The following is a 72,089-nucleotide window of genomic DNA, read 5'->3' as shown; positions in this document are numbered from 1 at the left end:
TAAAGATGAAAAGCTGGAAGGTCAATAAGTATTCAGCCCCTTTGTTATGGTATGCCTACATAAGTTAATGGACTCACTTTGTGGGCAATAATAGTGTTTAACATGATTTTGTAATCACTACCTCATCTCTGTACCCCACACATGCAATTATCTGTAAGGTCCCTCAGTCGAGCAGTGCATATCAAACACAGATTCAACCAAAAAGTCCAGGGACGTTTTCCAATGCCTCGCAAATAAGGGTAGATGTGCTATTAGTAGTTGGGTACAACATTGTAGTTACTCCACAATACTAACCTAAATGACAGAGTGAAAAGAAGGAAGCCAAAACATGCATCCTGTTTTAAAACTGTAAAAAATGTGGCAAAGAAATTAACTTTATGTCCTGAATACAAAACATTATGTTTAGGGCAAATATAACACAACACATCACTGAGTACCACCCTTCATGTTTTCATGCATGGTTGTGGTTCCAACATGTTATGGGTATACTTGTCATCGGCAAGGACTAGGCAGTGTTTAAAAATAAAAATAAATGGAATAGAGCGAAGCACAGGCAAAATCCTGAAGGAAAACCTGGTTCAGTTTGCTTTCCAACAGACTCTAGGAGACAAATTCACCTTTCAGCAGGACAATAAATTAAACACAAGGCCAAATATACACTGGAGTTGCTTACCAAGACATGAAATGTTCCTTAGTGTTCCTTAGTTATAGTTTTGGCTTAAATCGGTTTGAAAATATATGGCAAGACTTCAAAACGGCTATCTAGCAATGATCAACAACCAATTTGATAGAACTTGAAGAATGTTTAAAAGAATAATGTGCAAATATTGTACAATCTATGTGTGCAAAGCTCTTAGACTTACCCAGAAAGATTCACAGCTGTAATTGCTGCCAAAGGTTATTCGTACATGTATTGACTAAGGGGTGTGAATACTTAAGTCAATTAGTTATCTCTGTATATCATTTTCACTAAATTGCCAAAAAATTCTAAAGACATGTTTTCACTTTGTCATTATGGGGTACTGTTTGTAGATGGGTGAAGATGCAATCCAAAAAAAAGCTGGTGCACACTCACCCACACATGACACAAACACACACTGTTCATCACAAAAAGGTTGCACAGAAGCTGTCATCCTCTACACAAAGGTGTTTGCCCTGCCCTATAGTATCCCAAAGACGGTTTGTAGAAAAAAGCATTAGAATCCCTCCTAATTCTACTTTACAATACGCAGAGTGTCACTTCATGGGAATACAGTTCCCTTTTGATTCTGCATCTTCCTGTATGTATGGAGGTCTTCACTGAGTCATATGATACAATACAAAAGCCAATTATTTTGACAGGCCTAGTTCTGCCATAACACCTTTAATGTACAGTATGTGTGTGCGCGTGCGTGTGCATGTATGCGTGTGAATTAGCTGTGCCTAACGGAGTGCTGAGTCACCATTGCAGCCTGGTAACGAGGCGTCTGGAAACCTGATGTCACACTGCCCCTCGCTCTCCCTAGCGACACGGAACATTTGTTCTTACGTAACATACGCAAGGACACACTTTTACAGCACTCTCACACATGTGTGTTGACGTGTGAGTGTGTGTGTGTTTGCATGTGGATGTCTGTGATAGTATTTGTATTTGTGTTTTCCTCCTAAACACGTGGGTAATTCTTAGAATCAAAACAGTGATGGTCAGCCATCTGCAAGAGTTCAAGAGAACATCTCGCTAAAAATAAAACAATCAAGCTTTCAGCTGATTTTTAAGGAGCTCACCTATGAATCCTCTGGGTGAGCTACATACCAAATATTGAAATGGCAAAACACAATGAATAAAAAACAAAAGACCAACAATGACACACACGCACACACACAACCACAAGTCCTGACACTCTCCTCACATCCCAAGCCCAGACTCCCAGTCCATAATCCCTATGGAAAGCTCTCCACAGAGTAAAGGAGATACTGGGGAAGGAAGAGAAAAGAAGAAAGCCTATGCATTCCACATACTAAGCCAGCGAGAGGGGAAGTCGTGGAGGAATCCGAGAGCAAACATTTTGGCGTTTGTTTGCTGTTGACATTGGGCCCAATGTGTGTTTGGCGCCTGGACTGTTTCCTGTCCAGCTGACTCGTGCAAACAGCAAGGGTCTTCTCTCCCTCCATCCCTCCATCCTCAGTTCCATCCTTCTGTCTCTGCAAAAAGACACAAGCTTGTGAATTTCTAATATGGTCAAAATAATTTGTCACACTAATCAAATAAATTACTTTTTGAATGAAGCTTGAACAAGAAACACACTGGCTCACATAAAGAAAAAGCCCTGGAAGCATACAGTAACATATGCATGAAATGTAACGCTCGTCGTAAGTGGTAGTTGAAGTGGACCAAGGCGCAGCGTGGTAAGTGTTCATGATTACTTTATTCATAAACACACTCAAACAAAATAACAAAAAACGAAAACGCACAGTTCCGTCAGGTACAGACACTAAACAGAAAACAACCTCCCACAAACACAGGAAGAAAACAGGCTGCCTAAGTATGATTCCCAATCAGAGACAACGATAAACAGCTGCCTCTGATTGGGAACCACACTGGCCCAAAAACATAGAAACAGAAAACATAGAGTTTCCCACCCGAATCACACCCTGACCTAACCAAATATAGAGAATAATAAGGATCTCCACGGTCAGGGCATGACAGTACCGCCCCCCCTCAAAGGTGCGGACTCCGGCCACAAACCTCAACCTATAGGGGAGGGTCCGGGTGGGCATCTCCTCTTGGTGGAGGCTCCGGTGCGGGACGCAGATCCCCCTCCGCTTTGGGCTCCCCCCACTTTCATGGAACCGGACCGTGGATCGTCGCCGGAGGCTCCGGACCCTGGATCGTTGCCGGAGAAACCGTACCGTAGATCATCGCCGGAGGCTCTGACTGGGAACTCCCGCTGGAAGCTCCGGACTGTGGACCGTTGCTGGAGACTCCGGACTGCGGACCGTCGCTGGAGACTCCGGACTGCGGACCGTCACTGCAGTCTCCGGACTGCGGACCGTCGCTGCAGGCTCCGGACTGCGGACCGTCGCTGCAGGCTCCGGACTGGGGACCGTCGCTGCAGGCTCCGGACTGGGGACCGTCGCTGCAGGCTCCGGACTGGGGACCGTCGCTGCAGGCTCCGGACTGGGGACCGTCGCTGCAGGCTCCGGACTGGAGACCGTCGCTGCATCCCTACAGGCTCCGGGCCATGGATCGTCACTGGAGGCTTCGTGCCATGGATTATCACTGGAGGCTCCGGGCCATGGATTATCACTGGAGGCTTCGTGCCATAGATCATCACTACAGGCTCCGGGCCATGGATCATCACTACAGGCTCCGGGCCATGGATCATCACTGGTGGCTTCGGACCATGGATCATCACTGGAGGCTTCGTATGTGGAGCCGGAACAGGTCTCACCTGTATTACTCAAAAACATAGAAAGAGAAAACATAGAGTTTCCCACCCGAGTCACACCTTGATCTAACCAAACATAGAGAATAATAAGGATCTCTACGGTCAGGGCGTGACATGAAAAGTATTATAAGCAAGGTCTAATTTTCAGGTCAAATGAGCACAACAATATTGACCCATTCTCTCTCGGGCCCACGCTAACCCAGTAAGCCGTTGTATTTGGCCCTGTCTCCTACTCCCTGCAGAGCTCTCTGTTGTCACCCTCATATGGCTCAACCCCTTGCTACTTCACACCTTGCTTTCATTAGTACTTGGGTCGGAAACAGATCGCAGGGCCTGACGTGTGTGTGTGCCCGGGGGTGTGGGGTGGGGGGGGGGCAGTGTGTGTGGGGTGCATGCGGGCACATCCGGCACCAGCCAGAGAGGCGTGGCCAACACAGGGCTGCTTACGCAGGTCTTTACCTCCTGTCTCCTCCTCAGTGACAGGTGAGGCTTTGAAGTGCCCCCAGTTAGATGTCAATGTGTTTCTCGTTACACACACAGCAAATTTTAATTGCCAGTCAGTCACACACTACAAAGTGACCAATAAACAAGGTTTTGGAACCAGGGAACAGTTTGGGGTCACTCTAGTTTATGCCTGTACGCATACAGTCTGGAATCTGCGGAGTGTCGCCATGGTAATTCTGACAACATCGAGCCGATCCCTTATTTCCGGTGTGCACCAGTGAATCCGTTAAATGATGAAGTCATAATTGTCAGAAAATGTCAGCTGGACTAAAAACATGTTTATGCTAGCAGGAAGGGGGTTATGTAAGAGCACCCCATTTACAGTGCTGTTGTGTGTTGTGTAAGCGGTCCCCCTGGACAATGTCTCCTCTTGAAACATTTAGGATGTTCGAGGCCTTTCCACCCCATCCCCAAGCCCCTGTCCCTCCTTCCTTATCCCCCTGTATCCGTACCACCCAGCCCTAAAGCAGCTGGAACCCCTGATCCCTAACCAGGCCTTTGAGCTGCCACCTCCTCTCAGAAGCACTATTGATGATGGTGGTATAGGTAGTGACAAACATTTGGGGACAAATAAGTGGACTGTTACAGGACTTGTTACGTCACATTGCTAGTCAACGTACAGCATGCATGAGCACAAACACAGTCACACACACAAACACAACCCAGGCACAGACAAATGAATGGATAAACACGCTCACAAAAAGTAACTGAGAGCAAAAACCCCACAAAGCTCTCTCCAAACTCAAGTCTCTCCTCACTCCACCATTAAACTTCACACATACACACAAAACAAGCACGCAAGCATGCACACACACACAATCCCTCTCCCCTTCTTATCTGTCAAACAATATATCTCCATTGAGCCCCACCTGGCTATGTACTTATCTGGCTCCCTTTGTAACTATTAGGGTCAGGGCCGTCTCATGGCTGTTGTTTTGTCTTGGCCTGGCCTAAGTGATGCTGGCTCATCTATCCCCCTTTCAGAGAAGCCAGTCAGGGCCGTGGCCCCTGTGGCCCCTACACATGTAGCCCCTGGCAAGGATAAAGAGAGAGGGGTCGTGAGTGTCGGTAGTATCCCCTCATAGAGGCACGTCCTGGGACATAATTCACAGCTTTGTCCAGGGTTTAACTGGTCCTGTAATTAACCCTCCCCTTCTCTTCACTGCGCCGCAGGCTGTTGAGGACCAAATTTTAACAAAAGTCCACACAACCAAAGCACTGTCAACGGACGGTGTCACCCGTCTGAAAGACATTCCAGTGACCTGATAGACACAATGACAAAGAGGACGCCTTCAATCGGCAGACAACATACACACAGTGGACAAAACAAATACCACACACAAGGCAAGCACACATGCCAACAAACATCATTATGAGTCTTTAACACATGGACAGATAGACATACTTATCCACGTATGAGTGTGTGTGTGTGTGTGTGTGTGTGTGTGTGTGTGTGTGTGTGTGTGTGTGTGTGTGTGTGTGTGTGTGTGTGTGTGTGTGTGTGTGTGTGTGTGTGTGTGTGTGTGTGTGTGTGTGTGTGTGAAAAAGCTCTGCACTCAACAATTGACCATTTTACTTTGTAGATCATGATAAAATTGTGCTTACACAACAATTAAGAAGCCATAAGGTTGAGTTGCTGGTTTGGCTCTCCATCCTAAGGAGGACTCCAGCTGTATGCCTTAGCATGGGCAAGCTAGCCTGAGTGCCAGTCTGTTTGTACATTTACGTCATTTGTACCATCATGCCAACTCCTTGTCACTCATTGTCATGCCAAACAAAACTTGCCAATGACTGTAATGGCGTTGTCAATAGCACAAAAATATCTGGAACACAGCTATGAGCAAGCATGAACATTCACAAAACTCTCACCAAACTTTAATGTTCAGGGTCAGCCCACAGACATTACAAGGAGGCCTTACTCACTTTTGACGGTAAGAACGGTTAGTCACAACCCACTGGGCACATACTGGTTGAATCAACGTTGTTCACACGTAATTTAATAATGTAATTGAATAGTGTTTACATAATGTTTATAATGTTTACATATTTTGCATTACTCATCTCATATGTATACACTGTATTATATCCTATTTTACTGTAGCTTAGCCTATGCCACACTGACATCGCTTGTCCAAATATTTATATATTCTTAATTCCATTCCTTTCCTTTAGATTGTGTAGATATTACTTGTTAGACATTACTGCACTGTTGGAGCTAGAAACACAAGCATTTCACTACACCCGCAGTAACATCTGCTAAAAACTTGTATGTGACAAATAAAATTTGATTTGATTTTGATTTCAATGAAATTCCACGTAATGTCAATGAAATTACGTTGAACCAATGTGGAATAAACGTTGAATTGATTTGTGCCCAGTGGGTAAACAGTACGGTGATACAGCATGTTCAAACTAAGCGTCAGTGTGCTCTACATACAGTCTGTAACAGGCGTCGTTGTGAAGAGACCAAGGCGTAGCGTGGTTAGTGCTCATCATGGATTTATTATACTGAGAACACAATAAACAGAGAAACAAAAGACGACAGCCAAACAGTTCTGTCAGGTAAGATATACTAAACAGAAATAAACCACCCACAAAACACAATGAGAAAACCCCTACATAAATATGGTCTCTAATCAGAGGCAATGAGATTCAGCTGCCTCCAATTAGAGACCAACATAGAAACAGAAAAACTAGATATTTAAACATAGAAATAGAATAACATACATCAACCCCAAAAAAAACTAAACACACAAAACAAACACCCTAATAGCCATCTGTAGCTCGGGCCCCAAAAAATATTAAGCGCACCACCTCTTTATAGACAGCAAAGACTGAAGAACAAATAAAGACACTTAGGGTGAAGATGTGCCTTGAAGTTGGGTAAATGGGGACTGTGTGTCAATAGCCAGTGGTCCACTCAGAGGTTGATAAAGACACAGGAGTGTGTGTGGCCTCTTAGAGGTAAATAAAGACATGGTGGTGATTTCACGTCTCTTTTCCCCCAGTGCTGGGGAGACAGGGTCTTTTTCACTGGACCCCCCAAACACCCCCTTGGGTCACACCAGGACACCAGTTACAATAGGGGTCAAGAGGTCAAGGGTCACACAGGGTCATATGCTTAATGACTATGCTGTTACTCCAACCCTCAACAACTCAGCATCTCTGTACATAGACTGGGGAGAAGATAGTGTCAGAAAGAGAGACAGGAGGAGTGAGAGGAGGGTGATACAATTTGGTTGGATTAATGTAACATATGGAATTGTTTTAAGATGGTCATACCATGGGTCGTTAAGCTATTAGATTTAGGATTATAGGACCCCTTTTAGTATCCCCTCCCCCCCAAAATTGGGGGCATAAAATATTGAATTTGGCCTTTATTACTATAGCCCATATAAACACATTGAATAACACATTCATAAATGGCAAAAAAAGACAGTAAAACAAAATTCATAAGGAATAAGGTTTTTAAGATTCTGTCCTATATCTAGAAGATATAAGAAAGCTCAGGAAATATTACATTTCTTTAGGGCACATATTTAACCCCCTATTTTTGTTGGCACAAAACTACCTCCATACTTCCATTCATTTGTATGAGATACCTTCAGACGAGTCCTGTGGCACTTGTGGAAGTCGTATGGGCCAAATTGTTCGGACGCTACAGAGGTTTTTGTGAGAAGACCAATTTTCGGGATGACTCATGGTCTGACAAACACCGCTGTAGCTCGGCCATCGTCCACTGCAGATGCGGAAGGCTGACATAGGCAGATGCGGTGGATTGAGAAACTGCCCATGCGAAAAATACTGATATCTCTAGCTTAAACTGATGGATTTTGATGGGGATTTTTTTATTCTGCTACTTAAATTGAAGCACTGGTGCATCGATATACTCATAAGGATTAACCAATTAATCAATCAATGAAAAAGCCACATCAGTGTTAATTACAGTAGTGATCATTTATTTAACTACACTATCATCTCACAATTTGTATTTTCCTAAGAAAGACAGGACAAGACAGAAAGAGAAATAAAGAAACAGAAAGAGATAAACACAGCAAGAGAGAGGTATCTTAAGACAGATGGAAAGAGTTTGGCTCTTCAGGCCTCAGCTGTGCTGTAGATGCTGTTGGAGAGTTGGGTCGTTTGAAGCCAGCCAGGCCACCCTCTGTCTCTCTGTCTGCATGTGGTTCTGTCTATCTGACTGGGAGGTTCCAGTAGGTTCCGAGCGGGTCTAGTTGTTCTGGATTATGGTGTTCCAGCTAGCTAATCTTCTCGGCTAGCTTTCATGTGAGCCATGTTCCTCTGTGGGACACTTCACAGAGAGGGATACCACTGACCCAAGACACTGAACCCCTGCCATTACGCAACAAACCCTGGCCCACTGGCCAGCCAGTCAGGATGTAGCACGCTCCTGTCCCAGTACTGCTACCGCTCGTTAAACCTGTTTATTAGACGACAAATCTCAGAGCTATCTCTGCTCTCTGTAATTCACCCTAGTAACAGGACAAACAAGGGGACCAATACAGTGGCGAACTTAGTATGAACTTAGTCAAACTGAGTCAAACAACAGTAATACCTATTACGAGACCTGAGTGTGTGTGGATGGTGTCATCATTGTTGTCATCATGTGGGTGAACTCTGATTTATAGATGCAAGCAATGGAAAGTGTGAAATGAGACTTGAATCTCTTGGGCCAAAGAGTCATGTTATATTCATCCAGACACAGACGCAAACTGCGTGAGAGTGCACATTGTGCACACACACGCTCTTTCTCTTTCTCTTCCACAGCTTCTAAGGTGTTGCATAACTTTCTCTAAACACACTCTCACTTTCACTTTAACTTTCACACACACACACACACACACACACACACATTCACACACTAACAGAGGCTGCTCTGGCCCCAGCGGTTCCCTGATTAGTGAGTGTGACGTGGGAGGGGTGTAATGGGAAAGGCTGTGAGTCACAGCTGGTGGGAGAATCACTCTCCCTGGCCTAGGCCTGCGGTCAGGATCCCCTCATCCGGTGGACCAGCTGCCAGGCTGCATTGGAAACATAACGCTTCGAACACACCGACGGCGTCATTGCATCACTGCTGCATAACATTTTGCGTAGCTAGGCAACAATACTGATGCAGGTATCTTTTGCAGATGGTCGCATGCGGTTGGACACATGGAGAGAATCATTTTCGCAGTATTCTCAAAACCGTGTCTTTTTGACACAACTGCTGACAGCTACAGGGACATAAACACAAAAAATGCTGCTTGGAGACAAGTGTCCACGATAGTAGGATTGCCAGGTCAGTTTAGTAGTGAGCTTGTGCTAGATGTGGCTAGTTAACGTGAGCTAGCTAGCTAACCTTTGCTTGCTAACCAGCCAATGAGGTGTATGTGTGAAAGAAATAGTCATATAAATTTTACCAAATAATCATGTTTGAAAGAGTGTGAGTGTGTATGTCAGATAAATAGTAATAGAAATGGTAGATACTACTGTACCCCTGATAATTTGGTCAGATAACCGTGTGTGTGTGTGTGTGTGTGTGTGTGTGTGTGTGTGTGTGTGTGTGTGTGTGTGTGTGTGTGTGTGTGTGTGTGTGTGTGTGTGTGTGTGTGTGTGTGTGTGTGTGTGTGTGTGTACAGTAGGTGACATGTCCATGATAGCTATCTAATAACTGTAGTTATGCTAGGTAATGGTTTGGCTTATCATGTTCATGTCTATGTAGAAGAAGATTTTAGGAGGAAGTGGAGAGGACTCAGGGACAGGTATCAGAGAGAGAGATCGAGAGAGAAGGGCAGAGAAAGAGAAGAAGAGGTCTGGGTCAGCAGCTTCAGACCAGCAGCCTTGGTGCTTCTGCCACATTCTTTCTTTTCTGGATCCATTTATTGTGCCTATGGCAACGAGTGGCAATTTTACAGCCAGACCCTCTACTACGTCTACGTCATCCACGAGTATGACCACCACCGGTGCAGCCATGGAAGACAGGGCGGCAGCGATGAAGACGATGAAATGGAGGAAGCACCTCTGGATCTCGGACCACCTGAGATTATTATGAACCCCACAGAAGTGACCACTGAGGACCTCGTTGAACAGGATGTGGCCGTGGAGACAAACGAGGAGAGAAACACAGAGAGAGAAACGAAGAGGAACGTCGTCACACCAGGCGTCATCGGAGGTACCAGCCCCCAGAGCCACTCAACTCATTTCAGCAGAGGCTCTTCCAAGCCATCGAGAGGGATGCAGCCCAACCTGATGCTCACAGGAATGAGGATGAAGAGACCCTCTTTGCCATGGGCCTGGTGCCAACCCTGAAGAGGCTGCCTCAGCAAAGAAAAGCAGCAGTCAAGGTTAAAATGTATCAGCTGCTTTTCGAAGCTGAGTTCAAAGGTGCGTTTTGTTTCTTCTCCACATCACAGGTAGTGTCATAAGTGTTGCGACAGTGAAGTAAAGTAGGTAATTCTTTACAGTATACTCATGTAGGCTAATTGGTATTTCAGATCAAAGTATTAATATGAGGCAATTGTACAGCTGTTGTTTCTAGGTTAGAAAATATCCCAAAACAACAGTTTACTGTCTAAATATTTGCCTGTCATATTCATCTTTATCTCTGAAATACAAATTCCATGAGTAAACAGCGAGTAATACCAACTTTACCGCACTGTTCCAATATTTATGCCTCTAACTACACTATACAAGCAGTATTTAGTTAACATAAATCTCACCTTTTATGGTGTTCTATTATGTTAAGCTTGTATGAGTTGTTTTTCTCTTCCCTTCCAGAGATGGGGTCCATTTAGCCGACCAGCTAACAGGAAGGACAGGAAGAGGAGAGCAGTCGTCTGGTTGTTGTTTTGACCTCCCTCATTGTACCTTTCTTTTCACACATGTCCATTCCGTTTAAATTCAGTCAATTCATAAAGTCATTTGTTTATAAGGTCTTAGGATAGCATTCATTATTAGTGTTAATTAGATTTCTGAATTGACAGAATTGAAACTCATATATTTCTTTCATTTAAAACCACTTGAAAACCAGGGTGTTGAAACTTTTTGTGAAGTTATTTTCCATCAACTGGTCCATGACGTCCAGGGGCCATTTGTTTGTTTAGCTGTATTATGGCTACACATTATTTTCTTTTTTTCAGAGACACACACACACACACACACACACACACACACACACACACACACACACACACACACACACACACACACACCTCTCCTCCACTCTTCTCTCCACCTCAGATCTCCAGTGCCCTGCCCTCCTTCTTTATGGCCATGTCTGAAGTTCCCCTACTACGTCTAGGCTTTATGAGTAGTCCCTGTATCTGTCTGCAGTTGTGCCAAAAAATACATGCTCTTGTTGTTCTTACAGATTACAGGCTACACATTACTTTTTTTAAAAATGTTAACATGCACACACAACTCTTTCAATAGTTGTATTCTTTTTAAACATTTTTACAACACACATACCTGTCATGTTCTTTCCTGTACTTGAATACTTTAAGTAAATTATAATGTTTTCATAGTCAGTTGTTTCAGTTGTTTATTAATATCTCATTTAGACTTAATCTGCTCATTTGTTCCCTACACCTTCGTAGATCTAAGACAACCTGTATTTTGTCAGGCCAGTGAACATGGTGGTAAACTGTACTATTTGTATGGACCCTAGGTTACCCTTTCCCTTAGTTATCATACTAACTGTATGTCGTATAACCTTAATTAGTGCTCCTGCTCACCTGATATACCATGCCAGGTGTGTATAATACTGACGTTAATGAGAGAGGGAAGGGGTTTTAAGGTGTGGTCTTTACTCCCAAATGTCACTTAAATACAGCTTCCAAATGAAGAGAGACAATGATAAATAAAGTAATCTGGGGAAAAAAATGCAATTTTATGGACAATGGTGGATGGTTCTTAAAATAACCTTTGTGCTATTGGGCTCTTCAAAGAGCTGTTTCACTCCACGGCAAACTGCCATGGGACTTCACCTGCTGGCGATGAGAAGTAGGTGGTCAGCTTCTCCCTCACCTGGAGTGCCTGTCTGGGGGCGTTGTTGGTACCTGCCCTGGTGACATCAGGAAGGTGACCTCCAAAGGTAGTTGTGTAGAACACATGTGGCCTTCACGCAGGCATCGACATTTGAGGGGCTGAGACCAAGCACTCTCCGATACATTCTCCACCGGGCTGCCAGAATCCCAAAGGCGCATTCAACAACTAACCTTGCACTGGACAGTCGTTTGTTAAAGATCCTTACAGGCTTTGGCAATGGCAGCTGGCGTCCAGCGTAGGGCCTCATGAGGTTGAGTCTTAAAGGGAAGGCCTCAACGCCGACGAAGACGTGGGGAACAGGTCCCAGGTCTTCAGCTCCAGGGAGTGGTGCAGGTGGTGGAATCTCCAGGGTGCCATCCTGAAGTGCCTGGCCGAAGGCAGAGTCCCGGAGGGTCCCGCCATCACTTCCCTTGCCGTAAGCACCAACATCGACAACACGGAACAGTAGATGGCATCTACTACAGCCAAGAGTACAACTGAATATGTACACTTGTAGTTGTAGAAATGCGAACCTGAGCACGGTAGAGCCTGAATTACTACATGTTTCCGGTCAATGGAGCCAAGACAGTTGGGGAAATTCCACCTCTCCAGGAACTCGGCAGCGATGGCCCTCCAGTCTTCCTCCTTGGGACAGGCATGTATTCACCAACCAGACAGTCCCAAATGGCTTGTGCCACAGAGGGGACAATGCCTGCCACCGTGGACCGTCCAACTCGGAAGCTGAATCCGATGGTCCTGTAGGAGTCCCCTGTCGCCAAGAATCTGAAATATAATTCAAAATAATGATCAATATTGTGTGTAACTTGAATTCCACCCACATATTCTATCTACTCATATATCTACCTCATTACTGTTTATTATGCTCTACTAATTATATTGTAATACTCATCAACCATCATTAACAATGCCTTAAAACAGTACAATTCAGTCTATGACTATATCAATAAACTGTAGCCCAGGCCAACTCTACTCTTAGAAAGAATGGTACTATCTACTCAAAAGGGTTCTCCTGCTTTCCCCATAGGAGATCCCTTTTTGGTTCCAAGTAGAACCCTATTGGGTTCCATGTATAACATTTTCCCCAAAGGGTTATACCTGGAACCAAAAATGGTTATCCTATGGGGAAAGCAGAAGGACACTTTTGGAACCTTTTTCTCTAAGAGTGTATGTGAGTCCAATAAGAATGTAATGAATGACTACAACAATGGGTCCTGGAGAAGACTATCCTACCTTCATCAGAGCAGAAGGCACTCCAATTTTCTTTTCATTTGGTAACATTGCATAATTAAAAAAGGATTATAAACCAACTTTGGGAAAAGTTATAGTCCTAATGAACATTTTGTAAAAGTACATCTGATATCAAATAGGGACTATTAACTAGAGAGCCCTTTAGCTAGCTAGGTTGCACATAAAAGCAATGTATCAAATAGCAATCAATTATGGTATCAAAGGCTTTAAAAATGTACTAGAATGTAGCTTACCGGAGACAAATCGCCAGGCGTTCAACTGGGCTGATGGACTCCCGGTAGTTGGTATCCATCCAGGTGATCCTGGCTCCAACCATCTTGAGCAGGTGATCGAACTGGCTTCGGTCCAGACGAAAGTAACTTCGGAATTCCTCTCCAAACAGTCGAAGCTCTTGAATGAGATGGTGGAACTCCCCTGCCTGCTTTCGGGACTTTAACCATCTCTGGACCCACACAGACCTGCGCTTTCGGCGGGGCTGGTCCCGGCCCAACAGCGCGCTCAAGACCACCTTCCTCAACGTTGGTCTCATTGTTGAAAGAGCCGAATCTGCTATCTTGACTATTATGCATTTCGCTCCAAAGCTGCATTTTGGAGGGAAATTATATTATAGGCTCTCACAATTAATTTGTGGATGTCATCGAATAAATAATATACTTGGCAAATAAATGAATAAAAAATGTAAAGAAATTCTCCAGTCAAACTGTTTTTATTATGTAATCCCACTTTTTCTTTTACTGGATATGTGTGCAACAAAAATTCAACATTCACATTTTGCTACTTTCTGTCAAGTCTACGCATACAAATTGATGCATACGTTCGATTAATCGAACGTATGCACCACACAGAACGCACTGCAACTGCCTATGCAACGCAATGCTGCAAGGCAAACGCAGCGTTCCATTGGAAATGAATGTACTTCTGGTGTATTGACACGCAATGACGCAGTCGGTGTGTTCGAAGCGTAGTCAGTCTGCTGTAAACCGTATACACTGCTGCTCCAATCTGGTCTAGTGGGAGATTAGAGCTGAGTAGCCATACAGATCACAGGGAGGATCTCACCACAGAGACCTTCCTCTTCCCCCCGTTACACACACGGGGTTGATTCTTAGAAAACGTATGCAGACTCACGCTGACTTGCGTAGATGAGTACACCTGCTCAGAGATTTGTATCTGTTGCAGTGGATAGTGTTGGATGTTAACATGAGAACGTAGTCGTATACAATATAAATTCCCTCCCACACTTAAGTGTTTCATGATTCAGCTCCAAGACAGTCAGTAGGTGGTCTGGACCTAGTGGGGAGTGTAAAGCTCTCACAGTCTGACTTCAGAATTCAGCTTTTATCCATGTTCTCCTAATGTCACATTTCTAAGTTGCTCCAAATGTCAAGTTTTTGTTTCTCTTGATGTTCTGTATCGTTCCATTTCTCCAAGTTAAGGGTTAAGTTTAGGCACTCATTCCAAATGATTGAGGTAAGAGTAAAGGTTTGGAATAGTGTTATATAAATATATTTATTAACAGTGTCCATGATCCATCCACCTCCCCTGTCCAAAACACGCTAGCAAAAACCAAGCCTACTTACTTGATGGTAATATTGCTCACTGTTGCCCTTAGTGGCTGGTTTTGAAAGCATTTCCTTTCCTCAGGACATGGATAGACGTCCAATTTCGACTTCAATCTTGAACGACCTGGCTGGTGGATCCATGATTCCATGTAATTTCAGCAAGCAATGACACCCACCATCTCAGATTATTCTGAAGAGAGACCACATGGTTCCTTTACAAAGATATAAGGAATAGCCAACACTTGTCCAACAACAGCAAACAATTTGTCAATGGGGACATGTTGGTAGAATTAGAGGTCTTGCTAGTCATGCTAGAGTGCCTTTCCTTTATCCTCATCTTACACTAGGAAGGGAACATCACTCAATGTTTGTGGAATAAAATTCACTGGAGCGGGTTGAGTTAATTTGGCATCTAGTGGAAGAAAGGCATGTGTTTCCAGGCTTTGTGTGTGTGTGTGCGTGCGTGCGTGCGTGTCTGTGTCTGTATCTGTGTGACTGTAAGTATTCTGAAGCCCTGTGTGTTCAATGGTTGCAAGTTGCCCCCTGCCAACCCAGACACCCCCAAAAGGACAGACAGGACCTCAGGATCAGTTTGTCTATCTATTTAAACTGTAATGACCTAGCTGAGTTACAGTCCCTCATTGTCAGAGTTATCTGGGGTGAACACTGTTTATTCACCAGGCCCTGATAGCCAATGCCGTGATCAGCCCCCTAAGCAATCAGGGCAACCGAACACTCATAATGTTACCGTATTCCCTCTCCAAGCATAAATACCATGCATTCTAACACCATCAATGGCCAATTCCACCAATCCACAAATCCAGTTGAGTGAAACTTCAAAATACCTTGTCTTCTGCCTTCTCATCTCACCTACCCAGACAGACTGATGATGATCTGTGCTCTGTCAGAGTTTATGGGGAAAGTAGGTGTGGCTCAAGTGTACATGAGGGGAAAATTGTGTGTGTGAGTGCTGTGTATGTGTGTGAGAGTGTTGTGTATGTGTGAGAGTGTTGTGTATGTGTGTATGCATGTGCGTTAATGGACAGAGGTCTGCCGGGGCACTAAAGAAACGCCTCAAGTACCACAGCAAGACCCTCCTGAAGCGGTGTGACATCCAGCCCTCAAACATGGTGAGCCTGCTACTCAGCGCTATCTGTGTGTGCGCAAGCAGCCTATCCCACATGAAAAAATACTATAGTTTTGTATGGTATAAATACTGTAGTATTACTATATTTATATACTATAGTACTCACCTTAGTGTTTTTGCAGACTTTATTGTAGTATTACCGTAGTGTTCTTGCTTTTGTTTTTGCGCAAACATTTCCATAAATAAAATGATCATACTGATGGAATCATTTTCAGCTTTCCACCATGATACATCAGATTTTTTCAATGGATATATATTTATAGGTACAACTCATTAATTGTGTACATGATTGTCATTGCACAGTAGAGTAATATGGATAAATAACTGCTATTATTTACAAAGTTATCAAAGTACACATACATTTATTTTTAGGCCTACCATAGTACGCACCATATATACTGTGATCAAATATAGTAAATACTATATAGAGTACACAATGATAATATTACTTATGGGACAGTCTATTGCAATGTAGTACAAAATTATATAGTACAGTAAGTGTTATTACAGTTTTTCTTAATCACCTACAAGCATTTTTTAGACCAATGTAGTCAATTTTCAGAAGTCTTGGGGCCTTTTGCCAAACATTAAACGCATATTTTTGTTTATGTAGTTGCCTTTAAAACATAAATGCATTCATCAAAACAATTTTAAAATATCATAATTACAAATACATTCATCAAGAACATTCAAAAGAACTTGATTGCCTGCAATAAGATTAACGCAGCCTTACTTATCGCTTGAATCCAAGCAGACAAAACAGAAAGTTAGTCTGTATTTTAAAAATCCCAGTAGATCAATACATTTTTTTTGCAGTCACTAAATCATGATGATCAAAATTGGAAGTACAACTATCCAAAGGTGCAGAATGATGGGCATTTGATCATTGCTATTCTGCTATAGATATTTCAACACAGATCACAAAATTGCTTGTATGCTATTGATAAAAACTGTAATGACTGAAAGTTACTACAGTTTGTAGTGTATTTTACGGTATACTACAAAATTCTATAGTAAGTACTACACGATCAATGGATACTACAGTGTGTAGTATAGTATTCTAAAGTATACTACACAATTCTATAGTAAACACTACACGATCAAGATATACTACAGTGTATAGTATAGTATAGTATTCTACACCATAATACTGTTTCTATAGTAAACTGTAGTATTTTTTATGTGGGATCTGTCATTCGCGCTCTAATGGGACTCACACACTATTAACTATTAAGCTACAAGGATATTAGACAAAAGATGTTGAAGCTATTGTTAATTATCATGATTAAAGGGATAGTTCTGGATTTTGGCAATGAAGCCCTTTATCTACAGTACTTCCCCAGAGTCAGGATACTGTTTGTATGTCTCTGCATCCAGTATGAAGGAAGGTAGAGGTAGTTTTGCGAGCCAATGCTATCATAGCACAAAGATTGGAAGTCTTCGGGATCACTTCCAGTCTTAGCCCTAATGCTCGCTGATCCTGGAGACATCCATTCTTTGCGCTAACGCTAGTTATGAACTGCTTGTCAAGAGGTTTACTTAACTTTCTCAGGTACAAAGAAAAAGGTTCATACAATTTGTCACCTGCAGGAATATAAATATTGACCTCTGAATCAAAGGAAAGAATACTGGGTTGACAATATTCCAACAAGTTACAGGCACAGCAATAATTATTTCCATCTAGGATAGTTTTGACATACCAACCTCTGGTTGGCTTTCTGACTTTCAACATGTGGGACATCTTTCGTAATGTTCTGGTGAAAAATGAATCTACTCGGCTACCTGGGGCAGCAGGTAGCCTAGTGGTTAGAGTGTTGGACTAGTAACTGAAAGGTTGCAAGATCAAATCCTGAGCTGACAAGGTAAAAATCTGTTGTTCTACCCCTGAACAAGGCAGTTAACCCACTGTTCCTTGGCTGTCATTGAAAATACGAATTTGACTTGCCTGGTAAAATAAAAAATCTAGGGGCTTACGTGCACTGTTGCAATTTGGTGCAATCCTCTCTTATCCGTCTTTAAAATACCAATCTGTGACACCTCACCCCCATTGTTTCTACGAATCATGTCTGTTTGTGGGTGTACTGTTTCTAGAATGATGAATTGGTCCAAGAGGAGTTGAATGTATACAATTATAACAACTACTAATAATGATTTACCATACATGGAAATCACATCCTCTACCTTTTCCATCTCTTCCTTCTCACCCGTCATATTTTAGTGGTGACCATTAGTGTCAGTAATGTAAACCCAGTGTTGGGTAGCTGTGGAGCTTGGGCTGTCTCTGTCCAATCCTTATCACCCACACACCCACACGAACACACACATGCACGAACACACACACACACACACACACACACACACACACATACACACACACACAGAAGTCTCCACTCGGCAGGCTCCATAAATATCCCAGGTGTGTCAACATGCCTCATCATGGTCCCCAGAGCACCCCAGGAGACACTGGGGCCTGCCCCGCCATGCAGTTGGGCAAAGCCTGCTTCCTTCTGTCCTCCCTACTCCAACCCATCCCATCCTGGATGGCACTCACCCTTACCCCAGATGGCCCACACATTAGCTCTCCCTGGAGTGGACCATGGTGGCTTGATGGGTATGTCCACAGGCTCAGGGTGATGGTGTTGTTGCTCTCATTGACCATGGATCATTGCCTCCTTGGCCATCCTGCTACTATTTATTTATTTAATTTTATTTAACCTTTGTTTACAGTTTTTACAATCACTTTGGCACTAATTTCAGAACGTGGTAATTATTTTAAACTCTAGACACAAAATTCAAAACAGTCAGCACTTGTAACACAGGCTGTCCAATGTTCAAAACATTGCATTGTGCATTAATATCTTTAAAGAAACCTTCCACTTGCAGACTCATTGGTTCAAATAACTAATTTATCATGAAATACCATAGAAACATTAATTTAGATCACCCACACACAAGATACCGATAGTTTCACTGTGTAAATATTGTAGTACAAGATTTGTGATACATGTTTCATTATGGTACTACACGTAAATTAATCACTGCAAAATGACTAGTAGAGAGAATACTACAGACACAGTGGAATCATTGAACAAAATCTGACATTTATTGATGAAATACAAACAGGTTTCTTTGAATCAAATCAAAAATAATTAGCTATAAAAAAGAAAAAAACGACAGTGAAACGTCAACAGCAGTGTTCCTCACCTGGCTTTCTGTAAAAAGCAAAACAAAGGATTGATTACTGTACTTCTATATTTCCATCAGCCCTGCCTTGTGGATTTGGCCACAGGTTCATCCACATCACAATGGATGTTTTCATTTGCCAAACATCTTGGGAAGAATCTTTGTGCATGGCGAATCCAGGCCTGACACCGGTCTGCCGTGATGTCATTGCATGCGTCATCCATGGCCTAGAGAAGGTTGGCTTGTTTGTGAGGGCGCCTATCATATACCTTCCACCTCCACATGGAGAAAAATTCCTCAATCGGGTTAAGGAAAGGAGAGTATGAGGGTAAGTACAGGGTGGTAAATTGTGGATTGGCCTGAAACCATGCTTGCACCATTTGAGCATGGTGGAACCTGACATTATCCCACACAATCGCATAGGTCACACCATCAGCTCTACAGACCTAATTTAGCTCATCAAGGAAGGTTACAAAAGGAACTGCATTATATGATCCAATACGAGGTCTGCGTCCCACCACACATCTTCCGATATAGCCGCACACATGGTGATGTTGACACCACGTTGTCTAGGTACTTGGTTTCCCGCTGGCCAATGAAATTCCGACCTCTCCTCCTTGTCTTGGCCAGGTTGAAGCCTGCTTCATCCAAAAATAGGAATTTGTGATGGTTTTCGTCAGCATCCAGCTCCATCAACCACTAAAAATACATTTTGGAAAGAGAATTACTGATTACAATGATGTAGAATTTTGGGGAAATATTTCACAACAGACATCTTGAAACTGAACATATCTTCGTTGCTTCACTGTCTGCATTTCTTTCAAAAGGCACACGGTATAGCTGTTTAAGAGACATCTGGTGCCTTTTCAGCATGCGTGCAATAATTGGCAAACTTATGGCTTCCACATTGTTTAACATGTCGTCATTGTCCAAGATGTGCTGCAGAATTTCTGTAAGGCGAATATCATTTCTGGCCTGAACCAAATTGACCACAGCCCGCTCTTGTTGTCAGTCAGAATTTTGCATCTGCCTCCCCTATTTGGCCTAGTCTCAATTCTGCAGATAAAATTACAGTAAGAACACATTTAGTCACATCACCTACTCTGTGGTAAACATTGGCATGCAGCATACAGTCATTTGACAATTGAGAGTAGCCTAATGTTTAGTGCATGCTGAAGATTTACCGGTTCTCATTGTGGAAAGTTCTGATGATTGAGGCCATGGTTCATCTTCTGAGGTTTGGTTGAATCATTGTAGCTGCCTCAGTCATTGTCATGCCATGATTTATGACATGGTCTACAACTATTGCTCAGATTTCATTGGACACTCTTTGCTGTTGTTGCTGCTGTCTTGGTTCGTGGCCTTGTCCTCTACCACGTTCTCCCACACCTCTCAAACGAGGCCCACAACCACTTCTCAGAAGGGGTGCTTGTCCCCTGCCATTCCTTTGACCACCACGTCTTCCTCATCTTCCTCCACCCACTGCTAGACCTCTAATGTGACATGGATCACCTGCCGGCTCCATGTTATCACTATGTTGTTGTAGGTGGATACCACTCATTTCACTATATACTCGTACCACAATGTGAAATCAATCATCAGTAACAAGTTGGCAGTATTGGAAAAGCAATAACAAGGGCCAGCATACATACACTACCAGACACTTTATTAGGTACACCTGCGTGTACCTAATAGCCAGCTCCTTTCGAACAGCGAATCATGTGGCTGCCTGAAACTCAATATATAGAGTATATAGAGTAGAGTGCTTTAGTTGTTGTTCGACCAAACATTCGAACGGGCAAGATGCGTAATCTAAGCAACTTTGACCGTGGTATGATTGTTGGTGCCACACATGGTGGTTCCAGCATCTCTGAAACAGCTGCCCTCCTGGGATTTTTATGCACTACAGTCTCTAGAGTTTACAGAGAATGGTGCGATAAACAAAACACATTCAGTGAGCGGCAGTTCTGTGGGCAAAAACACCTTGTTAATGGGAGAGGTCAGAGGAGAATGTCCAGACTCATTCAAGCTAACAGAAAGGCCACAATTGCTCAAATAACAGTAGTGCGCAAAAGGGCATCTCTTAACGTACAACACTAAGAATAATTCAGGCTGTTGTGGAGGCAAAAGGGGGTCCTACCTAGTACTAGATAGGTGTACCTAATAAAGTGGCCGTTGAGTGTACAGTATAGTCAAATCTGAAAACATGGTCTGGAAAAGTGATACATGGGACCATTGAAACAGTGTCTGATAAAGAATGATGATGAAATATTACATCCATAGATAATGTAGTCCAATTGGTTCATGTTCCACAGTAATTGGTGTCAGTGGATCTCGTTATCCTGAAACTTTCATGATATAAACATGGAATATTGTTTGTCAGTTTCCATAAAACTATGCATTAAGAGCAATGCAACAGTTACTTTTGAGCAGTTGTATCAATTGATAGTTAGATAGATCATTGTAATGAAATTAATAGACAGTCATCTCAGATGTAATGTGTGAATTGCATTTTGAAATGGTAATACTTTGATGTTAAGTTGTGTTATTTTGAACAGATGATTTTAGTTCAATGAAGGTGCTGAAATTAGTGCCAAAGTGATTGTAAATAAACTGTAACTATGCAAGTCAGTTAAGAATAAATTCTTATTTACAATGACGGCCTAGCCCAGCCAATTGTGCGCCACCCTATGGTACGCTCAATCACAGCTGGATGTGATGCAGCCTGTATTTGAACCAGGTATTGCAGTGACACCTCTTACACTGAGATGTAGCATCCTAGACCACTGCGCCACTCGGGAGGCCTAAATATAGAGGTCACAGAGGTGAGGGGTCATAAACCCAGACCTGCCAGTGAACCCTCACACCCACACACCAGGAAATGTAAGACAGTCAGGCCACTGTCTGGAGGACAAGACACAACACACTACCACAGGTTACCTGGCATCAATAAACCTTCATTCAGACAGACTGATGAGTTTCACATCTAACTGCACTCCAGTGCTCAGGGATGGGCAGCGTAAGGTAGATACATAGAGATGGCTGGTCTACACTTACTTTACTGCATAGTGTTTTATCGCAGCTGACAAACCCATCTGAAATCTTAATAGGGTGTGAAAAACTCCATCAAAGTAATGAGAAATTAAGCCTTTAAATTAATGACACAGAAGAAGAAGTAACATTTCAGATGGGGAAATTCTGCAGGATATCACATCAATTATGTCTGAAGACTGAGTCAGCAATTTCCTTCATGGGGTTAAATGACAGAGGGGTAATAAAAAATAGTTTTCCAGTGGTAGGCTGCACCTTGATACTACTTCCCTTGGGCAGAAGACTGACCAGTGAGGTCATTTCCTATTCCCCTGTGAGTGAACGCTCTTTCTAGAAAGTCTTTGATTGGTTCATGTTTGAAAAAGTAATCTTCTCCTTCTCTATGATTGGTGTGTTACAACTTCTGCCTCGCAGGCCTGTACACTGATTGCGTTGAATTAACCTTTTCACGAGAGATCCAAATATCTCTAACCGTCGCCCCTGCATGAGTTTTTTTCATGCATGTGATGTCAGAATGCTCTCAATGTTCCAAAATGTGATTGTTATGCAACAGGACTGCCCTCAAACCAAGGCACGCTGCCTGCTAATTATCTGTAGGCTATGTTTCAACTCGTCAATTTCTAATTATTTTCTAACAAGTTTTTGTTCTAACATTGAGGTGTGTTCCGCCTCCTCGTTAATTCGCATAAGAAGTAGCCCATTTCACTGTTGCGGACAGACTTCTCTCTTCAACAAGAGCCCAAGCACCCCCCTAGTGTTTCCCAGATCAAGTATGAAGATACTGCGCTTCTCTAGTCAGAACAGGCACAAACGTTTTCCCCCCAGCACATTTTCTGGCTGGCAAACGCATTGCCTTCATGGTGTTTTCTTGCAAATTGGACTTTGGACATGTGTGCATTCCTATCAAAGTAAGTGGCTTATTTTCTGTATATCGTGTTGTCGTTTCTGCTGTAACACACCATATATATGTATGGATCATAATGTATTTACTGTTTTATTCACATGTTTTCAAGTTCTGGTTACAGATCATGCATTCTGATTCTTGCATAGATTGTAATGGACACATCATGTAAAATACTTTTTTGAATGTTGTACTGATTATGATGAGCTAATGCTAAGCTATTTGCCGGCTATGTGTGGCAACATGTTTGTTGACATCATACAATGCATTCTGGTTGTCACCTAAGTGTCTGTCAGACCAAAGATGGTATAACAAGGGATAGTTCACTCGACTGACGTTTGGTGCTCTGTGAACTCTTTTGGTGCTCTGTGAACTAGGCAAAATCATGACGTCAATGATCTTCAGGTCAGAAAGTCAGAGCTCTAGAAGGAGGCCAGAGTTCCCGTGTTGGAATTCTGAATTGGATGCCGTTCAAAACAATTTTTCCTAGTCAGAGCTCGTTTTTCCCTGAGTTCCTAGTTGTTTTGAATGCACTGAAGTCGGTAGTCTGAGATTTCCCAGTTTCCAGTTGTTTTGAACGCGGCATCAGATTGTTACTTTGGTACCTCAGGGTTGCCAGCTCAGACCCCCTTTCCAGGGGTTTTATTTTTTTTTACCGGATAAACTTATCTTGTGTTTGCCCCATTTATTGATAAATCCCCTATCATAGTAATATTTCCTGCATCATATCCCCCCACGATACCTTCCCCCATTTCTACCCCACATGGACTTGAAAACCCCCACAAATGAAGTGAACCCCCCCACAACCCCCCCCTAAAATGGTTTCATTCCAGTTTAGCTTTTGCACAAATGGTTAGGCTAGGCAGTAGGCTTGTATTTGGTGTGATGATCTGTGAGGTGAAAACATTTTATTTGCTTTGTGATTTGTCAAAAACGGTAAACGACTTGTCAAGTAATGTGCTCCGGTTCTTGCATACACTGTAACAAGAACATCAACGAATTGTAATATGCTGAAAAGTGACTACACTAAGTTCATATTTTCAGGTAATGAGCGAAGCCATCATTGACTTTGTTTATTTGCGTCTTATAATGAATGGCATTCTGGGATTAGGGAGTTTTTGCCAAATCAAACATCAACAAACATGGCTGCCATCATAAAGAATTTAACTGCTGTTAGCTTAGCTGACACGCATTTCTTTTCTAAACAACATTACATTAATCTCTTGTACTCACCAGAGATGTGATACATTGTAAACTAGTCTAGCTGTTAGGTCGCTAACTTATGTTTTGTTTTTTTGTCAGGGCAAACCTGTTATTTAGACTGGTTTTTCGAAAGAGTATGGCTGTGGATGTGTTCTGTGTGATGCTTGGATGATGAAGTTCACATTTATCTTTTAAAATAAAAGGTCAAATTGAGGAAAAAAGTTTACGAGCTTTGTTGCGTCATACGTTCTGTTGCAACTGTTCCAATCACATATTAGAGAGCGTACGCTGCAGGGACCACTCAACAATAATCACAAACACATGATCTTACGCGTCAAATGGTTAAGTTAGAATCTTAATGCTAACCTGTGATTGGTCTTCAATGACATGTGCACCATTTATTGTTCCTCCCATGGTCCTCCATTGGTCAGGGTTAGAGGTCCTGACCTTCAGAAAGGGTAATCACGGGTTTTAATGACAATGGTGAACAAGTAAAACCTTAGTCCAGCAACCAGATGACTAGAAAAACACATCACGTGATCTGTTTTACGAGAAGAATCAGGCCATTGCAATGAAAACACAAACATAATTTCCACACATAATAATTTCAAGCTGGAGGAAATATCACTTAAACTTAAATGTTTCTACACCCTTAAAAATGTCAACATGGTTCCTGGTCAACCAACTGTGTGGAAACCTGAGGCAAAAACCTCATTGAACAAAGACAAGCATCTCACTTTTGGTGACATTATGGCCGCCCCTCCCCCATAACGTAATGGAAGCGTGCATTAGGTGTTGAGAGAGTAATGGTTAACTGGATGACCTTGTGTAATGTGGCCCTGCAGCACACTTGCTTCGTGACACAGCATTATTCACCCCAGTGAAGGAAGCAGAAGTTGTTTTCTGTCTGATACACATGACATGCTGGAGGGGGCGATGGAAACCGGATGTCTGGGGAGTCCGAGATGTCTCCACACTGTCCAGGGTGACTGGACAGTCTACTACCACAATTACCACTCACCACACTTGCACTGGGCTAGAGTCACTGTCATGATTCAAAACAGCTCGAGGAAGAGAAGGGAGGCACATATTTTCCTCATTCTTACTGTACATGTCTTCCATAAACATCCAATCTGTTTTCACTAGGCAATACTTATACCGGCTTACTAAAACATAATCACTAAGGGGCATGTCATGTCTGGGTTTTGACCCAAGTCCTAGATAAATGATAAGTATTTCCAATATTTGACCATTACTCTGAAGCTTATCTTGATATGACCAATGATCTATCATACATATTACACATTGTAGATTTTAAATGTATGCATATGCAGGTACTGAGCAGGTCATATTCATGATTCATTTACATCTAGAAAAAGTGGAAAACACTAGTTAAATAAGTCATTTGAGGAAATCAAAGAAAACATATAGTTCTCTGTCAAGGATCACTTAAAACTCCACAGGCGAGGTCCTGTATCACCACACTGTGTATCAAACAAATCTAATTTAGCTCTCTCAATAAATCAACTCTTTCCGCCTTCTTTGTTCTGTTCTTCCACTGCATAATCAATCGTTGCTGTCAGCGCCTCCAAGTCGGCAGCCCAGTCCGGTCCAAAACAATCTGATTCTGCACTGAGCCACACTGTCCCAGTCGGCTACAGTCCCTAACCTTGCGCTCAATTTAGCCCCACTTAGTTTATTTGGCCGGGGCTACAATCCTCGGGGTCCTTCTCTGTTTGTACAAGCTCTAAATTAGAAAAGTAAACAGGGCAATCATTTAAGGAATTCAGACACATAACAAGAGAATGGTTCAAAACAAATATGATGTTGCTCCTGAAATATAGAGAGATGCACATTTAGTCCCGACTCTCGGCCCATGTCTTGGACGTAGCATGCGAGGCTGGCTTGGCTAGGTTTTTGTGTAGTGTCAGTGGGGTAAGAGAGGAAGCAACTTGACCAAAGCCAGATGGACCACATTCTACTAATGAAGTCCAACACTGCTCATGCTGACAGAAAGACATATTCACATTATTATTAGAAACAACAACCCACGTGTCCATTTTGGAAATGGGAAAATAAACAAGCAAAATGAGATTGTCTCGTAAAAATCAGAATCTATGACAGGGTAATCATTGTGGGGTCAGGGGATGCTCGCCTCGGTGAAATGCTGTCTGGATGGACATGTCCGTTGAGTGAGCAATGAAGCAAAGAGGGCCTCATCTGGACGTATGCAAGTGCGTTCAAACACAAGTACATGTGTAACGGAAGTGGTTCATACAACCACGCTCAAATGATAAGTAACCTTGCATAAGACCTTAATACTTGTATTAGCTCCCCAATCTATTGCCTAGGCTTTAGCTCAGTAGGCTATCACAGTATTGTGGCACGCACGAAGCCCGGGTTAATATTCAGCTGTTCACACTTACACAATTGTGCATGTACACATGCGCGCACAAACCAGCAAAACATGTACCAGCATTTTAGATTAAAATTGAATTAGGAAGGGGTTGTTTTTCCATGGTAATGTTTGCATTTGTGAATGTCAGAGGATTTGTGAATGTCTCCCAGCCAGTTGTTATTCTCCAGCCTGCCTGGCTCCATGCTCTGGGCCTCAGGTAAGAGGGTTTAGGGTAAGGTGTTCCAACCCTCCTCACCTCTCCCTCTCCATGCGGTGGATAGGTGGAGGCTTTTGTGTGAGCCCACTGAGCAGTAAAGCCATTCTCCAAACATCATGAGCTGCTGGTTGCTGAGTGATGGAAGCCCCAATGCCACTGACCCCTCCAGGCCAGAATCTAACAACGGGCCTCTCAATCTAACACTGGGCCTCTCAGCCACATGTTCCCCACCACTAGATCACTGACCAACCAGCGACCACCACTGTTGCAGCTCTCCAAAAATAATTTCCAATCTAGCATGATGTCCTTTTTTCATGTCCCACCTACCCGCCACTTGGATAATCTTGCCATAACTGAATTGGGGAACATGAACCTGGTCTGAGTTTGGGGGTCTGAGGCTCGGAACATGACTCTTTAAGTGACCTGGCCTTCCTGGCTGCTGTATATTAGCGCTCTAAGGCCTTTAAACATATTGCACCACCTCACTTTCCTTCTTTACTCTCAAAACATTTACATACCAACAGGTCCATAAGACCGCAGCATTCCTTTTGTATCACTTCCATTCTTTATTAATTTATCAAATAACATTTTATTTCTACCTCTCCGCCTCTCTTTTCTCATTCTCTCCCTTTCACTCAGTTTCTAACTCTCTATTGGGCTGTTTATTGAGTCTTTGGTGCTGTCAGGCTACAGAGCTGAGTGTCATTGTGTTATTGTTGTGCCAAGGGCTGGGTGTGTTCTGGTGGGTGTGAGAGAGGAAGATGGTGAGCTCTGTCTTAAGGGGCAGGCAGACTCAGCCATGCCAAAACAGGACACGAGGAGTTCTGCACTACAACCATAACAACAAAAAACATCTGATACGCTGTGACTGAAAGCAACACCATAACGCAAGCATTTTCTTGTGGCCAGGGGTCAAACACCAAAAGGTATTGTAACGGCTGTTGCAGGGAGTAGACCAAGGCGCAGCGTGTTGAGTGCTCATCATGTATTTATTGTACTGAGAAAAACATAAACAAAAAACCGACAGCCAAACAGTTCTGTCAGGTTAGCAACACTAAACAGAAATTAACCACCCACAAAACCCAAAGGAAAACAGGCTGCCTAAAACAGGCTCCCAATCAGAGACAACAATATACAGCTGTCCCTGATTGAGAACCATACCCGGCCCAAAACAAAGAAATACAAAACATAGAAAACATAGAATGCCCACCCTAGTCACACCCTGGCCTAACCAAAATAGAGAATAAAACCCTCTCTATGGCCAGGGTGTGACAGGTATTATAAGAACGACAAGGCCAAGATGTTTTCCTCAATTTGGCTATAGAGTGTCCAGTTGACGGTAAACATGTACTGTAAAGTCATAACTTGCCTGTGGTTTTTCAATAGATGTGGGTGGACAGGCATTGTCTGGAAATGTCTTCTTCCTTTCCCAGCATCCGATGTGTCCCGCTATTGACCACAATTTTAGTATAACCACTTTGGGCCCTTTAAACTCATCCCCTGTATTCACCAGAACCAACGTGCTTGTGACAGTAAACACTACATTGTCCCAGTTGAGAGAAACCAAGGATGAGATAAAAGCTATGACTTGATCAGTGTGCTTATGATACAGTGCTTTTGATAGAGCCAGGTTTGTCATTACTACACCTCACCACCAGTTCATTTAAGGACTGAATCGTGCTCTTTCTGCATTGTCAACAAATATAATATGAATATGTTGTTACCAAGTAAAAACAGTGATAACGACAATTTTGATGTTCATGATACTGATGATGATGATCAAATCACATTTTATTTGTCACATGCGCCGAATACAGCAGGTGTAGACTTTACCGTGAAATGCTTACTTACGAGCCATTTCCCAACAACGCAGAGTTAAAAAGTAAGAAAAATTTGAACACATTTTTAAAGGAAGTAGTAACACAATAAAATATTAATAACGAGACTATACTGGGAGTACCGGTACCGAATCAATGTGCAGGGGTACGAGGTAGTTGATGTAATTGAGGTAATATGTTGTCGAGACTATCATTAATCTGATGACTGTTATTTATTTGATCAACTAACTAACTATCCAATCTGGTTTCTGAGCTGGTCACGGGTGCACCTCAGCAACGCTCAAGGTCCTAAACGATATCATAAACGCCATCGACAAAAGACAGTACTGTGCAGCCATCTTCATCGACCTGGCCAAAGCTTTCGACTCTGTCAATCACCGTATTCTTATCGGCAGACTCAACAGCCTTGGTTTCTCAAATGACTGCCTCGCCTGGTTCACTAACTACTTCTCAGATAAAGTTCAGTGTGTCAAATCGGAGGGCCTTTTGTCCGGACCTCTGGCAGTTTCTATGGGGGTGCCACAGGGTTCAATTCTCAGGCCAACTCTTTTCTCTGTATATATCAATGATGTCGCTCTTGCTGCGGGGGATTTTTTGATCCACCTCTACGCAGACGACAACATTCTGTATACATCTGGCCCTTCTTTGGACACTGTGTTAACAAACCTTCAAACGAGCTTCAACGCCATACAACACTCCTTCCGTGGCCTCCAACTGCTCTTAAATGTTAGTAAAACTAAATGCATGCTCTTCAACCGATCGCAACAGCCCGCCCGACGGTTCTGACTTAGAGTATGTGGACAACTATAAATACCTAGGTGTCTGGCTAGACTGTAAACTCTCTTTCCAGAGTCACATTAAGCATCTCCAATCCAAAGCTAACTCTAGAATCGGCTTCCTATTTCGCAACAAAGCCTCCTTCACTCATGCTGCCATGATATAAGTTGGAGACTTATTTCTCCCTCACTAACTTTAGAGTCAGCTGTCAGAGCAGCTTACCAATTGCTGCAGCTGTACACAGCCCATCTGTAAATAGCCCATCCAACCAACTACCTTCCTCATCCCCATATTTGTTTTTGTTTTTCTGCTCTTTTGCACACCAGTATTTTTACTTGCACATCCTCCCCTGCACATATATCACTCCAGTGTAAATTGCTAAATTGTAATTACCTCGCCACTATTGGCCTATTTATTGCCTTACCTCCTTACTTAATTTGCACACACTGTATACAGATTTTTCTATTGTGTTATTGACTGTAATATTGTTTATCCCATGTGTAACTCTGTGTTGTTTTTGTCATACTGCTTTGCTTTGTCTTGGCCAGGTCACAGTTGTAAATGAGAACTTGTTCTCAACTGGCCTACCTGGTTAAATAAAGGTGAAATAAAATAAAATAAATATAAAATGTTTAATTGTTACTCAATTAAATTAATCTGGTAACAATTAACTCATTAGGAATTTGGGGCAGCACGGAAAAAGTTGTTTAACGAGTTACTATCTCCCGATTTAAACTCTAAAGATATATAGATATCTCTTATATATAGATAATTAACAGTCAATTATTAATTATTATTACCTCATATTAGTCTCATTCTGAACGTTCCTTACTTCTTGATATCTGCAAGAACCCATCCCTTATTGATGAATCAGCAATACCCAAATTGGCTGAATTATTTATTTACTAACTAACTAAATAATAACAGATTACACATGCACACATGAGATAAATGTCCTTAGTGGACTGACACGATATGATGGCTTGTTACACAATGGAAAGGGGGTGGGAAAAGATAAAGCGAGGGAGAGACAAAGAGAGTCAACTTATCGTGCATACATTTGGAAACTACGCTCACAGTAACCAGAATACTTAGCACCCTAACCGTTGCTCATTCGGATTAGAAATGGAATATATATTTACACGTAGCTATCTTTCTCTGTCGTCTCTATGGGTAGTGGCTCGATGTAAGGCTCTGGTTGTCCACCAGAGGTCACAATGTCCTTCTTAGTTGTAGAGCTTCTCTGGTCTTGGAGTGTTCATTAGAATAGATACCTAGATGTACCCACGGTTGAATCAGAGGGGATTGTCTTCCTTCTCCCCTCGTGTCTTTAGTCAAAGTTCTAGGACCACTTTTTCATGCACAACTGCAGACTGTGAATGTTCTGGTCTCGTCTTTACCTTCTTCACTCGTGTTGAGAGTTTCAGAGCTTCTAACCATTTCGTAACATTCAGCTCGCGCTGTATGTCGGCTGGTCTGTAGAGTTAAAACAATTTTCAGCCGTGTAGCCACTGCTCCATGCTGTCTGGTCTCAGTACAAAGTTTCTAACCATTTCAATGTGTGGACCATGGCCTCAAGTCTTTTTGGTCTTGTAGTTTTAACCATTCGTGAAGTCTGGTTTACACCAACCGTCTGCTTGGTCTACTAGGTGACGTTATCTTCTTCTGTAGAGCTTGAGATTTTCAGAGTTTCACCATTTCAAACGTATGGACTACCGTCCCACGTTTTCTGGTCTGTATATTAACCTGTTTGGGATAGGGGCAGTATTTTCACGGCTGGATAAAAACGTACCCGATTTAATCTGGTTACTACTCCTGCCCAGAAAGTTTCTAAAACTGTTTGAATGGTGTCTGTGAGTATAACAGAACTCATATGGCAGGCCAAAACCTGAGAAGATTCCATACAGGAAGTGCCCTGTCTGACAATTTGTTCTCCTTCTAGGGCATCTCTATCAAAAATGCAGCATCTCTGCTGTAACGTGACATTTTCTAAGGCTTCCATTGGCTCTCAGAAGGCACCAGAATGTGGAATGACGTCTCTGCAGTCTCTGGGCGAAAAACAGCAGGAGTTTTTGTGAGTGGTCAGGCAGGGAACAATGACACTGGAGTGCGCGTGTACGAGACTACTCCATGTTTTTCTTTCAGTCTATGAATGAATATAACGTCGCCCGGTTGGAATATTATCGCTATTTTACGAGAAAAAAAATATTTTAAACAGCGTTTGACATGCTTCAAAGTACGGTAATGGAATATTTTGAATTTTTTTGTCACGAAATGTGCCCGCGCATCACCCTTCGGATAGTGACCTCAACGCACGAACAAAACGGAGCTATTTCAATATAACTATGGATTATTTTGAACCAAAACAACATTTGTTGTTGAAGTAGAAGTCCTGGGAGTCCATTCTGACGAAGAACAGTAAAGGTAATCCAATTTTTCTTACAGTACATCTGAGTTTGGTGAGGGCCAAACTTGGTGGGTGTCAAATTAGCTAGCCGTGATGGCCGGGCTATCTACTCAGAATATTGCAAAATGTGCTTTCGCCGAAAAGCTATTTTAAAATCTGACACCGCGATTGCATAAAGGAGTTCTGTATCTATAATTCTTAAAATAATTGTTACGTATTCTTTGAACGTTTATCATGAGTAATTTAGTAAATTCACCGGAAGTTTGCGGTGGGTATGCAAGTTCTGAACATCACATGCTAATGTAAAAAGCTTTTTTTGATATAAATATGAACTTGATTGAACAAAACATGCATGTATTGTATAACATAATGTCCTAGGAGTGTCATCTGATGAAGATCATCAAATGTTAGTGCTGCATTTAGCTGTGGTTTTTGTTTTTGTGACATATATGCTTGCTTGGAAAATGGCTGTGTGATTATTTTTGGCAGGGTACTCTCCTGACATAATCTAATTTTTTGCTTTCGCTGTAAAGCCTTTTTGAAATCGGACAATGTGGTTAGATTAACGAGTCTTGTCTTTAAAATTGTATAAAATAGTCATATGTTTGAGAAATTGAAGTTATAGCATTTTTTAGGTATTTGTATTTCGCGCCACGCTCTATCATTGGATATTGGTGAGGCGTTCCGCTAGCGGAACGTCTGTCCCTAAAAGGTTTTAATTGTAGATTTTCAGGAAACCTAAAGGCACAACCTGGATTTGAGCCAATGTATTAAGTAGTTGAACATTACTCCAACCTCGAGAAAGTGACAAACTGACACGTTTTCATTTTCAACTTTATATTGAACGAGTGCCTTTGATTTGACGGTCTGCACATGCGCAGTTCGGCACGAGACAACCGTTAGAGCATGCTAGCCAACGTTGCCATGATATCACCTACAAGTGTGATCAGGAATTTCTATTGGAGAAGCAGTTTTAGCTTATCTTCATACTGTACTGTCTTTGGTGCAACCCTAGCTTTAACATGAATCACTCCCGCCTACTGACCCCTGAGACTGACTGACAGGTCAGGTGGCTGTGATTCTGCCAAGTGTTGTCTCTATGAGAAATAGAATATACATCTATTTCTATGTTTTTATACTGAACAAAAATATAAACGCAACATGCAACAATTTCAACGATTTTACTGAGTTACAGTTCACCCGACCTAGAATTCCTTACAATCAAATGCCAACGCATTATCTTCCAAGAGAATTCTCTTTGCTTATAGTCACAGCCGTGTATATGTATGGCATTGTGTTGTGTGACAAAACTGCACATAATCTAATGTTTTGCTTTCGCTGTAAAGCCTTTTGGAAATCGGACAACGTGGTTCGATTCAGGAGAAGTGTATCTATAAAATGGTGTAAAATAGTCCTATGTTTGAGAACTTTGAATTATGACATTTTGTGGTTTTAAATTTGGCGCTCTGATTTGTCACTGGCTGTTGAATAGTGTGTGACGATTTCGTCCCACGTACCCTAGAGAGGTTCATTCTTAGCGAGTCCTTTTAACTTCTTGGGGCTATGTGGGACGCTAGCGTGCCACCCGTGGTGCACCCTATCAACAGCAGGTGCATTTCAAGAGCGGCAAATTTGAAACCAAATAAATGTCAAAATTCAAATTTTTCAAACATACAACTATCTTACACTCTTTGAAAGATAAACATCTCCTTAATCTAACCACGTTGTCCGATTTCAAAAAGGTTTTACGGCGAAAGCATAAAGTTAGATTATGTTAGGAGAGTACATTGACAATAGCGGTGTGTAATGTTTTGTCAATTCAAAGACAGGGTCACCAAAACCATAAAACCAGCTAAAATGATGCACTAACCTTTTACAATCTCCATCAGATGACACTCCTAGGACATTATGTTAGACAATGCATGCATTTTTAGTTCTATCAAGTTCATATTTATATCCAAAAACAGCGTTTTACTATGGCATTGATGTTGAGGAAATCGTTTCCCTCCAATAACCGGCAGTCAAGTCAGCACCACAAATTAAATAATTAAAATTAGAAAACATTGGTAAAATATTATATTGTCATTTAAAGAATTATAGATTTACATCTCTTGAACGCAAATCAACTTGCCAGATTTAAAAATAACCTTACTGGGAAATCACACTTTGCAATAATCTGAGCACTGCGCCCAGAAAAATATGCTTTGCTATACAGACAAACGGCCATGTTGGAGAGATCTAAAATCGAAAATACTATGTAAATAATCCATTACCTTTGATTCTCTTCATCAGATGTCACTTCCAGGAATCCCAGGTCCATAACGAATGTAGTTTTGTTCAAAAAAGCTCATCATTTATATCCAAAAAGCTCCGTGTTGTTAGCACATGATCTAAGCCAGCCGGACTTCTCGTCATGAACGAGGGGAAAAAATATATTTACGTTCGTTCAAACATGTCAAACGTTGTATAGCATAAATCATTAGTGCCTTTTTTAACCAGAACATGAATAATATTCAAGGTGGACGAATGCATTCTCTTTTATAACGTATTGGAACAAGGGTACCCAACATGAACTCGCGCGCCAGAGTCTAATCGGCCATCACCGTTCCATGGCTCTTGTTCGGTCAGATCTCACAGTAAAAGACTCAAAACACGTTGTAAAGGCTGGTGACATCTAGTGGAAGCAATAGGAAGTGCCAAAACATTAATCAACCCCTGTGTGTTTCAATGGCATAGGCTTAAAGGTAATTCAACACATCAGGTATCCACTTCCTGTCAGAAAATGTCTCAGGGTTTTGCCTGCCAAATGAGTTCTGTTATACTCACAGACACCATTCAAACAGTTTTAGAAACTTTAGGGTGTTTTCTATCCATATATAATAAGTATATGCATATTCTAGTTACTGGGTAGGATTAGTAACCAGATTAAATCGGGTACGTTTTTTTATCCAGCCGTGAAAATACTGCCCCCTAGCCCCAACAGGTTAAGCACTCTGGCCAAAGGGGATGTTCCGTCACGCTGACATGAACTCTGAGCTCACTTGGGCCTGGCTACTGACTTGGCACAAGTTTATATGAAAAACAATTCTAATTTAGAAGGCTAAAATCACATTGCTATCTTCACAAAAGTATTCTCATATTTAATCATATCATTTTTACAACATTTAGATGTAAACCTGATACATAGGACGCGTACACTTTCAGAGTTACCGGTGCCTTGATATACAATCCTTAATGATAATAAACAATGTGACAGGATTATTCTTTAAGTTCCCACCGACCATTTCCCACATTCTTTATGTTAGAAATATTGTTCCATTATCCACTTTTAGATGTTAGAGTTAACCCCCGCAAGGTTGGCATAACTAGCAGCGTCCTCAGCGCTGGCTGGAGTGTTTACGGACATATTCAATCTCTCGCTATCCCAGTCTGTTGTCCCCACTTGTTTCAAGATATCCACCATTGTACCCAAGAAAGCGAAGGTAACTGAATTAAATTACTATTGCCCCGTACCACTCACTTCTGTCATCATGATGTGCTTTGAGAGGCTAGTTAAGGATAATATCACCTCCAGCTTACCCTACACCCATGACCCACTAAAATTTGGATACAAACCCAATAGATCCACAGAACACTGCCCTATCCCACCTGGACAAGAGGAATAACTATGTAAGAATGCTGTTTATTGACTACAGCTCAGTCTTCAACACTAGGATCTGAACCCTCGTCCTGTACAACTGGGTTCTGGACTTCCTGACGGGCCGCCCCAGGTGGTGAAAGTGGGCAACAACTCCTCTACTACACTGATCCTCAACACAGGGGCCCCACAAGGGTGTGTGCCCAGCCACCTTCTGTACCCTGGGGGCACACTGCCTGCCCTCCAAGGCATCTACAGCACCTGGTTTCACAGGAGAGCCAAGAAGGTCATCAAGGACCTCAGCCACCCAAGCCACACGGCATGTACACCCCACTACCATCCAGAAGGCGAGGTCAGTACATGTGCATCAAAGTTGGGACCGAGAGACTGAAAAAAAGCTTTTATCTCAAGTCCATCAGACTGTTAAACAGCCATCACCAGCTGGCCTCCACCCAGCACTCTGCCCTGAACTCAACTCTGCACCTTAGAGGCTGCTGCCCTATGTACATTGACATGGAACACTGGTCACTGGTCAGTTTAATTAATTAATAATGTTTACATACCCATTTCATATGTATATAATGTATTCAAGTCCATCCTATTCAACTATTGCTGTACATATAGTACTCTATCCACGTATTCTTCAGATATACTACATCATCTATCCACATACTGTCCATAATGTCTTTACATCCCATAACATATACAGTACCAGTCAAATGTTTGGACACACCTACTTATTCAAGGGTTTTTCTTTATTTCTCTACATTGTAGAATAATAGTGAAGACATCAAAACTATGAAATAACACATGTGGAATTATGAAGTTTTGATGTTAGATTCTTCAATGTAGCCACCCTTTGCCTTGATTACAGCTTTGCAAACTCTTGGCATTCTCTCAACCAGCTTCACCTGGAATGCTTTTCCAACAGTCTTGAAGGAGTTCCCACATATGCTGAGCACTTGTTGGCTGCTTTTCCTTCACTCTGCGGTCCAACTCATCCCAAACCATCTCAATTGGGTTGAGGTCGGTTGATTGTAGAGGCCTTGTCATCTGATGCAGCACTCCATCACTCTCCTTCTTGCTAAAATAGCCCTTACACAGCCTGGAGGTGTGTTGGGTCATTGTCAAGTTGAAAACAAATAATAAGCGCAAACCAGATGGGATGCCATGCTGGTTAAGTGTGCCTTGAATTCTAAATAAATTACAGACTATGTCACCAGCAAAGCACACCCACACCATCAAACCTCCTACTCCATTCTTCACGGTGAGAACCACACATGCGGAGATCATGCGTTCACCTGCTCTTCGTCTCACAAAGACACGGCCGTTGGAAACAAAAACCTAAATTTGGACTCATCAGACCGAAAGACAGATTTCCACCGGTCTAACGTCCATTGCTCGTGTTTCTTGGCCCAAGCAAGTCTCTTTTCATTATTGGTGTCCTTTAGTAGTGGTTTCTTCACAGCAATTCGACAATAAAGGCCTGATGGGGCGACAGGTAGCCTAGTGGTTAGAGCATTGGATTTGTAACCGAAAAGTTGCAAGATCAAATCCCCGAGCTGACAAGGTAAAAATGTGTCGTTCTGCCCCTGTTCCTAGGCTGTCATTGAAAATAAGAATTTGTTCTTAACTGACTTGTTTAAAAAAAATCACAGTCTCCTCTGAACAGTTGATGTTGAGATGTGTCTCTTACTTGAACTCTGTGAAGCATTTACAGTGCCTTGCAAAAGTAATCACACCCCTTGGTGTTTTTCCTATTTTGTTGCATTACAACCTGTAATTTAAATTTATTTTAATTTGGATTTCATGTAATGGACATACACAAAATTGTCCAAATTGGTGAAGTGAAATGAAAAAAATAACTTGTTAAAAAAATTCTACAAAAATGTAAAACTGAAAAGTAGTGGTTGCATTTGTATTCACCCCCTTAGCTATGAAGACCTTAAATAAGATCTGGTGCAACCAATTACATTCAGAAGTCACATAATTTGTTAGATTGCACACAGGTGGACTTTATTTAAGTCTCACATGATCTGTCACATGATCTCAGTATATATACACCTGTTCTGAAAGGCCCCAGAGTCTGCAACACCACTAAGCAAGGGGCACCACCAAGCAAGCGGCACCATGAAGACCAAGGAGCTTTCCAAACAGGTCAGGGACAAAGTTGTGGAGAAAAACAGATCAAAAATATCCGAATCGTTTGAACATCCCACAGAGCACCATTAAATGCATTATTAAAAAATGGAAAGAATATGGCACCACAACAAACCTGCCAAGAGAGGGCCGCCGACCAAAACTTACGGACCAGGCAAGGAGGGCATTAATCAGAGAGGCAACAAAGAGACCAAAGATAACCCTGAAGGAGCTGCAAAGCTCCACAGCGGAGATTGGAGTATCTGTTCATAGGACCACTTTAAGTTGTACACTCCACAGAGCTGGGCTTTATGGAAGAGTGGCCAGAAAAAAGCCACTCTTACATCTAGACGTTCCGCTAGCGGAACACCACTCCAATATCCAATGATAGGGCGTGGCACGAAATACAAACTCCTCGAAAATCCGAAAACTTCCATTTTTCAAACATGACTATTTTACAGCATTTTAAAGACAAGACTCTCCTTTATCTAACCACACTGTCCGATTTCAAAAAGGCTTTACAACGAAAGCAAAACATTAGATTATGTCAGCAGAGTACCCAGCCAGAAATAATCAGATACCCATTTTTCAAGCTAGCATATAATGTCACAAAAACCAAAACCACAGCTAAATGCAGCACTAACCTTTGATGATCTTCATCAGATGACACTCCTAGGACATTATGTTATACAATACATGCATGTTTTGTTCAATCAAGTACATATTTATATCAAAAACCAGCTTTTTACATTAGCATGTGACGTTCAGAACTAGCATTCCCACCGAACACTTCCGGTGAATTTACTAAATTACTCACGATAAACGTTCACAAAAAACATAACAATAATTTTAAGAATTATAGATACAGAACTCCTATATGCAATCGCGGTGTCCGATTTTAAAATAGCTTTTCGGTGAAAGCACATTTTGCAATATTCTGAGTAGATAGCCCGGCCATCACAGGGCTAGCTATTTTGACACCCACCAAGTTTGGTACTCACCAAACTCAAATCTACTATGAGAAAAATTGGATTACCTTTGCTGTTCTTCGTCAGAATGCACTCCCAGGACTTCTACTTCAACAACAAATGTTGGTTTGGTTCCAAATAATCCATAGTTATATCCAAATAGCGGTGTTTTGTTCGTGCGTTCAAGACACTATCCGAAGGGTAAAGAAGGGTGGCGCGGCCCGGCGCGTTTCGTGACAAAAAAAATCAAAATATTCCATTACCGTACTTCGAAGCATGTCAAATGCTGTTTAAAATCAATTTTTATGCGATTTTTCTCGTAAAATAGCGATAATATTCCGACCGGGAGTCGTAGTTTTCGTTCAAAGACTGAAAAAGTAAAATGGACTCTTCACGTGCACGCGCGCACCCGTCTCATTGTTCTCAGATCGACCACTTACCAAATGCGCTACTGTTTTTCAGCCAGTAAATGCAGAGTCATCATTCAACATTCTGGCGCCTTCTGAGAGCCTATGGGAGCCTTAGAAAGTGTCACGTTACAGCAGAGATCCTTTGTTTTGGATAGAGATGACAAAGAAGGCCAAGATATGGTCAGACAGGGTACTTCCTGTACAGAATCTTCTCAGGTTTTGGCCTGCCATTTGAGTTCTGTTATACTCACAGACACCATTCAAACAGTTTTAGAAACTTTGGAGTGTTTTCTATCCAAAGCTACTAATTATATGCATATTCTAGTTTCTGGGCAGGAGTAATAACCAGATTAAATCGGGTACGTTTTTTATCCGGCCGTGAAAATACTGCCCCCAATCCATAACAAGTTAAAGAAAAAAATAAGCAAGCACGTTTGGTGTTCACCGTAAGGCATGTTGGAGACTCCAAACATATGGAAGGTACTCTGGTCAGATGAGACTAAAATTGAGCTTTTTGGCCATCAAGGAAAATGCTATGTCTGGCGCAAACCTAACACCTCTCATCACCCCGAGAACACCATCCCCACAGTGAAGCATGGTGGTGGCAGCATTATGCTGTGGGGATGTTTTTCATTAGCAGGGACTGGGAAACTGGTCAGAATTGAAGAAATTATGGATGGCCGTAAATACAGGGAAATTCTTGAGGGAAACCTGTTTCAGTCTTCCAGAGATTTGAGACTGTGACAGAGGTTTACCTTCCAGCAGGACAATAACCCTAAGCTTTATGCTAAAACAACACTCAAGTGGTTTAAGGGGAAACATTTAAATGTCTGGGAATGGCCTAGTCAAAGCCCAGACCTCAATCCAATTGAGAATCTGTGGTATGGCTTAAAGATTGCTGTACACCAGTGGAATCCATCCAACTTGAAGGAGCTGCAGCAAATTTGCCTTGAAGAATGTGGCTAGATGTGCCAAGCTTATAGAGACATCAAAGTGTTGACTTTTGGGGGGGGTGAAAAGTTATGCACGCTCATGTTTTCTGTTTTTTTGTCTTATTTCTTGTTGTTTCACAAAAAAGATATTTAGCATATTCTAAGTCATAGGCATGTTGTGTAAATCAAATGATACAAACCCCCCAAAAATAAGTTATAATTACAGGTTGTAAGGCAACAAAATAGGAAAAATGGGGTGAATACTTTCGCAAGCCACTGTATTTGGGCTGCAATTTCTGAGGCTGGTAACTCTAATGAACTTTTCCTCTGTAGCAGAGGTAACTCTGGGTCTTCCTTTCCTGTTGCGGTCCTCATGAGAGACAGTTTCATCATAGTGATGGTTTTTGCGACTGTACTCAAAGAAACTTTCAAAGTTCTTGACATTTTCCGCATTGACTGACCTTCATGTCCTAAAGCAATGATGGACTGTAATTTTTCTTTGCTTATTTGAGCTGTTCTTGCCATAACATTGACTTGGTCTTTTTCCAAATAGGGCTATCTTCTATATGCTAAGCCTGCCCATTCACAACACAACTGATTGGCTCAAACACATTAAGAAGTAAGAAATTCCACAAATTAACTTTTAACAAGGCACACCTGTTAATTGAAATGGATTCCAGGTGACTACCTCATGAAGCTGGTTGAGAGATTGCCAAGAGTGTGCAAAGCTGTCATCAAGGAAAAGGGTGGCAACTTTGAAGAATCCATTACTACATGATTAACAAATGGATCACTAGTCACTTTAAACAATTCCACTTAAAATAATGCCACTTAAATAATGTTTACATATCTTACATTACTCATATCACATGTATATGTTGTATTTTATACCATCTATTGCACCTTGCCAATGCCGCCTGGCCATCACTCATCCATATATTTATATCTATATATTCTCATTCACCCCTTTTAGATTTGTGTGTATTAGGCAGTTGTTGTGGAACTGTTAGATTACTTGTTAGATATTATTGCATTGTGTTGGAACCAGAAGACAAGTGTTTCACTACACTCATATTAAACTTCTTCAGGCTAGGGTCTATTTTTCTCCACTTCCTGTCTGACTGACGTGCCAAAGTAAACTGCCTGTTACTCAGGCCCAGAAGCCAGGATATGCATATAATTGCTACCATTGGATAAAGAACACTTTGAAGTTTTTAGAAATGTTAAAATAATGTATGAGACTGTAACACAATTGATATGGCAGGAGAAAATCCAAAGAAAAACCAACCGGAATGTTTTCTTTTTTGAGAGCCCATGCTCTTACAATGGAAAGCTATGGGCCATATGCAATTCCAGCTCCCAGATTGCAATTCCTATGGCTTCCACTAGATGTCAACAGTCTTTGGTCAAGGTTTCAGGCTTGTTTCTTCCCAAACGAGGAAGAATTTTGAGTTTTGGTACTGGGAGTCAGAGTTGGAAATCAGTCTTTGTGCTCACGACGAAGAGGACACGCACCTGCTAATTTTAATTTCCTATTGAACATACTTCTTCCATATGAAATATTATAGTTTAACTACATTTTAGGATACTTGAAGATTAAATAGAAACATATTTCGACTTGTTTTAAAGTTTAGCGGTAGCTTTTTGGATTCCTTTCTCTGCATGTTGAACGAGTAGATTACTCAAATCGATGGCGCCAACTAAACAGACTTTTTGGGAAATAAAGAAGGATTTTATCTAACAAAACAACCATGCATGTTGTAGCTGGGACCATTTGGATTGCAAATCAGAGGAAGATTTTCAAAAAGTAAGTGAATATTTAATCGCTATTTGCAATTTTATGAGGGTTATTAAAGTGGCTATGCATAGATAACAGAGAGCAGCAGCAGCAGCGTAGGGGGGATGCAAATAGTCTGGGTAGCCATTTGATTAACTGTTCAGGACCCCCTGTAGTGCCTTGCGGTCGGAGGCTGCGCAGTTGCCATATCAGGCAGTGATGCAACCAGTCAGGAGGTTTTCGATGGTGCAGCTGTAAAAACCTTTTGAGGATCTGAGGACCCATGCCAAATCTTTTCAGTCTCCTGAGGAGGAAGAGGTTTTGCCGTGCCCTCTTAACAACTGTCTTGGTGTGCTTGGACCACGTTTGTTGGTGATGTGGGCACCAAGGCACTTGAAGCTCTTAAACTGCTCCACTACAGCCATTTTCCTGTAGTCCACAATCATCTCCTTTGTCTTGATCACGGTGAGGGAGAGGTTGTTGTCCTTGCACCACACGGTCAGGTCTCTGACCTCCTCCCTATAGGCTGTCTCATCGTTGTCGGTGATCAGGCCTACCACTGTTGTGTCATCAGCAAACGTAATGATGGATTTGGTGTTGGACTGATGAGCCATGCAGTCATGAGTGAACAGGGAGTACAGGAGGGGACTGAGCACGCACCCCTGAGGGGCCCCCGTGTTGAGGATGTGTTGTTACCTACCCTTACCACCTAGGGGTGGCCCGTCAGAAGTCTAGGATCCAGTTACAGAGGGAGGTGTTTTGTCCCAGGGTCCTTAGCTTAGTGATGAGCTTTGAGGGCACTATGGTGTTGAACGCTGAGCTGTAAATGAATAGCATTCTCACATAGGTGTTCCTTTTGTCCAGGTGGGAAAGGGCAGTGTGGAGTGTAATAGAGATTGCATGATCTGTGGATCTGTTGGTGCGGTGTGCAAATTGGAGTGGGTCTAGGGTTTCTGGGATAATGGTGTTGATTTGAGCCATGACCAGCCTTTCAAAGCATTTCATGGCTACAGACGTGAGTGGTCCGGGTCGGTAATCATTTAGGCAGGTTACCTTAGTGTTCTTGGGCACAGGGACTATGGTGGTCTGCTTGAAACATGTTGGTATTACAGACTTAGACAGGGAGAGGTTGAAAATGTCAGTGAAGACACTTGCCAGTTGGTTACCGTATGCTCAGAGTACACGTCCTGGTAATCCGTCCTACGCAGCGACCTTGTGAATGTTGACCTGTTTAAAGGTCTTACTCACATCGGCTGCGGAGAGCGTGATCACACAGTCATCTGGACCAGCTGATGCTCTCATGCATGTTTCAGTGTTACTTGCCTCGAAGTGACATAGCAGTTATTTAGCTTGTCTGGCAGGCTTGTTTCACTGGGCAGCTCTCAGTTGTGCTTCCTTTTGTAGTCTGTAATAGTTTGCAAGCCCTGCCACATCTGACGAGCGTCGGAGCCGGTGTAGTACGATTCGATCTTAGTGCTGTATTGACGCTTTGCCTGTTTGACGGTTCGTCGGAGGGCATAGCCGGATTTCTTATAAGCTTCCAGGTTAGAGTTCCGCTCCTTGAAAGCGGCAGCTCTACCCTTTAGCTCAGTGCGAATGTTGCCTGTAATCCATGGCTTCTGGTTGGTGTATGTATTTACAGTCACTGTGGGGACGACGTCCTCGATGCCTTATTGATAAAGCCAGTGACTGATGTGGTGTACTCCTCAATGGCATTGGAAGAATCCTGGAACATATTCCAGTCTGTGCTAGCAAAACAGTCCTGTAGTTTAGCATCTGCTACATCTGACCACTTTTTATAGACCGAGTCACTGGTGCTTCCTGCTTTAATTTTTACTTGTAAGCAGGAATCACGAGGATAGAGTTATGGTCAGATTTGCCAAATGAAGGGCGAGGAAGAGCTTTGTACGTGTCTCTGTGAATGGAGTAATGGTGGTCTAGAATTTTTTTTGTCTCTGGTTGCACATTTAACATGCTGATAGAAATTCGGTAAACTGATTTAAGTTTTCCTGCATTAATGTCACTGGCCACCAGCAGCGTCGCCTCTGGATGAGTGTTTTCCTGTTTGCTTATGCCGGAATACAGCTCATTGAGTGTGATTTTAGTGCCAACTTCGCTCTGTGGTGGTATCTAGACAGCTACGAAAAATACAGATGAAAACTCTCTAGGTACATAGTGTGGTCTTCAGCTTATCATGAGATACTCTACTTTGAGACTTCCTTAGATATCGTGCACCAGCTGTTTACATAAATGCATAGGCCCCCGCCCCGTGTCTTACCAGAGGCTGCTTTTCTGTCTTGCCGATAGAGTGTATAACCCGCCAGCTCTATGTTCCTAATGTTGTTGTTCAGCCACGACTCGGTGAAACATACGATATTACAGTTTTTAACGTCCCGTTGGTAGGATATATGTGCTTTCAGTTCGTCCCATTTATTTTCCAGCAATTGAACGTTAGCTAGCAGAATGGAAGGCAAGAGCAGATTAGCCACTCGTTGCCTGATCCTCGAAAGGCACCCTGATCTTTTGCCTCAAAATCTCTGTTTCCTTTTCCAGCGAATCACGGGGATCGGGGCCTGGTCTGCAGTATATCCCTTGCGTCCGACTCATTGAAGAAGAACTCCTCATCCAATTTGAGGTGAGTAATCCCAGTTCTGATGTCCAGAAACTCTTTTCGGTCATAAGAGATAGTAGTAGCAACATTATGTACAAAACAAGTTACGAACAACGTGAAAAAACAAACAAAATAGCATAATTGGTTGAGAGCTGATAAGACGGCAGCCCTAGCCTATGGTGCCATTACTGTTCACTATTCACTATTTATTTATTTTTTATTTCACCTTTATTTAACCAGGTAGGCAAGTTGAGAACAAGTTCTCATTTACAATTGCGACCTGGCCAAGATAAAGCAAAGCAGTTTGACACATACAACAACACAGAGTTACACATGGAGTAAAACAAACATACAGTCAATAATACAGTAGGAAAATAAGTCTATATACAATGTGAGCAAATGAGGTGAGATAAGGGAGGGTAAAGGGAAAAAAAGGCCATGGTGGCTAAGTACATACAATAGAGCAAGTAAAACACTGGAATGGTAGATTTGCAGTGGAAGAAAGTGCAAAGTAGAAATATAAATAATGGGGTGCAAAGGAGAAAAATAAATAAATAAATACAGTAGGGGAAGTGGTAGTTGTTTGGGCTAAATTATAGACGGGCTATGTACAGGTGCAGTAATCTGTGAGCTGCTCTGACAGCTGGTGCTTAAAGCTAGTGAGGGAGATAAGTGTTTCCAGTTTCAGAGATTTTTGTAGTTCGTTCCAGTCATTGGCAGCAGAGAACTGTAAGGAGAGGTGGCTGAAGGAGGAATTGGCTTTGGGGGTGAACAGTGAGATATACCTGCTGGAGCGCGTGTTACAGGTGGGTGCTGCTATGGTGACCAGCGAGCTGAGATAAGGAGGGACTTTACCTAGCAGGGTCTGGTAGATGACCTGGAGCCAGTGGGTTTGGCGACAAGTATGAAGCGAGGGCCAGCCAACGAGAGCGTACAGGTCGCAGTGGTGGGTAGTTTAAGCGGCTTTGGTGACAAAACGGATGGGACTGTGATAGACTGCATCCAATTTATTGAGTAGGGTATTGGAGGCTATTTTGTAAATGACATCGCTGAAGTCAAGGATCGGTAGTATGGTCAGTTTTACGAGGGTATGTTTGGCAGCATGAGTGAAGGATGCTTGTTGCGAAATAGGAAGCCAATTCTAAATTTTACTTTGGATTGGAGATGTTTGATGTGAGTCTGGAAGGAGAGTTTACAGTCTAACCAGACACCTAGGTATTTGTAGTTGTCCACATATTCTAAGTCAGAACCGTCCAGAGTAGTGATGCTGGATGGGCGGGCAGGTGTGGGCAGCGATCGGTTGAAGAACATGCATTTAGTTTTACTTGTATTTAAGAGCAGTTGGAGGCCACGGAAGGAGAGTTGTATGGCATTGAAGCTCGTCTGGAGGGTTGTTAAAACCTCTTCAGCGTCTGATCCCGTTAGCGGGATGAAAATCCAGCGAAAAATCATATCGCCAATTAGCATAAAAAAAAATCATAATTTAAAAAAAAAAATATATTTTTTTTTTTTTATAGATACACCTCTCCTGAATCGACCCACGTCGTCCGATTTCAAAAAGGTTTTACAGGAAAAGCAAATCATTAGATTATATTAGATGAGTCCATCGTAAAAAGCAGCTTCATAGCCATTTTCCGACCAACCACTTGCATCACATATAATCAAAAAACAGCTAAATGCAGCACTAACCTTTTACAAACTTCATCAGATGGCACCCCTAGGACATCATGTTATACAATGCATGCATTCTTTTGTTCAATAAAGGTCATATTTATATATAAAAACAGCATTTTACATCTCTGTCTGAGGTTGACTACATAATTTCCCCTCAAAAGCGTCCCGGTAAACAATGCTACATTTCCCTAAATTACTATCCTATAACGATTTTTTAAATGTATATTGTCAATCTAACATTTATAGATGAATATCTCTTGAGAACACCTGTCATACCAGATTTTAAATTAACTTTACTGGGTAATCACACTTTGCAATAAAAGGAGATGCGATACTGAGAAAATGAGCTAATATACAGAGCTCGGCGCCATCTTGGAAACAATCGCATGTCACATCTCATCTTGTATAATATTGTCAATAATCGCCTACCTTTAGTTGTCTTCATCAGAAAGCATCCCAGGTCCACAACAGATGTATTTTCGGTCAAAAAGTCCATACTTCACGTTCCATTAGCCTGATGTTGGTAGCGCGTCCTATGGCTCTCTCCAAGCGCAGGTCTGAAGTTCAGAATAAATGCAATGCTCGCGCATGTAGGTTCGTTCAAACATGTCAAACGTTGTATAAAATAAATCTTCAGGGCCTCTAACACCAAGAGAGCCAATAAGATTCGAGGGGGATGATGTCATGGCCTTTAAAACCGTATCCAAAGGTGGGGGCAGACATGGCCGCCGGCGTCATAATGGTGATGGCCCATCCCCTGTGACCAATTTCAAACTCGTGTCATTCACTGAGTTTTGACTCTATAAGGCTCAAACCACTGTGAAAGGACTGGCGACATCTAGTGGAAGCAATAGGAAGTGCTCACTGAACCATGGTTAACGGTGTGATTAATAAGGAAAGATGAGAAGTCGAGTCCACAATTCAGAATTCCACTTCCTGTTTCAATCGGTCTCGGGGTTTTGACTGCCATTTGAGTTCTGTTATACTCACAGACACCATTCAAACAGTTTTAGAAACTTTAGAGTGTTTTCTATCCATATATAATAAGTATATGCATGCCCTATCTTCTGAGTTTGATTAGTAGGCCGTTGAAAATGGGAACGATTTTTTTTCAAAAAAACATACAGAATGGTGTCGTCTGCGTAGAGGTGGATCAGAGATTCACCAGCAGCAAGAGCGACATCATTGAGGTATACAGAGAAGAGAGCTGGCCCAAGAATTGAACCCTGTGGCACCCCCATAGAGACTGCCAGAGGTCCGGACAACAGGCCCTCCGATTTGACACACTTGAACTCTATCAGAGAAGTAGTTGGTGAACCAGGTGAGGCAATCATTTGAGAAACCTTTTATTCACAGAGAGTCTGTGAGATGAAGAATTAGAGAAACAGGGAGTCAGAAAAACAGAGGACCACAGGGTCATTGACAGACATGAATCAGGTTTATTGGGTTCATGATAAATGAATGACCGCAGCAGCAGCAATGATCTATCAGTCACTGGTAATGACTAACAAAAGCAATACACAGCTTTATTTAAAACCAAGCATTTCCCCTGAGACACATGAACATTGCACGAAGGCACACACACGTGGTCGCTCTAACTAGCCACGATGACTCTTGTTATCTTTATGTATGTTGAGTCACTCTTTCTTTTCCTTTCTCCTTCTTATTCACCACAAACTTACTAGAAAACGGTTACGCACACACTTATTTTTGCATCACCGATGCTTGAGGCAATCCCCACTTTCATTCAGTCGTGGAAGAAGTGATAATGACACATTGGGTTGAATGAGTGTGAATGCACATAGACACAAACTAATTGGTCATTGGTCTCAGACTCCCCTGTGATGTCATATCCTGGTGGTTGCATACTGTAGACAAATCCCAGCTCTCCCCTCTGATGTCAGCTCTCCCCTCTGATGCAAACTTGTTGGTTGTTGGTCATGCAGTGAGACGTAGCTGAGACCACCACAGATTCCCCTGTGATATCACATCCTGGTGGATGCGTAGTCAAATCCCAGCTCTCCTCTCTGATGTCAGTGGTGTCATCGAAAATAGGACCCTTTCCGCATTCCCACTCAAGTAATGATAGAAATATACTTTGTCTCACTGGATGAAAATATTTGTCTCACTGAAAACTAGCTGGTATTGGCAGAGAGGTTTGGAACTCTGTTATTGGTCTATTAACCAATTTACTGCATGGTGATATCACCATGGAAAGCCGAAAACTCCCTCCCATGCAAACCTGCTGATTAGAAGGGGCTGTGTACAGTAGATTGTATTTTCGACTAGCAACTATCAGGAAATAACACAGATAGTTTCATCAGCTGTTGTACAATATGATATAAAACACAGGAAAAACAGAATTTTGACTGCATTGGCCATTCATCTTTCACTCAAGCCACTCTCATTGTTTTCTCGGATGTCCCTTGTCAGTTCATCTGTCTCTCAGCAGACAGACAGACACGCTCACACACACTCTCTCTCTCTCCCCAACTCTCTGTATCTCTCTCTCTCTCCCTCTCCTCTACTTTCTATTCACCAGCTTCTCATCCTTATTCTTTTAGTTAGTCTCTCATTCCAGGGAGGATTGGAGTGCAAGTGAAGCGGATCAAAGCCAACAGGTCACATTCAACACACATCCTTCTTTACCTCTCACTCTATTATTAATCACCTATTGCCTCTCTCCTCCCCTTCTTCCAACATTTCAGCCACAATTTCATTATATCAACCTCTTCCTCTCTCTCTGTCTGTGGCATTGGGAGGGGTTTCTACAATAAAATAATCAAAGCATGAGACTGAAACAATGAGAACTGTCAGCAGATTTCCCGCTATTTATCCCACCATTTAAAAAAACAATAATTTTGGTTTTGTGTATGAAGTCATTTGGCAAGCACCTTCACCCACTTCTCCAGTTGTTCAAACTGCAGAGAAAGGAGAAGGAGAAAAGAGCCACCAGCTATTGTTCCTGAAAAATGTCTCTGAGGGCATATTAAGGCATGTTTCTGGGGCTTCCTCGCAAGGAGGGCCCCTCTTTTAACCAAAGTCCTCCCACCCTGAGAGGATTTGTGTGTGCGTGCGCGTGTGCGCGTGCGTGCGTGTGTGTGTGTGTGTGTGCATGCATGCATCTGTGTATGTGTGTTTGAGCCCCTCACGTACTCTCTCTCCCCAGTATGGCACCATACAGAGAGTGTCACAACGGGGAGCAAATCAAAACTCAATTTGATACTAATCCATCTAATTGAGGAGCAAGATCGTAAGGTAGATGTTTTCTTTGATCTAGGAGGAGAAACGGGTGGGGGGGGGGGGTAAAGATTAGGACTGCTTAAGCTATTTATGTACCATAGCGAGAAAGAGGGATCTTCCCTAAATTCATGTTCTTTCTATGCTTCCTCATTCTTTTCTCTCTTTTTTTCTCCAAAACTTGAGGACAAAGAGGAGGGAAGAGGTGCAAGAGGTGACGTGGCAATGGTGAAATTTGTGACAGCGACCTCACGCAGACACACATGCACATGTACATGTACAGTACACGCACATGCACACATGCACACACACACATACTTATTCCCAGTGGTGGAAAAAGTACTCAATTGTTATAATTGAATAAAACTAAAGATACCTTAATTGAAAATGACTCAAGTAAAAGTTACCCAGTAAAATACTACTTGAGTAAAAGTTTTAAGTATTTGGTTTTAAATATACTTGAGTATCAAAAGTAAATGTAATTGCTAAAATGTACTTAGGTATCAAAAGTGAAAGTATGAATCATTTCAAATTCCTTGTTTTTTAATTTACAGATAACCAGGGGCAAACTCCAACACTCAGACATAATTTACAAACTAAACATTTATGTTTAGTGAGTTCGCCAGGTCAGAGGCAGTAGGGATGAGCAGGGATGTTCTCTTGATAAGTGTATGAATTGGACCATTTTCCTGTCAAAATGTAACAATTACTTTTGGATGTCAAGGAAAATGAATGGAGTAAAAGTACATTATTTTCTTTAGGAATGTAGTAAAGTAAAAGTTGGCAAAAAATATAAATAACAAAGTATAGTACAGATACCCCCCAAAAATACTTAAGTAGTACTTTAAAGTATTATTACTTAGGTACTTTATTCCACATTTTGTTGTGTTACAGCTGGAATTCGAAATGGATTAATAGATTTTTTCCTCACCCATCTACACATAATACCTCATAACGACAAAGTGAAAACGTGTTTTGAGACATTTTTGCAAATTTATTGAAAATGAAACACAGCATTATTCACACTCCTGAGTGTATTACATGTAATACATGTATTACCATGCTCAATGGAATATGTGCTTTTTAAATGTTTTACCCATCTACCAATAGGTGCCCTTCTTTGCGAGGCATTGAAATACCTCCCTGGTCTTCGTGGTTGAATCTGGGCTTGAAATTCATTGCTCAACTGAGGGACCTTGTAGATAATTGTATGTGTGGGGTACAGAGATGAGGTAGTCATTCAAAAATCATGCTAAAACACTATTCTTGCACACAAAGTTAGTCCATGCAACTTATTATATGACTTGTTAATCATATTGTTACTCCTGAATTAATGTAGGCTTGCCCTAACAAAGGGGTTGAATACTTACTCAAGGCATTTCAGCTTTTCATTGTTTTATACATTTTCAAGAATTAAAAAAAAGAATAATTCCAGTTCGACATTATGGGGTATTGTGTGTAGGCCAGTAACACAAAATCTAAATTTAATCCATTTTAAATTCAGGCTGTAACACAACAGAATGTCGAAAAGTGAACTGTTCTGAATCTTTCTGAAACTTTTAATAATACTGTCAAGCTAAATATTTATTCCAGAATGCCCATTAAGCCAGTAAGACCACATATGTCACAAGTGTGCGTCCTCTGTGTGCCGAACATAACAGAGGTTGTGATTGGTTTAAAGATCAGTTTATTCACAATACTCTAATAGAAAAAGTCAGTTTTCAATTTCTCACAGCGTGATACTGCCTAAAAATAGATTTGAGTCAATGGGAGTATCAGGCTGATGGGAGCATGAGAGACAGAAAGGTGAAAATGTCCGAACCGTCCTTCCCGTTCTCTCTCTCAATCACTGGTCGGTTCTGAGCTTGACAGGCTGTTTAAACACTTCCACCATGTTCTTTGTGCAGCCCCATTGCACGTGCTTTAACCTGTTAGGGCTAGGGGGCAGTATTGACACGGCCGGATAAAAAACGTACCCGATTTAATCTGGTTACTACTCCTGCCCAGTAACTAGAATATGCATATAATTATTGCTTTGGATAGAAAACACCCTAAAGTTTCTAAAACTGTTTGAATGGTGTCTGTGAGTATAACAGAACTCATATGGCAGGCAAAAACCTGAGAAGATTCCTTACAGGAAGTGGCCTGTCTGACAAGTTGTTGTTCATCTTGGCTCTTTTTATTATAGACTGAGGATCTTTGCTGTAACGTGACACTTCCTACGGCTCCCATAGGCTCTCAGAGCCCGGGAAAAAGCTGAATGATATCGAGGCAGCCTCTGGCTGAAACACATTATCGCGTTTGTCAAGTGGCCGATCAGAGTACTCTGAGACTGAGTCGCGTGCACGAGTCGACCCTGTGCTTTATTTTCTTTCCTCTTTTTACCTAAACGCAGATTCCCGGTCGGAATATTATCGCTTTTTTACGAGAAAAATGGCATAAAAATTGATTTTAAACAGCGGTTGACATGCTTCGAAGTACGGTAATGGAATATTTAGACATTTTTTGTCACGAAATGCGCCATGCTCGTCACCCTTATTTAGCCTTTCGGATAGTGTCTTGAACGCACGAACAAAATGCCGCTATTTGGATATAACAATGGATTATTTGGGACCAAACCAACATTTGTTATTGAAGTAGAAGTCCTGGGTGTGCATTCTGACAAAGAACAGCAAAGGTAACAACATTTTTCTTATAGTAAATCTGACTTTGGTGAGTGCTAAACTTGCTGGGTGTATAAATAGCTAGCCCTGTGATGCCGGGCTATCTACTGAGAATATTGCAAAATGTGCTTTCACCGAAAAGCTATTTTAAAATCGGACATATCGAGTGCATAGAGGAGTTCTGTATCTATAATTCTTAAAATAATTGTTATGTTTTTTGTGAACGTTTATCGTGAGTAATTTAGTAAATTCACTGGCAGTGTTCGGTGGGAATGCTAGTCACATGCTAGTCACATGCTAATGTAAAAAGCTGTTTTTTGATATAAATATGAACTTGATTGAACAAAACATGCATGTATTGTATAACATAATGTCCTAGGGGTGTCATCTGATGAAGATCATCAAAGGTTAGTGCTGCATTTAGCTGTGGTTTGGGTTTATGTGACATTATATGCTAGCTTGAAAAATGGGTATCTGATTATTTCTGGCTGGGTACTCTGCTGACATAATCTAATGTTTTGCTTTCGTTGTAAAGCCTTTTTGAAATCGGACAGTGTGGTTAGATTAACGAGAGTCTTGTCTTTAAAATGGTGTAAAATAGTCATATGTTTGAAAAATTTAAGTTTTTGCATTTTTGAGGTATTTGAATATCGCGCCACGGGATTACACTGGCTGTTGAGTAGGTGGGACGCAAGCGTCCCACCTAGCCCATAGAGGTTAATGTCAACTGTATTGATGGCCAAGCAGTACTGTTGACCAAGCAGTACTGTCCAGCCCTGGTGGTTTATGGGATGGGGAGGCTGGGATTGTGTTGGTGTCATGCAGCCAAACAGATATACAGGTTTGTGACTCAGGGAGGTCCTAGTGAATGTGATTTACTCGGTTCAATTCTGAGTCTGTTTGATAGGTCAGCAGTCCTGTCAAGTTGGTCCCTGAAGCTGCTCCAGGGATGACTGGGTACGTGTGGATGGGGCACTGCCAGCAAATATAAGCATGGGGCCACCATGATCTGCCGCTGAACTCCCCACAGCACCATGGGGCCTGAGCTGAGCACGAGTCACACTGCCCCATTGCTAAGAAGCTTATCGCTCTGAGACAATGGAGGCCTGATCTACCGAGACAGTGAAACCATATATACTAATGGTCAAACATGACCACATGGGCAGAGAATGTTTAGGTCCAGGTGTCTTCGTCAAGTCAGTGATACACATATACACACACCCACACACAAATGCATGCACGCACACACACATACATTTACACACACATACACATACACACAAATGCATGCACATACTCACACATACACATGCACAAACAACATGTACAACACAAAAGGCTGATAATTGGCTGAAAGAAATTGACAATAAGAAGATTATTCAAGCAGTTTTTTTAGACTTCAGTGCGGCTTTTGACATTATCAATCATAATCTACTGCTGGAAAAACTCCTGGGTTATAGCTTTGCATCAGCTGCTGTATCATGGATTGACAGTTATCTGTCTGACAGAACACAGACGGTACTTTTTAATGGAAGCCTCTCCAACATAATCCAGGTAGAGTTGGGCATTCCCCAGTGCAGCTGTCTAGGCCCCTTACTTTTTTTCAATCTTTACTAATGACCTGCCACTGGCACTGAGTAAAGCCTGTTTGGAAATTGAGCAACTTGAAGAGGCTTGGTTTAACCCTGGATTGTAAACTGTCATGGTGGTCAAACGTATTGATTCAACAGTGGCTAAGATGGGGAGCGGTATGTCCGTAATAAAGTGCTGAACTGCTTTCTTGACATTTCTATCAATAAAAGTCCTACAGGCCCTAGTTTTGTCAGACCTGGACTACTGCCCAGTCATATGGTCAAGTGCCTCTTTGTGAGAGGTTTTGACATGTTGAAAGCACCGAGCTGTCTGTTCAAATGACTAGCTCACACACCCATGTATACCCTACACGACATGCCATCAGGGTCTCTTCACAGTCCAGAACAGACTCAGTACTTCACAAACCCCTGCACTGTACTACACAGAGCCATGGCTACATGTAACTCAATTACACATCAAATAAATCATGCAAGCAGTAAACTCTGACTAATTGATTAAATTACACCTTATCGAACAATGCGGACTGTAGAGACACACACGCAAGCACTCACACATGCATACGCACACACACGCTAGCACACACACACTCTACAAACATGTATGTATGGTGGTATTATAAATGTTGTGTTGTAGATATGTAGTGGTGCAATAAAGTACTGTGTTATTTTATTGTTTTTACCTTAATTGGTTTGGACCCCAGGAAGAGTAGCTAAAACCGAAAGGTTGCTGTATCGAATCCCAGAGGTAAAAAGCTGTTGTTCTGCCACAGAACAGGGTAGTTCTCCCACTGTTCCCCAGTAGGCTGTCATTGTAAATAAGAATTTGTTCTTAACTGACTTACCTAGTTAAATAAAGGTAAAATAAAAAAACTGGATCCTTCTTAAGTAAAAATACAAATACACACACATTGCAGCAAAGAGGGGCTTCTGTTTCAATGTGACAGCATTCCTCCTGTTCAGATGGCATCCTGACAATAAGGATAATGTTTGCATCAGAAAGAGATTAGCTGTGCTGCTCACCTGAATGCCAGACACCATGCAAGCACTCACTCTCTCTGTCTTTTCCCTTTGTTACTGCCACTGTCAGGAGTGCGACAGTGCCCTCCGTCTGTCATTGTATGGAACTACACAATATTCACCCCTTCTCTCTCTGCACACAATAACGAAAGAAACTATGTTCATTTCAACCACAATTGAACCTGAAACATACAGCACAGTATATGGATTCCAACAACTGTCTGCTGCATGTGTCCATGTATCTGCCCCAAGGCGGGTGTATCTGTGTTTGGCTGTGCAGGAGGCGGATGCCCCCAGGGATCCAGGGCTTTCCCATGTTGAGAGTCCCCCTCCTGGGTATATATTTATCCCTGGGATCACCTCTCTCATGGGCTCTATTTATCTACCCCCTAATCCGTGCTGTGTGTTCGCTCTGTTTGTTTACTCTGGGGGCATCCATGATAACTGTTACGGAGTGCAGGCCTATGTGTGGCTGCTTGGTCGATCACTACTCTACTCCCTTATCTGATGTTCTCAAATCTCCCTCTCCTCTCTACTTGGAGACTTCCTAAAACATGATTGTCCTGAGTGTGGCGGTAGGTAGGGAGAGGGAAGGAGAGGAGAGGTGAGGGGGTTTGGTTACGCTGGAATGCCAAGGGAGATCTGGCTGCTCTGGTTCTGGTCAGTCCACTCTACACTGAACGGAAAAACGAGCGAAAAGAACAAACACACACCACACACACACACACACACACACACACACACACACACACACACACACACACACACACACACACACACACACTCTCTCTCTCTCTCTCTCTCTCTCTCTCTCTCTCTCTCTCTCTCTCTCTCTCTCTCTCTCTCTCTCTCTCTCTCTCTCTCTCTCTCTCTCTCACTCTGGGGCTGGCAAGACACTCCAGTACTTTTCCATCCACTGACAAAGCCCTGGATGGAGAGAGAGTTCGAGAGGGTGGGGGAGAGAGAAAGAAAGAGGGGAGAGGGAAGTCTTAGAGAGTTTGTCACATTTTTTTATGACTCTGCCCAGCACCAGCAGACTTCTTTATCCGAGTTTGCTTCACATAATGCTGTTAGTCTGCAGTCTGTGCGCCGGATTGTCCATTGTCTTGTCTCACTGCCCAGATTCACACCAATTAACTAGTGCACTACATCCCTATGACAGAACAGAGACTAAACATAGACATAAACTTAGCTAGTATACAATGACCAAGCAATGTAAGTGAAGTCACCAGTCTGAGTGGATGTACAGTAAGCAACAACTACACAGCAATATACTAAGTTAGCCAGTCATTCACCTCTCTTTACTCTCTGACTTAGGTTCTCCACACCCCAGTGTCCAGGTTCTTGTGAGGTTGAAGAGGATAGAGTATTTGGAAATGACACAACTCTGTCTTTGTGTGGGTAATCCAACTGGCTCAGAGTAACCCAAAGACAACTGGAGAACATAAATCAATGGTTGTGACATGTGCTGTGTGCTAATGATGGGAATATATCTCAATACGGCTAAAAGGTTTAATGGCAAAAATCTGATATCAGATATCTGAAAAACTGAAAATGCCATAATGTGATTTTTGGTGGATGATCAAGTTGTCAAGCTAACCAAACAGTCCTGATCACTTAACATTAGAACAAGGGTTCTACATGTAACCTCAAAAGGTCCTACCTGGGACCAAAAGGATTCTACCTCAAACCAAAAAAAGTTATTCAAAGGGTTACCCTATGTTAACACCCTTTTAGATTCTAGAAAGCACCTTTTTTTTTCGAAAAGAGTGTACATCACCAGAAGCTGTCACGTCCACTTCACATAGTCTCTTGACATTTGCTGGTGTTGAGTAAAGTTTTTACTATCAAATAAAACAGCCCTTGACACACAGGATTCCATCTAACGGTGTGAGGTAAACGAAAAATGAAAAATAGCCAAGCAGGCCAGGTGGACTGTTTTTCGGCTCTGGTTTCACACAGAGAGGGAATGAATATGTCGGTGTTGAAAGAAACACACAATTTATATGTTGAGAGGTTGTCAAACCCTGCCTGATGCTCCTAACCTCTCCCAGATGTCAGAGAAGAGGGGGAGAGGGAGATGACTGGAGGGGGAAGGGGAGGAAGAGGAGTGGAGAGAGGGTTGTGGGGAACGGGAGGAAGAGGAGTGGAGAGAGGGAGTGGGGAACGGGAGTGGAGGGGAGAGTGGGGAGAGGGAGATGGGTGAGAGATATCTGGGTAACTCCTAAGCCCCTGGGAGAGGAAAGCAGGGTAGGTGGGCTTTCCATGGAAGAGGGGTCATAGGGGGACACACCTGGAGGTGTGTATGCGTGTTTGGTTCCTAAGGGTTAACTACACCCCAGGGTACCCATGAGCCCAGAGCCTCCAAAGAGCCTCACAGGACCAACATTGGTAGAGAAAAAGTCCTATAGCTTCATTGGGGTCCTTGTCACCCACCACTTAAAGAGGACATGACACAGCGAAAGTGACAGGAAGTCAATGTGACAGGAAGAAGTCGCCAGAGGTAACAGATATGTTATTGCTATAAAAAAAAACGAACTATGCACAGCTGCTCAGAGCCTAAAGATGGAGGGATGGAGAGAGAGGTTCAGTGTGGGAAAAGGAACAAGAAGAGAGAAACACTGAGGCAAGGGGACAAGGGGACTGCTGACTGTAGCAGATGTCACCAAACGAACACAGGAAGAACCAAGTGACCCATAATCATGTAGGACACACACACACACATCTGGAAGAGGAAGAGTTTGAGTACCCCTGGGGAGTGTTGAGGTCCACCAACGCTGACGTCCCAGGAACCGCAGAGAGATAGCAATGTCGCTCTGTCACAATCTGGTCTGCTAAACAGGGCATCAGTTCAATTAGCTTTTTTTTCCTTACAAGCCTCTGCTGGAATGTAATTTAGGGATTAGTAGAACGCATTGTGTCTTTCATAGAGCACATAATGAACACATGGTATGGGACATTAGAGTGACAATCGTTACAGTATGAGGAGCCCTAAATGTAAGACTATGGATATCAGATATATCATCATAAACAATATAATAATTCCATAATTCTGTTGTAGTGACCCTTAGGTAAAATAGTTACAATCTCCCCCAAGTGGGTAATCCTCTTGGAGCAGTGGTTAGTGACTTTGCCTATGGGCTGGGAGACCCACATGGGGTGTTGCACTGTCACCGTTCGCTACAATCTATATAACATATTCTAATTCACATAAGATGTTCACTTAGACCACTCTGTTGCTTTAGACCATCTCCAGACATGTGGATATTACATCCATCGACAAACCAAACTCCTGTGATGCATGTCTATCATCATGTAACCTCCCTGCACTCTGTCCTATTTCCCTTGTGAGTCCCTGTACTAACAGTATGTACAAAAACCAGTCAGAGCATGCAGGATAAATCAGCATTACAACGTTTATTTACATTTTTTTTATAAAATAATAATTTCTATGCTCTGCTGAGATTGTTGTCCAACATGGGGTTCAAAATCGTTAATTCTGTAATTTTTCGTTTGGTACAGTTTGAGAAAGCAAAAACAATATTAAGTGAAGCACCAGGAAATCAATATTTCAGTCAAGGGGGGTTTTCTGTTAATGCAGCTGCCAAACCAAACGTTGTTTGACAGAACTGAACACCATTGAAAATAACTGCAGACTTATGTGTTTCCTTACCATGGTAAAACAGAGAGTGAAAGAGAGCTGTGCCATTCATTAAACGTGTGCTATTGAAAATATGCATCATACTGAATCAAGCTGAACTAATGAAATACTGCTCTGTATCTATAACATATCATAATTGCAGTGATCCCATGACAGTTATTGTAAAAAAAATGATATATTGAGTTGAGGGAAGTTCAAACTCTCATGCTGTGGTCTGAGCTTAACCGGAAAGAGATTCCCTGTCTGGGAAGATCAATTCCAGGTGGAATTTTAGGTGTAAATTTGCTGACAACAAATATCTCTCAGATCTCTCTCGCTTGTCTACAAACTTAACTGTCTCCCCATTGACAGAAAAATGCATGTTCTCACGTACAACCTTTCCACAACATTTACCAAAGGGCTTTAAATCTCATCCCAAACTGATATTGTTATTTGTAGCAATAGTAATATTATTCTACCATTTTTACTAAGAATGAGACGAGGCACCCAGAAAACAACCTAACTGAATTTCCAGCGGAGACAGCAGCAGCTTTGAGTTGTTAGCACGGTTGGCCGGTTGCCATGGGTGCATGCCAGGAGGCAGATATTACAGACTGACCAACTTTTTGCTGCGGAGATGTCTGGTTGGGAAGAATGGACGGGACTTATAGGCAGCTCAGCTGGGTGGGTAACGGGCCAGCTGCAGCTGGAGCTCACAGTGAATACACACAATGCATGCATACCCAGAGATGTGAATACACACACACACATACACAATACACATAATTACAGATATGCACACACACATGTGCACTCACCTACACAAGCTCACACACACACACACACACACATATGCATGCACTCACTCACGTGCACACACATACAGATGCATGCACTCACTCGCTCACGGGAACACACATGCACACACAAACAGACACGCACATCCTTCCATATTTTGCTAGAGAAGGGCAACAGTGCGACGCAGACCATACTATACATGACATGGCCTCCTGTACTTGACAAATATCAACATACCAGACGCCCCACAGCTCCTGGATGACTTTAGCCTTGGTGGAATGAATCATGGACATGCTGTCCTGTCTGAGAAGAAACTATGTGGATGTAAAATAATGTGATTAGCCAAAAGAAGAGTAGAGGAAACCGATAAGGCTCCAAACAGCATGGCGTCACATCACAATAGGCAGACTTGTTTTGGTAATATCACAATATTATTTTGATTTTTCTTCTAGGCTTGTGCCTAACCACACATGCATTTGGCATTCTGTTACCCATGTAAAAGCATACAGATTATATTGAGCTGAATAAATGGGAGGTGAAGGGTGGAATTCACTGAGTGTTTCTTTTAATGGAGCAAGCACATGGAGGGCTGCTGGAGGTCCCATGTATCTCATGTAACATTCTCCTAAGGAGCTCCTTCAAGTTAACCTCAATATGGAACCAAAGTATACAGAGATGGAATTTCGTACCATTTAGAAAATGGTTTAGAAGAGTAATCTGGATTTATGATGGTGAAAAGGGTACAGATACAACAAGGACCTTCTGGACTCTCTCTTGAAAATGTTCATAGAATGTTTTTAGTGAAAGTATCTCAGCAATGGTTTTATGGATACATAAATGACTAAGCAAAACAGATTGAGAGGTAATTTCCCAGCAACAATGGACAGACCGCAGCTCTTCTGTTGTTGTTACATAATACATTGTCTCCCGGTTTCAATTTGGTTTTTAGTCATTTTAAAGTATATTGAGTTTGTTTTCCCCCTCAAAGAAAATATTTATACAAAATATTGGACATATGTTTGACACCCCTGAAGTTGAATGTCTCTCTCTGGTTTTGTGGTGTATTGTCCTCATGTGTCTCTCTATCCGGCTAGCCCTGATGGCAAGCCGCCTGTTGTACAGATGTTCTCAGACTAAATATTTGGACGTTTCTAGAGAAAACTGACCAAATGCAGCGAAACAGGGGCTAGGCTGCAGCCCTGGTCTGTGTAGGGCAGCTTTGAGAGGGGAGACTTCAACCCTCTATCCCAATGGGAAAAACAGGCGCTAACTGCAGAATGGACCTGTGGCTTCATGACTGCAGAGATAAGCTAAGTTGTGATCAGAACTACATTATATCCTCTTCACATTACCATGCTGACCCGAACCATAATGTGCTGGCTCAGATATTCTCTTTTCACATTGTCCTTTCCAGCACGGTTCCAGCAACCAAGCCAGCACTGGTTCGCTTTGGCTCATCTCAGTAGTGGGAAAAAGGTACGACTCTGACCACTGTGCAAGTTCTCCTGGGGTGGGTCTCTGCAGGCCTGGGGTCTTTAAGTTCTGGGGTCTTTAAGACCTGGATGGAAGCAGCCCTTTTGTTTCTGTATGTGTTTCCTGCTGCTGCGCCCCTCTGTGAGATCTACTGATGAGATCCAGATGCTTGGGCGTCCCCCCCACCAACCAGCCCCTCGCCCCTCACTGTACTCTCCTCTCCCCCCAAGGTCAGCCGGGAGGGCCACAGCAGAACACACTCCCATGGAATACATGTCTCCATGTTGCTGTGTGTGTGTGTGTGTGTGTGTGTGTGTGTGTGTGTGTGTGTGTGTGTGTGTGTGTGTGTGTGTGTGTGTGTGTGTGTGTGTGTGTGTGTGTGTGCTCGTGCATATTAATCTGTATCTGTGTCTTTGTGTTATTGTTGTTTGTCTTCTAAGGATGGTCAGTCTGGATGACTCAGTGCCATCCCATGCATGACCAAATGTGCTCACCGGGAAGCTTTTTTGGGTGGATCTCCAACACTTGCCTCACCCTGGTCCTGCTTTGCAGCTGGGAACCCACAGACATTAAAAGGATGGGTTGCCATGATCTCATGTAAACGTGGATTGTGGAGTGAGCGCAGAGGGTGTGTGATGGGCCCTTTGATGTTTCACTGTGTTGTTGTTCTGTTTGAGGCAGGGAGGCAGGGAAGCACACATGGCAGGCTCATGATGAGGCCTGATAGAGCTCTCTTCAGGGTCAGGGCACCTCTCTCATCTCATCTCTTTTTGCCTCTCCTCTCTTCTCCTCTTCTCTCATCTTCTCTCCTCCACTTTTCTCCTCTCCCCTCTTCTCATTTGCCCTCTTCTCCTCTTCTCTCCTCTCCCCTCTTTTCTTCTCCTCCTCTACCTCTCTGGTGCCTCCATGTGGGCTTCCCCCCAAAACAAGCAGCATCGGGGGCCATCTCCCTTTCCACAATGCCCTGCTGCAAATCAAGCCCAAGCAGTTGGACATATCCTCCATGTGGAGCTGGCGAGGGGAGGGAAGGAAGGAGAGAGGGAGGAAGAGAGGGAGAAAAAGAGAGGGGAGGGAGAGATGGAGAAAGAGGAGTAATCCTCACTCCACATCAGCCGGAACAGCCTTAGTGAGGAGATTCCAAGTCTTTGAAGTGTTTCACACACATGTTCACACACTCTCTCTCCCACACACACACACACACACACACACACACACACACACACACACACACACACACACACACACACACACACACACACACACACACACACACTGCAGATGTGTCATTGTGATTTACTTTTAGTTCCTATTGGCTCCCTGAGCCTCCCAGTGCAGTCATATGGCCAAACGCAAAGCAGAGTGTACTTTTGATAAGGATCCATGTCTTGGATATCACACAAAAGTAACGAAATGCTAATTAGCGTTTTAAGGGATTTTTACTAGGTCTCCTAAAAAAAACGAGCTGACAGGTATAGACATTTTGCAGCCTGGGTCCAGAACCAGACACGCCAGATGCTTCCAGATGACAGGCTATTTTAAAAGTAGGGCTTCTGAAAGCCATCCAAGGTTGGTTATGATTTCCTTTTACATAGATCATGTGATGTCTCGCAGCGCAGTGAGCCAGACAACAGAGGAAATGTGCTGCTCAACATCTGATCCTGGTGCTGCTGCGTCATCGGCCGGATGGTAAAGACACCCTGACAATAAACACATAAATACAACAGCATGAAATATACACCGTCTGTCAGCCCCTTCAAAGATTGACCACCTCCTGTTAATGTCACACACACACAGGCTGTGGTAGACTGACCTTTCAGAGGGTGTGTGTGCGTTCCTAAGTGTGTGTGTGCATGTACAGAGATAGAGAGCGGAGGTGGAGGGTGAGAGAGAGAATAAACTGTATAAAGCATCTGTGTGAACATAAACAGATATGGAACCTCTGCAGCACGTGTTGGTCTAACATGAGTGTCACGTGTGTTCCTGGAACAGTGGGTCTTTAGCAATGCAACCACCAAATTGAATTAGTAACATACACAGCCCTGGGCTGCAGGCTAGAGACGGGGGATAACTCAAATATCCACTATTGTATTTTGATTCTAGGAAGCAACCTGCCCTCATTCTAAGGTTGTATTGTATTTGAACACATTCAACAAACACAGAAAAAGAGAATGACATGTCAGGTCTACGCCTCTCCAGCGCTCGACGTCGCCGGTCTGCTAACCACCGGTCCTGGCTACCAGTCATTACGCACACCTGGCAACCCTCATTACGCACACCTGCGCCCCATCATGATGCACACCTGGACTCCATCACTACCCTGATTACTCCCCCTTTATCTAGCATCACTCTTCAGGCAGTTTTGTTTCAGTTTCCATGTCCAGACGCTGCTCTTGGTTTGTACTCCCTTATAGAGTGTGCTCCTAATCTCAGCTCGTTACCTGTATAAAAAAGACACCTGGGAGCCAGAAATCTTTCTGATTGAGAGGAGGTCAAATACTTATTTCCCTCATTAAAATGCAAATCAATTTATAACATTTCTGACATGCGTTTTTCTGGATATTTTTGTTGTTATTCTGTCTCTCACTGTTTCAAATAAAGCTACCATTAAAATTTTAGACTGATCCTTTCTTTGTCAGTGGGCAAACGTACAAAATCAGCAGGGGATCAAATACTTTTTTCCCCCACTGTACGAGTGGGTACTGCTATGGTGACCAGTGAGCTGAGATAAGGCGGGGCTTTACCTAGCAGAGACTTGTAGATAACCTGTAGCCAGTGGGTTTTGCGATGAGTATGAAGCGAGGGCCAACCAACAAGAGTGTACAGGTCGCAATGGTGGGTAGTGTATGGGGCTTTGGTGACAAAACAGATGGCACTGTGATAGACTGCATCCAGTTTGTTGAGTTGGAGGCTATTTTATAGATGACATCACTGAAGTCAAGGATCGGTAGGATGGTCAGTTTTAAGAGGGTATGTTTGGCAGCATGAGTGAAGGATGCTTTGTTGCGATATAGGAAGCCGATTCTAGATGTAATTTTGGATTGGAGATGCTTAATGTGAGTCTGGAAGGAAAGTTTACAGTCTAGCCAGACACCCAGGTATTTGTCCACGTATTCTAAGTCAGAGCCGTCCAGAGTAGTGATGCTGGACGGGCGAGCAGGTGTGGGCAGTGATCGATTGAATAGCATGCATTTAGTTTTACTTGCATTTAAGCTCACCATCTGCACCTGCTTCCTGACTCCCTGTGTCTTTGTAACAGAACATTGTCTCAGAAATTATGGAAGCAGCAGATGATTACACCATCTTCCAGACGGTCGAGGAACAGGGTCATCTACTTGACCAACACCACGACCGGCTGGCTCTACCGTGTTCTCCACCACCTCGACACCACCAGCGAGGTTTTCCAATCCTCTGACAGAGGGCCTCCTACCATGGGTCGTCACAGTGAGCCAGTCCCCGAGCCTACCCAGCCGTCCCAGAAGTATGACAGTACTCCATTGAAATGCCATGGCTTCTTACTCCAGTGCTCCCTCTATTTTGCATATCAGTCTGGGAGAGAGGAGAGAATGAATTGGGCTCCTATGAGAGGTTCATGGCTCTGTTCAGGGTGGTCTTCGAACATCCTCCAGAGAGGGAGGTGAATGACTTTCAACTCCAGCAGGGTGCACAGACCGCTGCGGAGTATGCCCTCACCTTTCGGACTGTGGTATCCTCCAGTGGATGGAATGAGCCGGTGCTCTGCACTCTATTCTGCAGTGGACTGCGCGAGGAGATCCAGATAACCTTCTTTAGGAGCGTTGGTGTCCACTTCGCCACTCGCCTCCCTCGTTTGGCTGTCCGTTGACATCTGCCAGGCTCTGGAGAGGGAACCCGCTCCTGCCACCTGCCCTCCGGAGCACGTCTACGTCCCCACAGGGGTCAGAGGTGAGTTGCTGACCTGGGCACACACATTCCTCACTGTTGGCCACCCAGGTATCACCCTCACCACTCAATCCTTTTCTGAGAAGTACTGGTGGCCCACTTTGGTGCAAGACGTTGCACACTGTCAACTCATGTTCAGTATGTACTCAATTTAAATCTCCCTGGCACGCTCCAGCAGGTAAACTCTTTCCCTTTCCCATGCCTCAACATCCGTGGTCTTATCTGTCCATTGATTTCGTCACTGATCACCCCTCTGATGGTTTCACCACCATTTTGGTTATGGACATTCTCAAAATAATGCTGTTTCATCCTTTTCTTTGGTCTCCCCACCGCTCTCCATGTCGCTGACGCACTGTTCCAGCAGGTCTTCTGGCACTATGGCCATCCGGAGGATATCGGCTCTGATCGTGGACCCTAATTCACATCACATGTATGGAAGGCTTTCATGGAGAAGCTCGGCGTGACGGTCAGCCTCACATCTGGGTACCGGCCTCAATCTAATGGACAGGTGGAGAGGATGAACCAGGTGCTGGGGAGGTTCCTGAAGAGTTACTGCCAGGACCAGCAGGGGGAGTGGGCTCGCTTCCTTCCTTGGGCTGAATACGTCCAGAATGCATTGTGACACTCCTCCACCAGGCTGACTCTCGTTCAGTTTGTGCAGGGTTATCAGCTGTCCCTGGCTCCATGGACTCCCAGCGAGACTAACGCTCATGTGATGGATGAGTGGTTCAGGCGTGCAGAAGAGGTATGGATCGATACCCACGTGAGACTCCAGCATGCCGTCTGCCGTCAGAAAAGAGCAGGCTGATCGCCACCACAGTGAGGCTCCCGTATTCCATCCTGGTGATTGTGTCTGGCTCTCTACAAGGAACCTCCTGCTCTGCCTGCCCTGGAAGAAGCCGAGTCCCTGGTTTGTGGAGCTGTCCTAGGTCCTCCGAAGGGTCAACCTGGTAAGTTACAGATTACAACTCCCCACCAACTACCGGATCTCAGCATCTTTTCATGTTTCCCTCCTCCGGCCGGTGGTTCCCTGGCTGATGCCGTCCCCCACGACACCCCTCTGCCTCCCTTGGACATTGAGGGGAGCCCCGCCTATTCCGTCAGATCACTCCAGGACTCCTGACATCATGGGGGTCGGTTCTAGTACCAGGTGGACTGGAAGGGATACGGTCCAGAGGAGCGGTGCTGGGTTCTGGTGGACGACATTCAAGAATTCAAACTTCGCTGTCCAGACCGGCCTGCTCCTCACCCTCAGGACATCCTCCTGGCCAGTGTCACACTGCAGCGTCGGGGGGGGTACTACTGTCACATCTACACGTCCTCTCCAACGCTTGACGTCGCCGGTCTACTAACCACTGGTCCTGGCAACCCATCCATATGCACACCTGGCAACACTCATTACGCACACCTGGGCCCCATCATGAGGCACACCTGGACTCCATAACTACCCTGATTACTCCCCTTTATCTAGAACTCCCTAGCATCACTTTCCAGGCAGTATTGGTTCAGTTTCCATGTCCAGACACTTATCTTGTTTTGTACTCGCCATATTCATTATTATTAACCTCTCTGGGCTGGGACACTTGCGTCCCACCTACTCAACAGCCAGTGGAATCCCGTGGCGCGATATTCAAATACCTTAGAAATGCTATTACTTCAATTTCTCAAACATATGACTATTTTACACCATTTTAAAGACAAGACTCTCGTTAATCTAACCACACTGTCCGATTTCAAAAAGGCTCTACAACGAAAGCAAAACATTAGATTATGTCAGCAGAGTACCCAGCCAGTACCCACCCATTTTTCAAGCTAGCATATAATGTCACAAAAACCCAGAAGACAGCTAAATGCAGCACTAACCTTTGATGATCTTCATCAGATGACACACCTAGGACATTATGTTAGACAATAAATGCATGTTTTGTTCAATCAAGTTCATATTTATATCAAAAACCAGCTTTTTACATTAGCATGTGACGTTCAGAACTAGCATACCTCCGGTGAATTTACTAAATTACTCACGATAAACGTTCACAAAAAAACATAACAATTATTTTAAGAATTATAGATACAGAACTCCTTTGTGCAATCGAGGTGTCCGATTTTAAAATAGCTTCTCGGTGAAAGCACATTTTGCAATATTCTGAGTACATAGCCCAGCCATCACGGCTAGCTATTTAGACACCCACCAAGTTTAGCCCTGACCAAACTCCGATTTACTATTACAAAAGTTTGATTACCTTTGATGTTCTTCGTCAGAATGCACTCCCAGGACTGCTACTTCAATAACAAATGTGTAACGATCGACGTCGGGTGATGAGGAAGAGGACCAAAACGCAGCTGGGAGCGAACACATGTTTATTCTTTACACTGAAATAAACACGTACACAAAACCAAGAAAATGCCGATACGTTAACTGCTCAAAAACAAAGAGACAACACCCCACAAACAGCGTGGGGAAAAAAGGAACTTAAATGTGATCCCAATCAGAGACAACTAGCGAACCCAACATAGAAATAAACCACATAGAGCTAACACAAGGCTATAACGCTAACATAGAAAACAAACCAAGGAAAAATACCCAACATGACACACCCTGACCCAAAATACCCGAGTTCACCTGGTCAGGGCGTGACAGTATCCCCTCCCCAACGGTGCGTACTCCCGGCGCACCAAACTTAAGTCTATTAGGGGGGGGGACCCGGGTGGGCGCCTCACCCTCGGTGGAGGCTCTGGCCCCGGGCGTGTTCTTTCCCCCGCCTCCACCTTAGCCCTACCCCTCTGGCCCGGACTGGACCACTGTGGAGCGGCATGCTCAGGCTCCGGAGCGGAGCCGTCGACCGGAACAGGATTGGGCACCGGTGGACCGGACACGGGCCGTGCCGGACTGGGAACACGCACCACTGGCTTGGTGCGGGCAGCAGGAACGGGCCGGGCCGGACTGGGAACACGCACCATGGCTTGGTGCGGGGAGCAGGAACGGGCCGGGCCGGACTGGGGACACGCACCACTGACTTGGTGCGGGGAGCAGGGACGGGCCGGACAGGACTGTGGACACGCACCGTGGGCTTGGTGCGGGGAACAGGAACGGGCCGGACAGGACTATGGACACGCACCGTGGGCTTGGTGCGGGGAACAGGAACGGGCCGGACAGGACTGTGGACACGCACCGTGGGCTTGGTGCGGGGAGCAGGAACGGGCCGGGCCGGACTGGGGACACGCACCGCTGACTTGGTGCGGGGAGCAGGGACGGGCCGGGCCGGACTGGGGACACGCACCACTGACTTGGTGCGGGGAGCAGGGACGGGCCGGACAGGACTGTGAACACGCACCGTGGGCTTGGTGCGGGGAACAGGAACGGGCCGGACAGGACTGGGAACACGCATCACTGGCTTGGTGCGGGGAGCAGGAACGGGCCGGGCCGGACTGTGAACACGCACTGGTGAACTGAAGCGTGGAGCCGGTTTAGCCACTCGTCCTGGCTGGATGCCCATCCTAACACGGCATGTGCTGGGCATGTCCACCGGACGCACCGGGCTGTGCGGGCGCACTGGCGACACAACGCGCAACTCCGCTTCCCATGGCTTGGTGCGGGGAGCAGGGACGGGCCGGGCAGGACTGTGGACACGCACCGTGGGCTTGGTGCGGGGAACAGGAACGGGCCAGACAGGACTGTGAACACGCACTGGTGAACTGAAGCGTGGAGCCGGTTTAGCCACTCGTCCTGGCTGGATGCCCATCCTAGCACGGCATGTGCTGGGCATGTCCACCGGACGCACCGGGCTGTGCGGGCGCACTGGCGACACAGCGCGCAACTCCGCATCCCATGGCTCCTCCTCCGGATCTTCCCTCAGCAGGTCCTCAATCAACCGCCTCATCTTCGTCTCCTCCTCCGCCGTCATCCCCCACGAGAGCAGTGGTCTGGGCTCTTCCTCTGCCCCTCGCGAGCCCATCTCGCGAGCCCATCTCTCGCGCTCCTTATCCTCCCGCTGCTTGGTCCTGGTTTGGTGGGGTGTTCTGTAACGATCGACATCGGGTGATGAGGAAGAGGACCAAAACGCAGCTGGGAGCGAACACATGTTTATTCTTTACACTGAAATAAACACGTACACAAAACCAAGAAAATGCTGATACGTTAACTGCTCAAAAACAGTGACAACACCCCACAAACAGCGTGGGGAAAAAAGGAACTTAAAATGTGATCCCAATCAGAGACGACTAGCGACAGCTGTCTCTGATTGGGAATCGACAGAACCCAACATAGAAATAAACCACATAGAGCTAACACAAGGCTATAACGCTAACATAGAAAACAAACCAAGGACAAATACCCAACATGACACACCCTGACCCAAAATACCCGAGTTCACCTGGTCAGGGCGTGACAAAATGTTGGTTTGGTCCAAAATAATCCATCGTTATATCCAAATAGCGGCGTTTTGTTTGTGCGTTCAAGACACTATCCGAATAAGGGTCATGAGCATGGCGCAATTCGTGACAAAAAAATTCTAAATATTCCATTACCGTACTTCGAAGCATGTCAACCGCTGTTTAAAATCCATTTTTATGCCATTTTTCTCGTAAAAAAGCGATAATATTCCGACCGGGAATCTGCGTTTAGGTAAACAGACAAAAGAAAACAAAGCATTCTGTCGACGCGGGCACGAGCCTGAGTCTCACAGTACTGTAACCAGCCACTACCCAAACGCGCTACTTTTTTTCAACCAGAGCCTGCAAAGCCACGATTCAGCTTTTTGCCGCCTTCTGAGAGCCCATGGGAGCCGTAGGAAGTGTCACATAACAGCAGAGATCCTCTGTAATGGATAGAGATAATCAAGAAGGGCAAGAAATTGTCAGACAGGCCACTTCCTGCATGGAATCTTCTCAGGTTTTGGCCTGCCATATGAGTTCTGTTATACTCACAGACACCATTCAAACAGTTTTAGAAACTTTAGGGTGTTTTCTATCCAAAGCCAATAATTATATGCATATTCTAGTTACTGGGCAGGAGTAGTAACAAGATTAAATCGGGTACGTTTTTTATCCAGCCGTGTCAATACTGCCCCCTAGCCCTAACAGGTTAACCTCTATGGGCTAGGTGGGACGCTAGCGTCCCCCCCGTGGTGCACTCCATCAACAGCAGGTGCATTTCAAGAGCGGCAAATTTGAATCCAAATAAATGTCAAAATTCAAATTTTTCAAACATACAACTATTTTACACCCTTTGAAAGATAAACATCTCCTTAATCTAACCACGTTTTACGATTTCAAAAAGGTTTTACGGCGAAAGCATAAATTTAGAGTATGTTAGGACAGTACATTTACAAGAGTTGTGTGTAATGTTTTGTCAATTCAAAGACAGGGTCACCAAAACCATAAAACCAGCTAAAATGATGCACTAACCTTTTACAATCTCCATCAGATGACACTCCTAGGACATTATGTTAGACAATGCATGCATTTTTAGTTCTATCAAGTTCATATTTATATCCAAAAACAGCGTTTTACTATGGCATTGATGTTGAGGAAATCGTTTCCCTCCAATAACCGGCAGTCAAGTCAACACCACAAATTAAATAATTAAAATTAGAAAACATTGGTAAAATATTATATTGTCATTTAAAGAATTATAGATTTACATCTCTTGAACGCAATCAACTTGCCAGATTTAAAAATAACCTTACTGGGAATTCACACTTTGCAATAATCTGAGCACTGCGCCCAGAAAAATAGAACATGAATAATATTCAAGGTAGACGAATGCATACTCTTTTATAACGTATTGGAACGAGGGTACCCAACATGAACTCACGCGCCAGGTGTCTAATGGGCCATCATCGTTCCATGGCTCTTGTTCGGTCAGATCTCCCTCCAGAAGACTCAAAACACTTTGTAAAGGCTGGTGACATCTAGTGGAAGCAATAGGAAGTGCCAAAATATTCCTCAGCCCCTGTGTTTTTCAATGGGATAGGTTTAAAGGTAATACAACACATCAGGTATCCACTTCCTGTCAGAAAATGTCTCAGGGTTTTGCCTGCCAAATGAGTTCTGTTATACTCACAGACACCATTCAAACAGTTTTAGAAACTTTAGAGTGTTTTCTATCCATATATAATAAGTATATGCATATTCTAGTTACTGGGTAGGATTAGTAACCAGATTAAATCGGGTACATTTTTTTTATCCAGCCGTGCAAATACTGCCCCCTAGCACTAACAGGTTAAACAACACAATGTAACTCCAAGTCAATCACACTTCTGTGAAATCAAACTGTCCACTTAGGAAGCAACACTGATTGACAATACATTTCACATGCTGTTGTGCAAATGGAATAGACAACAGGTGGAAATTATAGGCAATTAGCAAGACAGCCCCAATAAAGAAGTGGTTCTGCAGGTGGGGACCACAGACCACTTCTCGGTTTCTATGCTTCCTGGCTGATGTTTTGGTCACTTTTGAATGCTGGCGGTGCTTTCACTCTAGTGGTAGCATGAGACGAAGTCTACAACCCACACAAGTGGCTCAGGTAGTGCAGCTCATCCAGGATGGCACATCAATGCGAGCTGTGGCAAGAAGGTTTGCTGTGTCTGTCAGCGTAGTGTCCAGAGCATGGAGGCGCTACCAGGAGACAGGCCAGTACATCAGGAGACGTGGAGGAGGCCATAGGAGGTCAACAACCCAGCAGCAGGACCGCTACCTCCGCCTTTGTGCAAGGAGGAGCAGGAGAAGCACTGCCAGAGCCCTGCAAAATGACCTCCAGCAGGTCACAAATGTACATGTGTCTGCTCAAACGGTCAGAAACAGACTCCATGAGGGTGGTATGAGGGCCCGACGTCCACAGGTGGGGGTTGTGCTTACAGCCCAACACCGTGCAGGACGTTTGGCATTTGCCAGAGAACACCAAGATTGGCAAATTCGCCACTGGCGCCCTGTGCTCTTCACAGATGAAAGCAGGTTCACACTGAGCACGTGACAGACGTGACAGAGTCTGGAGACGCCGTGGAGAACGTTCTGCTGCCTGCAACATCCTCCAGCATGACCGGTTTGGCGGTGGGTCAGTCATGGTGTGGGGTGGCATTTCTTTGGGGGGCCGCACAGCCCTCCATGTGCTCGCCAGAGGTAGCCTGACTGCCATTAGGTACCGAGATGAGATCCTCAGACCCCTTGTGAGACCATATGCTGGTGCGGTTGGCCCTGGGTTCCTCCAAATGCAAGACAATGCTAGACCTCATGTGGCTGGAGTGTGTCAGCAGTTCCTGCAAGAGGAAGGCATTGATGCTATGGACTGGCCCATCCGTTCCCCAGACCTGAATCCAATTGAGCACATTTGGGACATCATGTCTCGCTCCATCCACCAACGCCATGTTGCACCACAGACTGTCCAGGAGTTGGCGGATGCTTTAGTCCAGGTCTGGGAGGAGATCCCTCAGGAGACCATCCGCCACCTCATCAGGAGCATGCCCAGGCATTGTAGGGAGGTCATACAGGCACGTGGAGGCCACACACACTACTGAGCCTCATTTTGACTTGTTTTAAGGACATTACATCAAAGTTGGATCAGCCTGTAGTGTGGTTTTCCACTTTAATTTTGAGTGTGACTCCAAATCCAGACCTCCATGGGTTGATAAATTGAATTTCCATTGATTATTTTTGTGTGATTTTGTTGTCAGCACATTCAACTATGTAA

The 72,089-nt window shown here is 43.4% G+C and overlaps 1 long non-coding RNA gene across 1 annotated transcript; it reads left to right on the top strand.

Annotated features, from left to right (window-relative positions):
- Positions 1–22,813: 22,813 nt before the first annotated feature.
- On the top strand, positions 22,814–63,055 carry LOC106605014 (uncharacterized). The gene is made up of 4 exons (XR_001328774.2): positions 22,814–23,077; positions 44,327–44,408; positions 62,074–62,167; positions 62,582–63,055. It is a non-coding gene; the product is annotated as an uncharacterized lncRNA (long non-coding RNA).
- Positions 63,056–72,089: the final 9,034 nt, after the last annotated feature.

Source organism: Salmo salar, chromosome ssa05 (assembly GCF_905237065.1).
Source record: "Salmo salar chromosome ssa05, Ssal_v3.1, whole genome shotgun sequence".
In the NCBI taxonomy this organism is placed as follows: Eukaryota; Metazoa; Chordata; class Actinopteri; order Salmoniformes; family Salmonidae; genus Salmo; species Salmo salar.
This window is presented reverse-complemented; position numbering and strand designations above follow the sequence as displayed.